General features: G+C 40.1%; 4 protein-coding genes across 6 annotated transcripts in view; 2 read left to right on the top strand and 2 right to left on the bottom strand.

Moving 5' to 3' along the window:
• Positions 1 to 18,626, bottom strand: part of igsf3 (immunoglobulin superfamily, member 3) — a 71,260-nt gene extending 52,634 nt beyond the window's left edge. The window contains exon 1 of the mRNA XM_039817708.1: positions 17,616 to 18,626. Coding sequence (XP_039673642.1) covers positions 17,616 to 17,655 — 40 coding nt within the window. The 5' untranslated portion in view covers positions 17,656 to 18,626. The remainder of the gene's footprint in view (positions 1 to 17,615) is intronic.
• A 22,590-nt stretch (positions 18,627 to 41,216) lies between these two features.
• Positions 41,217 to 49,640, bottom strand: LOC120569695 (immunoglobulin superfamily member 2-like). 2 transcript variants are annotated; one of them, XM_039817706.1, is made up of 11 exons: positions 49,510 to 49,640; positions 48,863 to 49,071; positions 47,706 to 48,080; positions 47,158 to 47,574; positions 46,598 to 47,002; positions 46,001 to 46,369; positions 44,201 to 44,572; positions 43,684 to 44,076; positions 42,737 to 43,144; positions 41,805 to 42,197; positions 41,217 to 41,686 (listed from the first exon to the last, which is right to left on the bottom strand). In XM_039817706.1, the coding sequence occupies exons 2-11, from the start codon at positions 48,930 to 48,932 to the stop codon at positions 41,481 to 41,483; spliced, it is 3,408 nt and encodes a 1,135-aa protein (XP_039673640.1). In that variant the 5' UTR covers positions 48,933 to 49,071; positions 49,510 to 49,640; the 3' UTR covers positions 41,217 to 41,480. The 2 variants fall into 2 exon arrangements, with proteins under 2 accessions (XP_039673640.1, XP_039673641.1); XM_039817707.1 differs by having other exon boundaries at positions 48,863 to 49,035.
• Positions 49,641 to 51,350: 1,710 nt separating this feature from the next.
• klhl6 (kelch-like family member 6) lies at positions 51,351 to 56,878 on the top strand. The gene is made up of 7 exons (XM_039817069.1): positions 51,351 to 51,750; positions 51,841 to 52,006; positions 53,345 to 53,794; positions 53,971 to 54,208; positions 54,718 to 54,920; positions 55,229 to 55,442; positions 56,198 to 56,878. Exons 1-7 carry the CDS (start codon positions 51,494 to 51,496, stop codon positions 56,494 to 56,496), a joined length of 1,827 nt encoding a protein of 608 aa, XP_039673003.1. The 5' UTR covers positions 51,351 to 51,493; the 3' UTR covers positions 56,497 to 56,878.
• A 703-nt stretch (positions 56,879 to 57,581) lies between these two features.
• Positions 57,582 to 67,700, top strand: LOC120570610 (uncharacterized protein DDB_G0290685-like). 2 transcript variants are annotated; one of them, XM_039819030.1, is made up of 10 exons: positions 57,582 to 57,807; positions 59,924 to 60,214; positions 61,949 to 62,212; positions 62,700 to 62,807; positions 63,104 to 63,157; positions 64,624 to 64,725; positions 64,929 to 64,967; positions 65,057 to 65,110; positions 65,472 to 65,606; positions 66,178 to 67,700. In XM_039819030.1, exons 1-10 carry the CDS (start codon positions 57,759 to 57,761, stop codon positions 66,906 to 66,908), a joined length of 1,827 nt encoding a protein of 608 aa, XP_039674964.1. In that variant the 5' UTR covers positions 57,582 to 57,758; the 3' UTR covers positions 66,909 to 67,700. The 2 variants fall into 2 exon arrangements, with proteins under 2 accessions (XP_039674964.1, XP_039674963.1); XM_039819029.1 differs by having other exon boundaries at positions 65,472 to 65,639.
• Positions 67,701 to 72,089: the final 4,389 nt, after the last annotated feature.

Here is a 72,089-nt window from a genome sequence, read left to right as displayed (position 1 = left end):
CAGAAACAGCGTGACAGGTGCAGCTAAGCATTCTGGAGAGTGCTCACTGAGGTTGAGGTGTGCACATACACACATACACCCAATTTTTGAACACCAATAACCACTTGAAACATTCACAGCAATTCTTTTCAACCGCTATCATCCAAACACGCTCACTGCTATTACACGCACTCACATGTTAACCATTCACAACAGGGACAACACTGCAGCTATATTACACTGGAGGTAAGAGGCATCTGGGAGTTTGGAGAGAGGTCAGTGTAAGCTGCAAAGAGTACAGGTGTTTGAAGAGGAAAATAAACACTCCATCCATAATTAATAATAATTACACCAATACCGAAATATCGTTATCTGCATATGTGGTGGCTGAAATTTCAGTACAGAAATACCAAACATGTAGCCTAGAAATCTAGACGCACCCTAGCGGCAGCAAATTTAATTTGCAGCGAGGGGGGTCTAGGCACTCTCCATTGACTTGCGAGCTGGAAAAACCAAACTCTAGTCAGGCCAATCACATTGTGTATAGAGTCGGTGGGCGGGCTTATGGCTGCTGCTGCTGGGAACAGCGGTTTTCTGGAAGACTTGGAGTTCAGCTTTTCTTTGAGAAAAGAACAAAAAACAGCACTGAAATCATTCTTAAAAAAGGTTTTTGGAGTTTTGCCGACCGGACACGGCAAAAGTGTAATCTATCAACTAGCTCCGCTACCTTCTTCGTTGCTCTGCCTGGTTGTAGCGCTATCCTATTGCGTGCAGAGGGAATTTGAAAGACAACCGTTTATCCCGCCCCTCGGATTGAGCCCTGTCAGTGGTGAGTTCCCAGACCCAACATCTTGATGTGGGTCTGGCTTGTCAGGCTACCAAACATGCTGAGAAACACGCTGTTTTTTTTTTTAGATCATTTAGAAAAAGTGTTGCCATTACATTTAATGGTTTATCCACCAGCGAGCACTGACAAGTATATTTTTCAACAGTAATTTTGTCTCACTCAGTAGTACATATCTTGGTCACAATTCTTTAAGCAATCTTATCAACTATATGTACAAGAGGGTATACATTCTTTACATTCACACAAAACATTTGCCAAAAGGTGCAGTGTAATTATATAAATCAACAATGTTCTGTCAGAGGTCAAACCTGATACCTGAAGAAGTTAAAACACTTATCAAAATACCTCCCTGTCCTATGCCAGATTTTCAAATTCAGTTTGATCCCTGTAAGCCTTTTCTACTCTTCAGATTAGTTTTATGAGGATCACCTGGTACTAACGCCATTTTATTTTTATCATTTGTATTTTGCGAATAAAAACTAAGACCATAGGCATCTAAGAAGGATAAACTTCAAAACAATGTTTTTGCAGATTTGAAGTTTAAGAGGAATGGCTAAGAAATCTTCAATTGTCATACGTTGTTCTATTTAAACAAACCAGCAATTCGTGGAGTGAACATGAGCCATGTACTGAGCCTCGTAGCAAGCTGAGAGCTGAATTTACCGTTAGACCCCTAGTGAAGACTGATTATTACTATTCTGTATCTTGCTTTGTAGCCTATATTTAGGTAGACAGCATATGTGAATCTTGCCTCAACCCCTTGCATTGACACACACACTAAAAACATACACACACACAAACACACAGAGCATTCACCATTCAGGGAACAACTACAAACATCCCTCTCATTGCGGCCGGAGACAACAGAGCACTTACACATATCCCCCAAAATCCAGACAGAGCGACAAGTACCCGGTTTCCTGTCTGCACAAGCAACTGGGGATTGCAGCTGTGTTTGTGTGTGTGCACGTGTGTGTGTGAGTGTGAGTGTGAGAGTGTGAGAGAGAGAGAGAGAGAGAGAGAGAGAGAGAGAGACTCTGTAAGATGCTGTGTCTGTGGGCACAATACTTGGCATTAATAATTCAACAGAACAGCTTTTTAACTTGAACATCCTCTCTCCTCTCATAGTAACTTTATCTTACACTTCCACTACACCCCCACCTTTCATTCACTATTATTAGTGTGAGTCAATTTATGTATGCATGTACAGTATGTGTGTGTGTCCATGCGCGAGAATGCATTACTTTGTGTGTCTGTGGATTATATGTCCTAATTTTCTTCCTGCTCTTGGAGCTTCAGTTCTTCTGTCTATTGCTTGCTTTTTGAAACACATTCCACTCATAAGCTGGTCAAATCTTTACAAATCTATGACTTCTCCTTAGTAACCGATGTATGGCCTCACTTGATGGGATTGGATGGGATTTGAATTCAGTCACAGTGGCCTACCAAAGTGAAAACTGATTAAAGCAATCATTCTTTATGGCTCACTGAAAGGACCCCCACAGGACTAAACGGGAATGGATATAAATCATGAAACTCTAATCGTGAAGGCCACTTTAACTTTAAAATTTAGACATGTTCAATTTAGACATGTTAAAAGGAAATGTTTTATTTGGCTAAGCGGCACAATTATCTTTAAATCAGCTGTGTCTAAGTTAAAGCAAGAAAATTGTAAAATATTGTAATGGCAGTTGAAATAACAGTATGTTAAGCTCACTGGAATTTAACTGAACCCTAACAGATATGTCCCTAAAGTAATATTATAGGGATACTATATGAGGCTTGAAATCATAAACCGAGTCAATAGTGCTCTAAATATATTCTTTAATAAATTTTGAATTTGTAATTATATTACTTATTATCCCACATGCACGCTGCTTACATTTTTCATGCAGTCTTGCTCAATAATATAAAAGGCATCTCCTCATGCTAACTCTACACAAATATACTATATATAATTAATAACAAACTAATTGTTTAGGGTTTTATAAATGTGCAAACAACACATACTGCTCTACCACACCGCTGTAAACTAGATGCCATAACCTGCAAAACATTTGGCCACTGGCATTTAAAAAGTCAGTTAACATAGGAAATCCTTCAAACACCAAACACTCTGGACCTAAAACTGAGATTGACAGAAAGTCAGTAATGAAGCATGCAGACTGAATCTGACTGAGAATATTATGGGATGCATTAGGTAAGAGGCAACCATCTATTCTGACTCAGACTTTGGTTCCCTGTTTTTCTTCACTGTGATGTCAGTGTGCTAATCTGGTGGCGCCCGGTCTACCCACATCCAGCTCTGATCAGGTCAGAGCTGTACCGCTGCATCACTGCTCCTCCTGTTGCAGGCAGCTACTCATCTAGAACTGCTGGAAACATATTACTCATACATCCCAAAAAAACAACATACTACTCCTACTGTGTGTTGGCGCACTAAGAGCTTTCCTCCGCTCGCCTGTCTCTTGTCATCCTCCTGAAACAAGCTGCCTCCTTACTTCTGATTACTCTCACTCCCGTCCCGCATGTTTCACCCATCAACAATCCTTCCCTTCTTCCTGCCCCTCCACTCTCTCTATATTCCTGTCTTTTCTCGGTGCCTCGCGGTTCTCTGCATCTTTTCAGGCAGGATTTAAGCAGCTCTGTGAAACTTCAAAGTGCCCATCGCTCTGCAGGCTGTTTAGAAAGGCTGACAATGACATACCAAACCCTGCAGACCTTCAACTGATCACTCTATTCCACCACCCTTCCACAATAATCCTGTGCCCCCAACCTCCCCCACTTTTTCACGTCTGGCTGCGCTACCTCGATCGCCGAGTGCCCATATTTGAACAAGGCCTCGGATTTTCTATTATTTACGCCTATCTCCATCTTTGCATACCGTGGATGTCTTTCTAACCCTCTCCTTCTCCCGCCCTCACTCTCTTTGGCTTCCCCCTTCCGTGTCTCATCTCTCATCTCTGCTGCCAGTCGCTTCCAACACTGCAGGAAACATGCGTCCCGTGTCAGATAATGGTGAATGATCACGGACAGGCTCTCTAACTGACCTTGCTGTTTGTCAGCTGCAGCATACAGAGCAATGGGAACAGATGACCACACACACACACACACACACACACACACACACACACACACACACACACACACACACACACACACACACACACACACACACACACACACACACACACACACACACACACACACACACACACACACACACACACACACACAAAAGAGGATTATGCTAAGTGGAAGGGGGGTTAAATACTAATCCAATCATTTGTGGCCAGTGTCTTATTCTCACTGGAAATAGCAGGGAGGCCACTAGCAGTCATGCACACTCACACCATCACTCTTCTATGACACATAAAATTATACACCAACAAAAGGTGTTTAATAAAAACACTGCAGGGTGTAAGTAAGAGGCCATTCACAGCAGTGTGAAGAAGTGCTAATGTGGAGATTTGAGCTGTCCATCACCTCTTCTTATTTTGATTTCATTCCTAATTACACAATTCATGTAGCAAACGTACTTTTTCAATCATCTTCTTCTGCGATGTGAAACACATAAAAAGGTAGAACAGTTTTGGTTATTTCACATGAAATATTTCTGTATTTGTGTTTTTATCCGATTTTTTTTGTCATTGTTTTGAAATGTGCAGTAGTCATTTGGAAAAAAAGGGAGGATGTCACACATTCCCATGCACCAATCAGGATTTACCAACAGTTTAATCTGAATCTGACAGCAGTTTGGGGTTGCTTGCTTAGGTTATCAATTACCGGTATGTTGTTTTGTTGTCAGACCACTGTCACTGGGTGAAGCAGGCCTGCTGACTTTTAAACTTTTTCTACATTAATACGGACTAATAATGTAATGTATGTAATGTAAAGTGTTTCTTATGGAATTTTGAATGTGTGCTTGTGTGAATGAACAGCAAGTCCTCATCTTCAAGACTTTTCTACAAAAACTTTTGGGGAAAGTAAAAAAAAAAAGTTTGCTGGTGAAGTGAAGCAATTCCAGCCAGCAAAATATGAATTAATTATAAATATTCTTGCTAAAAAAAAAAAGGACATAGTCGATGTCCCATCTCCCCGAGGGAGGTTTAGACTCATTCCACAGATCTCTAATCTTGTGAAGATTCTCAGACAGCAAGGTAGTGATGAGCAAAGGAAGGGATCGCATGGCGAGAGGAGAGGAAAAAGAGGAACAAGAAGGAAGCTAAACCGAAAACGACAGCTTCCTCGAGGGTGCTGAACACCACATAAATGCACAGAACTAAGTGAATATACAAGCGTAGAACTGACTTATGTGCTGCACATACATGTGTGAAAGAGAGAACTAAACTCTGGAGAAAGATGAATAACATAAAAGTATTTCCCTCTCCACACTTCTCAGCATGGTTAACCATTTTCCAAAAATCACTCAGCATTTTTCTCCCTCTAGGCCTCCGAAAGCATTTGACCCTTTTAACATCATTACCAGAGAGAGCACGAGTGCAAGGGAGATGAGAGATTCCAAGATGAGGGAAAACTGGTGGGAGAAAGACAAAGGCAGTAGACAGAAGAAACATTTTCATATAAGGGAAACGTTTTTAATAGGATATGGACATGGTGCAATACGAATCATGCCTAAAATAGTGCAACAAAATAAATCTGTATGTGCTTCATTATATTGCAGCCTGCAAGATTATAATTGCCTTTTCTTTCATTTTCTCTCATTGTCTTCATCTAAATTTGACATAACAGAATTTGTGTCTCTGCTGATGCAGTGTTAAAACTTGAAGCAGAAAAGTGAATAAGCACTACTTACTCATTGTACATGGAACTGGTAAGAATGTCATCCTAATGTAAACCATGTAATGGAGTGATGAGAAGCCCCACACTTCCTTCCCCACAGCTTTCTCAGATTCTTGGATCTTTGATTGATGGGCGCTGGGCAGTATCAAATATTACAATTCAGGCCTCATTCTCTCTCTCTCTTTCTATTCCTTGTCCTTCCCGTGGTGATAATCATCATATGTGTCAGAATGTAGAAATCAGTGTGGCAGGGGCTGTCATTAACCACCTCTGACACGTTTGTCAGCTTCAAAAACTTTCAACAAATCCCATATCCACTGCTGATTTATTAACTGGGATATTTTAAAGACAGACGAGGGAGACTGCAAGTTTTTCTTCTGTGCAAAAGCTAAATGATTTTCAGTGTTCAAGGAAAAACATTCCAGCTGCTAGAAGCCTCTCAAATGGGAAACAGGAGTGACACTCTGTGTGAGTGTCTGACATGGAGAAATACAGGGAGAAAGGGAGACCAAGTGTTCTAACTTCCATTAGAGGGCCAGTTAGATAGGCCACTCCAACAGCTGACAAACAGTTACAACAGCTGCCCATTACATCCACGCAGATCAGAGCAAGAACAAGAGAGACAGAGTTCAGAGAGTGGGAAGATGAAGTGGATATGTTGTATGTCACCATTTCATCTTTGTATTGCTCAAGTAAAGAGAGCCAGGTGATTACAAGAAGAGAAAAGTTACATAATGATTACGTAAGTTTTTGTAACCCAGCAGTGCTGATGACTTTCTACCATACTTTTCACTGCCATTAAAAAAGGTCCCATGGCATAAAAATGTCACTTTATGAGGTTTTTAACATTAATATGCGTTCCCCCAGCCTGCCTATGGTCTCCCAGTGGCTAGAAATGGTGATAGGTGTAAACCGAGCCCTGGGTATCCTGCTCTGCCTTTGAGAAAATGAAAGCTCAGATGGGCCAATCTGGAGTCTTGCTCCTTATGAGGTTATAAGAAGCAAGGTTACCTCCCCTTTCTCTGCTTTGCCCGACCCATGAGAGAGAGAGACATCATGGCTTTCAAACAAGCAAAGTGGCAGCTGTTCAAGGCCGCACCCCCACCCTCCACCTTGCCCCCCCTCTCCTCCTCCATAGCTACAGATACAGAAATGGCACATACTAAGGAAAGCTCATTGTGGGACTGGCTCTAGTGGCTGTAATTCTGCACCAAGGCTGAATTTCGGGAAAGAGACTTGAGATACAGTATTAGGGGACCACTAAGGTCTATATAAAAGCATCCAAAGAGCACCATGTCATGGGACCTTTAAAGCAGGAAATATAGCAGGGGGGCAAAGAGAGAACCAAACATAAAAAACGGACAAATTCATGTATACTACATGAATGTACCTCCGAGACTCCCACTATCTCTAGCTGGAGTGCAAAGAGTATACATGTAAATGCTGCTTCTTGCATAGCTCTCTCACTCGCTTTCCCAACAAGGACCGAGCTGTTAAAAGAAAACTTTAGGAAATACGATGATTCACTTCCTTGCCACGATTTAGATGAGACAACGGATACCACTTTTGTGTGTGTGCTAATTATGAAGCTACTGCCAGCAACCGGTTATCTTAGCTTAGCATAAAGACTCAAGAGAGGGGGAAATGGTTAGCTTGGCTCGGTCTAAAAGGTAAGAAATTACGCCTTCAAGCACCTCTAAAGCTCATTAATTAACATATATCTTACGGAGGGTCATGTGCTGGTCTATTTCTTGGCTGTGAGCAATAACTCTCTGAAGTCTCCGCTGTTTGCCTGGCAACCTCACAGTGACAACAAGATATCAGGAAGTTAGTGCTCGCGGCCAAGAAATGGCTGTGCTACCTTTGGACCAGCCAGGCTAGCAGTTTTCCTCTGTTTCCATTCATTTATGCTAGCCTAATAATATCTCTCATTCATATATATATATATATATATATATATATATATATATAAAGACAGATTTTACCATGTCTCATGCCATTTAGGAAGTCAAGTTCTTTAAAGTCAAGACTCACAGCAGTCAAGTCCATGTCAACTTGTCTTAAGTATCATTTTTGTGACTCAAATCAATGTCTAGTTTATACAACTCCTTACTAGGACTCCTGCTTTGTGTCACACCTGGGTCATGCTGTCCTCTGCTCTCACTATGCTAACTAGTCCTAATTTATGGTCCCCCTGGGCTACAACAGTCATACCCCCACCTGCGCTGTTGCTCATAACAGCTGGTGAGACCACGATGGAAGCAATGGGGGGTTTTAGGGCTAATTCATAGGCGTGTGTCACTTGTGTTACTGTATACTGTAGGTGTCTGTGGCCAATACACATCATATGTAAGTAAGCGTAGGGGCGATGCTTGCTTAGCAGAAATGGGATTTTTCCATGCGGGCTGATTCATATTTTCTCCTATCTATTTCCGTTGCTGGTTGTATTTGTGGATAGTGTCAACAACAAGGAGCATATAATAATCCATCCTTCGCTGTTAACAGCTGCCTCTTCATACTCCCGCCTACACCCTCAGCTGCTTCGCTTTCCTGATTGACCACGATGGAAAATAGCTTTTGAGTTTTATTGTACCATCCTGAGTGATCATTTGAAATGGATCATCATCATGCACTGATTCCTCTGAACCTTTTAAATAACATTTTCAAACAATTTCAAATCACAATTATCATCAGTGATGCCAGACTAAACATATTCCTTGTAATCCAGTAAAGCTGCTGTTTTAAAATGCTACATGTTGCTTTATCGCTCTGTCCCTCAACATGAACGTGATGGAACGTAAACGTGATTACCTTGGAGCTTTGTTAGAGAATGATTACATGCCTCTGCTACTTAGCTTTGCAGCAGTGCATCAGCATCAACAGCCAACAGGGAGAGCCTGTGCGGAGCTATAACTCAGTTACTACACCATAGTCACACATGGCGCAACTACAGCAACATCTTGACATATAAATATAATTAAAGCCTAAAAATGTGTGTGTACTTGAAGACAGTTCCTTACCAGCCATATTATGAATAAATAATTCAAAGACAGAGAGGCAGCGAGAAAGACAGTGAGAAACTGCAGCTATGTAGGTAGCAATGTCTCTCTTAACTCTCTCACCACAGCAAAAAAAAAAAAAAAAAAAAATAGTGTTTGAGATCTCATTGGACTGTATAACGCCTACAGTCATGAGGCAGAGCAATGGCCGAAAAACAAGCTGTATCACTTATTCATAAATCAAAAGAAGGCTTGAAAATGATGCTTTACTATACATGAATATGTGAATTTCACTCAACCCAGCAGTTACAATGTGAGCAATCACTCAACAGCTGCTCATAAAGAAAATGCAGTACTGTATACAGGAAGTAATCATACTCTCCATCACTTTCCTCATTAATGCCCCTTTCAACTTGCTTTTAATAACTCTACAACATAGATCACTGAATATCAGCAATGAATTGAAGGCACTTGCAAGTCTTAAGGGTCCCATGACATGGTGCTCTTTGGATGCTTTTATATAGACCTCAGTGGTCCCCTAATACTGTATCTGAAGTCTCTTTCCCGAAATTCAGCCTTGGTGAAGAATTGCTGCCACTAGAGCCAGTCCCACAATGAGCTTTCCTTAGTATGTGCCATTTCTGTGTCTGTGGCTATTGAGGAGGAGAGGGGTGTGGCATGGTGACCAACTGCCACTTCGCTCGTTTGAAAGCCATGATGTCTCTCTCTCATGGGTGGGCCAAATTCTCTGGGCGGGCAAAGCAGAGAAAGGGGAGGTAACCTTGCTCCTTATAACTTCATAAGGAGCACGATTCCAGATCAGCCCATCTGAGCTTTCATTTTCTCAAAGGCAGAGCAGGATACCCAGGGCTCGGTTTACACCTATCGCCATTACTAGCCACTGGGGGACCATAGGCAGGTTGGGGGAACTTATATTAATGTTAAAAAACCTCATAAAAGTGAAATCTTCATGCCATCGGACCTTTAAACCTGCAGTCCACACTTTAACATTTTGGAGAATATCAAGTCAAGGATATCCAAAACAATTATATAAAAGTTTCAATTATATAGTTAGCACTGCATTAGCCTCGTGAGACCGTCCTGATCTCGCGAGCTCCAGTTTTCCACTCGCAGATCAGTCTGGCATCTTGAGATAGAGAAAATTTGGAGCCGTTAGCCAAACGACCGGGCCAATCAGTTGGTTTTGAGGTGGGTTAGGTGGTGATAGACAGATGGTTTATCCAATCAGCTAACCAGTATTTTCAGACAGCGGTAGCCCCAATTCTGTTAGCCACTCGCTAATGCTTTTTTTCTCTTGGATCCTTCTTTTGGAATATGGTCCAGGAACCCGAAAGGGTGCCTTTTATTCCTAAAATTTTCGTTACACAAACGGCAAATATCCTTTACCGACATGTTGCTTGCTTGCAGGAGCTAACGAGCTATGCTTTGCCTGCAGCAGCAGGGGCGGGCTTGTGGTTGTATTTTCATACGCTTCGTGGATCTGATTGGTTGATTTGGCCCGTCTATCACCAACATAGGTGATAGATAGATGGTTCATCCAATCAGCTAACCAGTATTTTCGCCCCTTCCCAAAAGTTCTCCAACGGAAAGTTCCCAGATGGATATGCCGAGCAAATGCGAAGCAATCCATCTGGCGGAGTCAGGTTAGCACTGCATATCATCTTGTCGAATCTACAAGTATGTGGGTCATTGGGAGTTTGGTTAGCATTTACAGTGTGAAAGATGATTACACTTAGTCTGTATGTGATGGACAGAAGCTGTGGCGGGACTGTCTTTGAGAGACATGGAAGTGTTTAGGTAGCTAAAAGTCCCATCATCCTTTTATAGAGATTCAGACCATTAGCCCATACGGTTTATTTCGGTTTATAACCGTGTGGGAGACAAAGGGGTCAAAGGCATAATTGTCAAAGTGGTTCATTCATATCAGACACACACGCACAAACACACACACTTCCAGTACATTAAGTGCTTCAATTTAGTCTCTTCGCCAAATCCATTAACTCTATAAGGACACCTGCTACCCAAATAAACTCTTCTCCCCAACCCCCAGTCCTAACCAACCTCAACCCTCCCTTTCAAACCCTGTCTGCATGACAAAGCACTGTGGTCTCAAATCCAGCCCAAACAAAAACACAATGAACACAAAACAAAAGCTCAACTAATAAAAAAAAATAAATAAATAAAAAAGCTTGACTCATAATATCATGTCGACTGTTACAGCAGAGTCAACTGAATGTTTTCGTTAATTGTTGTAAAAGAATGTGGGGCTATAAAAACACTCCACTATCTTCAGTCATTATCCATCTTGCGCTAGAGCACAATTAAGCCCGACAGCTGTATCTACTTTATGTACAGTGGTTAGTTTTTGTATGACTGGCAGCTTGCTATCAGTTCCCACGTTTGCGCATTAAGCTGCAGATTGGAAAGGAAACTAATTAACTATTCATTAGTCTACTTCAAAACAGACTTTTTCTGCCATTGTCAGTCATTTTGCCTTTCAGCCAGTAAAATACATGCACTTGTAAATTAATTATTTTATGCATAATTAATTACACACACACACACACACACACACACCTCTTTGGTCTTAGGTGTTAAGCGGAAAAGATGCACATTACCAAAACATAATGGCAAAGTGAGTGAAGTGCTCTTCATCATTACATAAGAGGATTTTTAAAAGTGCTCACACACCTTTGGATGTGCACACAGAGCTGAGCGCGTGCCACTGTATATGGATCAGCAGTGTGCAGGTGGGGAGCGGTCGCCATAGTTACGCCGCCTGGTGTTTATCCCACCAGTGTGGAATCTGCTCTGGTGGAGGATCAAGCATGGCGCAGGGGAGTGTTGCTGCACCGCAAGACAGCGGCTCACAGTGCTATGGGTGCTTTTGTTGTGTGTGTGTGTGTGTGTGTGTGTGTGTGTGTGTGTGTGTGTGTGTGTGTGTGTGTGTGTGTGTGTGTGTGTGTGTGGAGGAGTAAAGTGGAATTTTCTCACCGGCCAGTCATCATCACTCCCAACACAGAACAGCAGAAGGAGGGGGAAGGGAGGGAGCAGACCAAATCCCAAGGGAAAGGGGGCTGGGTTGGTCTTTTTAAGCACCATCCTGCAAAAGGAAGGTGCTCATCATCATTGACAGTCCAAGGTATACGTGGCTGTTAAACGCAGATTCTTCCTCGGACACCATAAGGACGATGAAAATATCTGGTTTGGATCACCCTTGAGGGCAGTTTTTTTAATTAGTTCTCTTTGAAGAGGAGGTGGGCTGGGCATAGTATTGTTTAGAAAAGAGGTGGGGGAGGGAGGTCAGAGGCTATTCACTGGAGGAGGAGGACGCAGCTGGTGTACTGTTTGAGTGAGGAGAGGCAGATATGCATGCAAATAAGCCCAAAAGAACACTTAAACCAGTTTTTCCAACAGAATAGCTTAAGGGTGGTTGTTGGGTTGTTATCACAAAACAGATTAGATACAATCTCGGGCGTGACGAGGTGTGCAGGCACAGCCATGCGATCCAGGCAGGGAGTTGTGATGTGGGACAGTCCTGACAGTAAAACCAGAGGTGCTACTGCAGAGTCATCATCTGACACAAAGCAGACGCTGCCTCTGCTCGGGCCCCAGCCACTTTCCTGATTCACTGTGGCAGGAAGGAAGTCTCCCTCAAGAACATTGCTTCAGTTCACCCAGTCACTCATCTACCGATGTGAATTGGAGAGAGACTAAAGCTCAGATCTGGGTCACGGGGGAGGATCATCATTAGAAAAAACAAGACACTGCATGAGAAGACAAGCTGTGATTATTCACCACTAACTTCACTTTTTGTTGTATTGCTCTGCTAGCAGTAAAGTAATTTCGATCTCAAAGTTTTCTTGATCTCTTCAGAAAGCGCCATAGGAGGCTTTCCTCCGTTCACACCAACTTTTCACCTTTGAGAGGGCAGAGAAAGGAGGAAACCTGATAACAAGAGAACAGTAGGGTTGTAGTAAAACTGCAGTGGTGGTTGGGTGTGAGTTTCTGTAGCAGACTGTGAAGTCTGTATGACAAGGCAATTACTTACCCCGTAGACACACTAGTAACCAGTATTTGACTTGCCTTTGGGTGCACCTGATGCAACAAACTCCACAAGCACAATCACACGGCCCTCATCCAGCTCTATAGATCCATGACTATAATTGGACATATGAATCCTGACACGGACCTACGAAGGGCCTGTGTTTTTGTAACCCATCTCTTTAATGAATATTTACTGAAACCTAACACGCAATTGATGGATGACAGCCAAGCTGACAGTCTTGTTTTTGCTTTTCTATTGTTTGTTTTCTGTCAGTTGAGTCAACAATGTTATGATATGAAAAAAACAATAGCACAAAAAGCGTCTTGTCAGGGGTATACACAAAGACGTGGGTCTAGTGCTTATGATGCAAACAAGCGTGAGTGCAACTACAAAATGTAGCCGGCACCGAAAATAACAAGAGGAGCAAACAGCACTGCAATCAGACAGCAGCACAAGCCCGCATTTCCCCTAACAGAGAGAAGTAGGCCCTCGGTTTCTGGTGGCAACAGGCAAAAATAATGGGTGACAAAACTTGGGACAATCACATGCACACACGCCAAACTTTTCCGTGGCATATACATAGCTACATCAGCTATACAAACAGCTAGACAGTGAGTTATTGCATTTGGCCTCACTGTCTAGACTACACTCTCTGTCGTGTCAGCTGAGGCTTGCAAACACATGGAAAGCATTCCCAGTGTGGCAACAGCTGACTCAAGAAGAAGAAGAAGAAGATGCAATGGCTTGACCACACACACAAGCTACAATCCCTGTCATTTTGGGGTGTGAGCCTCCAGCTGTCATTTTTATTTGGGACAGAGGAGAGGCTGGGGTGGGCATCAGGGTGTGGCAAAGCAAAGTTTGAAATGCCTGCGAGTTGACGTCAACATTCCCATGACCATAAAAAGTCCATGGAAATAATGACACATGTACTGTATCTAATTTGCTTTCCTTTTCAGCCCCTAAGTAGTTAAAATCCTTTACCTTTGCAAACAATGAAGCTTCCCAACTATTCCTTAAACTTGCATCATAATATCAAAAAACTAGAAGGTAGAAAGTGAACTTCATACAGTTGTCATTTTCATGTCCCAGGTTTTTTTCACTGTTAATTATAGATGTCCTTCACATTAACACATGCACACATTTTAATGAGTATGTCTGAAAGACAGAAAATGAGATTCTTCAATTTCTAACCACTTTAAGCATTTGTGACAATCTTCAGCACCACATGGACAATCAAATCTATACTTAAGTGGCTATAAGTGCTGTCCTTCTTGCACGGCACAAAAGTTTTGGAAAAAAAAAAAGGCAATAGTTATGCCTAAAATGGAAATTAGCTCTTAAGTACCTTCATGTTGTTTGATTGGTCCAATTATTGAGGGCCAGCTTTATACTCAAAGTTTGATGGTGTTACTTTAACTACTTAAAACTTTTCTTTTTTCAATCGATTGCACTGTGATCAGCCAGGATAATAGACTTATTGTTTTAGCATCTCTTCTGACTTCTGATTAAAAATAGCATCAACACTCACAAAAAGATAAGGAAGGCTGAAAGGAAACAATAAACCTCTACCGCACACAGGGAGACAGAAAAGAAATGGAGATGAGGGACAAACCAGATGTTTTTAAAATGATCATACCACTGTTGTATTTCCTTAAAAAGCATGTATACTTATACTACTGCTAAATGGTGAATTTATGTTTGTTACTGTGGAGGAAGTCACTGTCACATCAGGTTGTCACATCTATTTCTGTATGGAGTCTTGAGTTGTATATTGATCATCACAGTAACATCTAGCTTGCTGCATATTTTTATAATTCCAGTTTACATGCAGTTAAGCAGTTAAGCTAAATGTTGATTTTAAAAGTCTGAACTGACTCTCCTTCACAATAATATTAATAAATAACAAAAAACATGAATGCAGACATAATGCATGTTTAAAGTCTATCAATACATTTTCATACCCTATACAAATAAATGGAAACCAATGGATGGAAGGGAAAAATAAAGTAAAAAAATGTTATAGTGGGATTTAGAAAATAATAAACTGAATTATGAAACGAAGATGCAGCTGTCAGCGTGATTCTGTGCAAGTATATTGGTTATGTTCCTTTTGAATTAGAGGCCACACCCACTGCCACACCCAACTTTTAGCCAACCTGAATTAATTATTTATCACATTTTTCCTATCCTTACTGCCAACCATCTGATAAAAGGATTATGCGCCACATATATATATATATATATATATATATATATATATATATACACACACATACATACATACACACACACACACACACTCATGACAAATGCGTGAATATCTGCAGGTGGCAGAATGTGCATCTTGTCAGACATAAGCTTCAAGATTTTCTTCTGTGAAGCTGCTCTGAGACCAGCTTATAAACAGGACCAGTGGCAGCTCATCTAAACCTGGGCAACTGGAGGCTGCTCTCCTGTCAGCCCAGTAAATGGAAACTACTCAGGCATTACACACCAGCCAGCCTCGCACATATTACATTTTAATTTAGTTATATAAACTGGGCTGCTTGGGTACTTTATGTTGGCTCCCCGTTTCAAACACACTCTTGCACAAACAGAAGATGTGGATGTGGATGCCTGTATGAGTGTGTCTCCCATGTGTTTTTAGCATTAATATAATAGGTTTGCAGTAGTAGCTTTTTTTACTATGTATTTATTATGGTATATATTACCTCATAGATGTTTGGCACGGACAAGGACTGCACTTAATTTCGTTGTATCTGTTACAATGACAATAAAGATATTCTAAATTCTATTCTAAGAACACCCCAAAATAAGCACATTGTTACACCACACAAAAAGCATGACATCTTTCTCACTCTCTGTGGGGGTAAAGGAAGACATCCTGTTTGTAAAGCTAAACATTTATTCCTTCAGGCAACTCTTTTTATACGCTTTATATCATATACCCTGATGACACAAATAAGCAAGTGCACTGCGCACAACCCTCTCACACCTGGTTGAAAACTCAGCAGCAGATATAACCCTGATATAAGTGGCACCTCTGGGTTTAACAATGACTGATAAAGCCTCCGTCTAACATGGCTGTCATCCAACTTTATTTTATTCTTCTTTCCCAAAAAACTGCAAGTGCAAACACATGTGCCAGCTGACACAAGGCACAATCAGACAGCTGATCACATACAAAAGACAGACACAAGCACAACTCATTTAAAAGATGCTTGAACATGCACACTGTGAAAGGGATGAACAATTGATATGGCAATATATTGCCACGCATAAATATTTATACACTAGCACCAATGTTGTATTACTGGAGCATAGTTGTATCATTTAGTGAGACCAGATCAGCCTTTTGCCTTCAACCTGTGTGTGTTAAGATCATCTTCGCACACCAAAATTCTGAAGGCAAAAAAACTCTACGGATCTACACAATTCACGTGGATGACATATTGATTCAAAACAGCGAATTTCGCTGAAAAGCTGTGCGTTACACCCGCAAGGTCCCCGAGCCCACTGTGACGTCTTCAAATGTATTTTTTTGTCTGACTAACCAGCCCCAAAGATAGTACGCCGACTATCACAAAATACTTGATTTCAGAAGCTAGAACCAGACAATTTTGTCATGTTTGCTTCCAAAATAACAACAAAAAAAGATTATCCAAATTGTTACCAATTTATTTTCTGTCAACAAATTATTTAGCTCTGGGAGGATTTATTTGCAGCATATCACATGTAGGAGAATTGCCAGCCTAATATCTCCAATAATGCTGGGAACATAACAGCATTTAGAAAGTATCTTGAGTCCTCTTGTGGTTTGTGCCAACACTGAGACATCAAGTAAAACCTCTCTTTCATAACACCTGAAATGTTGTTTACCACCTTAAACTGCTTACCGTTTAGTAACCATATGATATTATGTAATATGAAAACCCTCCTTTATCCAGCCTACACCGTAGATTAGATCTGTATTGTGACTGTGTGCAGTCTTCTCTGCTGTACACAGAACAATGTATCTCACGTTTTCATTGGGAAAAGTCATTTGCAGCCCCCAATCCCAGTGAAAGTGACTTCTGGTGTGCTGAAAGGAGACGTGAGGCAAGGCACAGACTGGTAATCCTCTTGGCCAAATGGGGGCCTCCAGCGGGCTGACTTCCACTCCCACTCCCGCCCCCCTCCTCTGTCCCCCAGCAGCGCTGACAGGCCTCCCCATCCAGGAACAGAAAAGCCATCTGGTGTTTGTTTGGGACAGTTCACAGGCAGGATGTACTGTGTGTATGAGTGTGTCAGCAATCATGGCTGTATGAGTGTATGTGTCACTGTGTGTCATCGGCTGTATATGATCCATCTCACATTTGTCTGTGAAATCCAATGAACTGCAGGTAAGTTACAAATGTGTGAGAAAGAACTGAACAGTGGCTTTACACAGAGAGATGACTTACTGTACAACAAAGCTGATAATGTGTCTTCACACCCCTGGATGACTTCATTGCCTTGGGTGTTGGTGATGTGTGATCCAGGTGTGTGTGTGTGTGTGTGTGTGTGTGGTGGTGGGGGGGGCTACTGTATGTATGTGTGTGGGGGTTAACTAAAGACAATAGCAGGTTGCCCATATGATGAGCTCATGAACACAGGAGGTCAGACTGTATAGGGTTAATCTGTGACTGAAAGTATCACATTAACCTAGTTCACCACACACACATTAAACACACACACACACACACACACACACACATCTGTCATTATTGCAGTGATTATCGATGTAGCCTACTTCTACCTGAATCATCATGAGTATTAGTTGCTCTCCACATCCCAACTAAAATATGGGCTACATGTGTCATACAGGTGTGCCTCCTTAATCTAAACAGAGAGGGGAAATTCACGGCACAGATGAAAGCTTCTTTAGATTACTTACCAAGCAGCGCACAGGCAAGAAGGAGCGCATCGGTTGCCATTGTGTGTTGCCCCGCAGATTCACTTGTAATATTCCCTTCAGAGGAGGAGGAGGAGGGGGTGTCTGGTCGGGCTTGACAGTGTGGTTAACCGCTGGTCATGAATGAGAAAGAAGTACGAATCCCGGGCGACAAAAGCGGTCGGTGCCTGTCTTGAGAGTCAGATCCACAGCCGGTGAGTCCGGCGGTTTGGCAGTGTCCGACTCACCTCTTCGGTGTCCTCCTGATTAAAAAAGCCTCGGGTGTTGCTTCCCCTCGCTTTCACCCTAACCTATCTTGCTTCTTTTTTTTTTTTATCGCTGACGACGTGTGTGTATGCCAGGCGCCTAGGCGACCCAACCCACTCCCCCTTTACTACGCATCCGAGACTGCGGAGGCGATTCACACTCGCAGCCTCCTCGGTAAAAGACGAAAGTCCAGCGTGACTTGCGCGTATTATAAAAACCTGATTACAGACATGCAGGCTAAATGTGTACAGGGGATCTGAGAGTGCTGTCGGTGTGGAGTCCGGCTGAAACAGGTCCTTGCTAGGATTCTCCTCTCTTTCACTGATAGGAGAGCAAATCGCAGTCCAAGCAGGCTCTGGCTCCACGGCAAATCCCGGAGACTATAATCAATCTCCCACTATCTCTCCGCAGAAAGCCCAATGGGCGGGCGCTCTAGATGAAGCAGACAAGGCTTTGTGCTCTGACACAATAAATCAGATTAATCAATGACTTTGACTCCAAACACTGGGATCTCAATTGTACCACCAATACACCTGAGCCAGTGTATCCTAATTCATAGCACTAAAATGCGCAAAGACAAGCGTATAAAACAAGACGCTTAACAGCCAAAGATAGCTGCTTTGCTCATGAGTTCAAACACTACTGCTTAATTATAATCTGTCTGACAAATGCTGTGATCTGGTCCCAGACACAATCAGTCCACCGCGTTTCTCCTCCCAAGGTTATTTCCCGACTTCCTGCTTGGCAAATCACTTTTGTTTGCCTGTGCAGTTTGAAAACTTAACAGCGTGCCTTGTCTGCCCCCCCCCCCCCCCCCTATCGAAGACCACGCCCTGACAGTGTGGGACACTGTCCACTGTGGGAGAGGCCAAATTTGCATTTCTGAATTTAAATTCTAGGCCAGGACGTTGATGTTTGAATAGGTTAAGCGAAGTGGAGGATAATTAAGTCTATAAAGCTACCAATTTTCTCAGCTTTTTATTTTGCAGGGTAAAGTTCGACCACTTTTTAAGGCTTACATGAATCATTATGGAACACATCATATTATACTGCATATTGAAGTGCACAGTGATTTAGATTTTTCATTTATGGTGTTTACTTGTCTTGTGCTGATCACAAAAGTCACCTTCTCATGCATAATTCAGCCAGCAGTCTGTGTCTCATAGACAGAAATGGCATAGGCCTATCGCTCAAACCCTCTTATTTTCCCCTACTACGCCACCATACACACAACTGGCAATCAGCATAATGAGGTGCCACTCTGCTTGGGAACTATATCAGAACAAAAGCTCCCCCCCCCCCCCAACACATTACTATTCACCTTTCAGAGATTGCAAGTTGCAAATTATATCGCTCTTTGATTAAGATCATAAGTAGCTAAACCAAGCATTACTTTGACATAAGCCGAGGTCTATTGATTGGCACGACTTTGTACTGCAATATTAGTAGGATCTCAAAATAGACAGGGTGAATGGGAGTTTACAGGGAAACAGAATATAGCACAATGAGATAATACTGCTTTGGTGGGAAGTTGTGAAAGAGTGTTGCTTTCTGGAAAGGATATATATATATAGAGAGAGAGAGAGACAGAGAAATATAAAATCTAAAAAGCTCTAAATTAAGTAAAACCCAAAGCTCCCCTCTTTGTATTACATAAATAAATGAGCAGGCCTTTGCATGTGCATTCAAAAAGTAATGGACCTAGCTGGTATTCCCTTTATCAACTGGGAATTGCAATTCCGAAGACTGCCTCAATGCAACAAAAATAGCATTTTTTTGGAAGCAGTAAAAAAAATTTTTTTTACCTTTGCTGTGCTCATGGATTTCAGCTCAGACTTGCCGGTGAACAACCGGTGAAATGGGTCTGAGCCCTGAGGCACTACAAAAGATGTTTACAGAATACAACACGTTAATAAATCAAAACCTCACATCTAAATAACAGTTAACCAAACTGTTAATGAAACAAAGAGACTCTTTCTTCCTCCTTCTGTCGTAAACTGTGTCATAGTATGATCAGAAAAGAGAGAGGCTTTTAGCATGTTTACATAGATAAAAAACAAAGGCTTTAGCAGACATTGCTGCAAACAAAAAGTAAGCCAGAATAGGATTAGACACTGGTATGAAGCATGTGGGCTGTTGGTTCAGCTTCTCCAAAAGGTCTATCCAGGTCCTCTGCAGCTGAATTAATACAGAGCTGGCTAGGTAGGCCATGTGCATTACACCTGGTCTACATATTGCTGAACCTAAATTTAGCTCAGTTCTCCACAGACTCCTTATTGCATGGACGAGTGATGGCACAGTTTGCACAGGGAGGCAGTTAAAAAGCGGTGGTAGCATTGTTTGAGCTGAGCACCATGTTAGCACTGAAGATGAGATCACCTTTGACCCCTCACGCCAGTTTTGGCAACTATCCACAAGTATGTGTGCTGAGAGAAAAATGCTTAAAGGAATGTTTGCAAGTATAGTGGGTGCTGGGGATCACAAAGGTCTCCATGGAAACAGAGGAGTCTGCATTGTGTGCACTTCATAACAGGGTCTATCACCTAAATAATGTGTTGATAGCTACAGCCATCTTCTTTTAACCAGTATCTTTCGTAATTGTTCAGCACTGTTTCTTTTTTAATCTTAATATTTATAATAATAATAATATATAATACCCTTACAGCATCTGTTGTGCTGGTGTCAGCAAGGTTACATAGGATAGCAGAGAGAGGCTTGATGTGGAGAGAGAGAGAGAGAGAGAGAGAGAGAGAAAGAGAGAGAGAGAGATGGTACTGAGGCTAACTGCCCCCTCTCAGACACACTCTGACCAGCTTCACAGCAACACTGCTCTCCAAACACTAATCAGAGTAAAGACACAAAAAATCATGGCAACCAAAAGAAAACAGAATATGTGGTCACTGTTTGACATGTGAGTTTGAGACACAGATGCACTTTTATCCTACAATTTAACACATTCAATGAAACAAGGAACATTTGTTTTAACAAGATGAATCTCAGATTTCAAAGAGCTGAAAGACCTTTCAAAATAAAATTAATTCATTCAAAGGCCACACACACACACACACACACACACACACACACACACACACACACACACACACACACACACACACACACACACACACACACACACACACACACACACACATACACACACATGCTTTGGCAACATTGTTATTGAAACTTTCATGCCAATAAAGCCCATTTGAATTGAATTGAATTGAATTGAATTGAGAGAGATTTGTTCACTGATTTTATCATACACACATTGTCATAGTAAGTCCCAAAAGTATATGGATTATTACTGTTGGATGTCTCTGTGCATTTTTCTCAAGTTTCACAGTTATGTGTTAGTTTTACACAATGTGTAGAGCCAACACACACAGTCAAAAGCAAATACACATTCAGATGCAAACATTAATGCAAACGTGCACATACAGATGCCTGTGTACATGTGAAACCACACAAACATGGAATCAGATGGGAACCTATTTTGTTGATGAAGCCCAATTGTAAACTCAGGCACACAGAGGATACAATAAGCCCGACTGTTACACAAATGATCTCTGAAACAAATGAGAAATAATTATAAATAAGTAAACAATAGCTCTTTGTTATGATGGAGTCAAAAAGCGAACTTTTAAAATTCCTTCTGGTCATACTTATTCTAAGAGGCTTCCCTAAAATGAGTGAAAGAGCAAGGCAGAAAGGAATGGAGAAATAATCCAGATGGGTGAAGATAAACAGAAAACAGATAAAGTAAAACATTTTATTGTCAAACAAAAGTAATGCTGCAATATGTGGTTCATCTGAATTAAACAGTAAAAGTGGGGTTATAAGGTAAAAGAGATTGGGCATTGCTTATGGGGAGAACAACTGCAAAACTACTTCACAATCCATCAAAAAGTATAGACACATTAACAATCCTAACATTTCTCCTAATCTATACACATGCAGCAGGTTATTATGCCTCTGTTAGAGGGCCATGAGCGTATCTAGTGTAAAGTTGCAGGTACCAACCTGACATATTGCATATACTGTGGGTTTTGACAGTCAGCAGACTGACAGACAGCAGGCAGAAGGCAACACTCCAGCTGGGACCAACCAGATTCAAGAGTGCCACTCTTCTATCTAGGATTTAATGTGAGCTGAGTCACTCCACAGTAATACACTCCAATTTCTCACGCCACACTTCACATTGGCTCGGAAGATTACACACTGCATTGTCAGATAACCTTGATTATATACAGCTGAGGCTGGTCTAGTCAGAGATGTAATTGTGCCTTTATGTTATAAATCAAGTGTCACAAGCTGTTTAAAAAAAAACCAAAAGCTATAGATCAGTTATCCAAACTTACAGTCGGCACAAAATATTTTTTATAAAAAATTTTATTTTTTTTTTTATAACCAAACCTATGTTTTTAAATAATAACAGTTCAAAAAGACAATGGCGGTACCAACTGTAATTTCTGCAATCATAAGCTGACAGGTGGTTGCAAGAAATAGCCTATATTTATTTAATTGCAAAGGATTACTCTATAGCTGAATGTGACAATTTAAGGTTTTTAATGAAGTGAACAAGCACTTGAACATTCGAGCAACAATAGATCACCCAGCCTAGGTGGGCTTACTATAGGTATTATTACACTGTGTTACTCCAGGTGTTAATATACAGACAGTGTCAGCAGCAGAGCTACCAGGTCACTGAATAACAGAGCAAGATATAATTATGACTTGTTTTTTTGGCAGCGGTGTACAATCCTCCTGTGTCATGAAGGACAGCTGTGTGTACTTGTTCATTCAATGCATTAGGCATAACTAATTATCTGGGATCTTCATTAAAAAATACTTTTAGTAAGGTTCATGTATTTGTGTAATTAATTTATTTTTTATTAATATTATTTCCTGTCTTCTCTCTGTCTTTCTTTCTCATCTTTATTATCTGGGTGTTGCCCAACGTGCAAACGAAACTGATTGTCATACATCATTTATTTGTAATGCACTGGACAGAGTAAGACACACTCGTGCGCGCGCGCGCACACACACACACACACACACACACACACACACACGCACGCACTTACACACACACGCACACCCGCACAATACACACACACACACACACACACACACACACACACACACACACACACACACACACACACACACACACACACACATGCACGCAAGCACACATACATACTCACATACACTATTTATACTTAGCGAATAGCTCATGACAACAAGGGCATCAAGGTGAGCTTAGACACACTGTGAAGATTGTTCGACTTTACGCCCCAAAACACAAACCACATTACACAACAGGCACACATTTCATTATCATCCCTCGCAGGTACAGGCTTGTCCTTTTTTGCTGTTGGGCAACAACAACAAAGCAGATGCTATCTATCAACTCCACGCTGAAAAACATCATTTACTTTTCATGGTCACACTTACTGGAGCTTTTCCTTTGTGTATGCAGAACAAGGTAACTAATTCTCACCACACACCCATGTAAAACTGACATGACTCATGGCTGGAAGAGGAAGAATGTGGGCAGAGAAGGCTTTTGAAGGCACAGTTGTAATACACCACCAGTAATCACAGCATTATCCTAGCTGGTAACAAAAGAGGGGCACTGCATGTGAAATTCTATTAATTACAGTAATAGATACATGCTAGTACGTACCATGCTGAGTGCTGATGTTTACTTGTGTTCACCTACATCCTTTACTTTTACATTGTTTCACTACATCATTTTATTAATTTTATTTATAAACTGAGGAATATAACATAACTGTAGTTGGTTGTACAGTACAGGTTTATCTTACTGCATACATGCTCTGGTTTATTGGCATTTCTTTAAACCAATCACAATCATCATGGGTGGCTAAGCTCCGCACGGAGCCGAAGTAAAACAATTGTGCAAGAGAAAACTCAGATTGGACAGATAGTCGAGTTAGCTGTCTCAATTTATCATGCAGAGATATGAGGAGCAGTTAACCATAGTCCTCATAAATCCACCGGCGTTTAAAATGCCAACACAAAGAAAGCGAAAGGAAACGTACATCGGCGAAAATAGATGTATCCGGCGGAATTTCCTGCTCTATCGGAGCAATCCCGGAAGTGCTTCCACTTCCGGGATTGCTCCGGATAGGATATAGACTATCAAGGATATAGACTAGAGTGACAGTAAAGTCTGGAGCAATTATAGGGTATATTGAGTTTAATCATGGCAGTTAAATAGATTTCAAACAGAAGATCTCAGTTTATGCAGGGACATGTCTGTTACTCCCCCTCAGACCAACACAACACAACCACACAACATTTCATATCCGACCTGGGTTCACAACCCTGCTGCTGAAAAATATTGACCACAGGTCTGACACTGCTTGAAGTTGTATGAAAGGTATTTAACAATTATTATAGGACTACTATATGCTTTTATTATTGGATTACTTCAACCTCAAGCGTACATTTTGGTGTCAACTTTACTTCCTTTAAACTGATATTTATGCTGCTCTCTTTAACATTATTATGAGTTGTTATAGTTGCATATTGAAGAATTCACAAGAAAATCTAAATAAGTAAGATATATATAGGCTATATAAATAAAAATCCTTAATTAACACATTAATTTATGCTTTCTGTTGTTGAACAACCAGTGTTATTGAACTAAACGTCTACTGCTCTGTTTTGCAGACTTAGGTCTAGTATGCTTCTGTAATTTAGCAGTGATGCATATTACAGTAAACACCAGTGGCCATTAGACTGATGTCATTAACCCAGGAGTAGTTTACTAATTATTAAATGGGTCAAACCCGTGTCAGACATGGTGTTTGTGTCTGAAAGTGGCATACAGTAATAAAGGATGGGTTTCATTTGAGAGCAGGGACATTCAGTAGCAATTATTTCATAGAAAACTGGCTCATAATTAGTGAAATGGACATTACATCCGGTGTGCTAGCAGGTCAGTTTTTCTTTTCTCCACTTGTCTAATACTGTCGCCAAGAGGATGGAGCCTATCCCAACATACACTGGGATGCAAGCCATGATAAAATGTGTTAATTTGTAAGCTTTGCTGAGCTGGATGTTTTCCCCTGCTTCCAAGCCATGCTACGCTTAACTACCTACGAAAGTGGGGGTGTCAATCTTTTCACTCTATTCTCAGTAAGAAAGCAAATAATTGTGTTTCCCAAAAGAAAAAACTATTCCATACAACACAAGTTAGGGAATTGACTTAAGTTGTATTCAAACACAACATAATATGTAACCCTATGGTTGCCAGCAAGGAGCAATGTTACCCTAATCTGCAAATACTTCTGTCCTCTCGTCCTTGAGTGAGCTCCTAAACCTCTGAAAATCTGAAAACAATACCAAAATTGCTAAGCCATGAACTTGTTTGGTTGTGTTTCTGCAACAGTTCTGAGAAAAATATGTGACATCATCACTAGCAGTGAAATCTGAGATGGGACAACTGATAATGCCACTGTCTAATGGACACAAGTATTAAATCCTGTTAAAGGTCACATTGAGGTATTGGTGGCAATGACACACAGTAAGTCACACAATACATTTGGTGGACAGCAAGTGACTCAGATAAGGTCCTGTAATAGCTTATTGTAGCAATGAAGTAAAATCTACATTTTACAATCTATATATCTATCTATCTATCTATCTATCTATCTATCTATCTATCTATCTATCTATCTATCTGTCCATCTATCTACCTGTTTTTATGCTTGTTTTACCTGAGCGCTACCACGGAAAATGAAATTGAGTATAGATGATCAGGTAACGCAATTTACAAAGATCATATTCCATAATTCTGATCATCATATTTAGATCAAGGCAATCTGTGCACTGATAATGGGACATGAGAGTTAAGAGATAAAGATTTCTCAGCCGGTTGTGTGTGTTGTTTAGCAAAGCCCAGGGCTTCTTACAGTAAATGATTAGGTCGGTCCGATCTTATCTCTGCTGCCTGCCAAAAGGAAGAAACATGAGCTGGCTGCCTACCTCAGTCTGACTCATGCACTTTACTTTCTTAAACAAACACACTTGCATATTCATCAATGTGGGCGGGTGGGCGCACACACACACACACACACACACACACACACACACACACACACACACACACACACACACACACACACACACACACACACACACACACACACACACACACACACACACACATACACCTGCTACCTAAAAACACAGCCTCTGATGCAAATGCTATCTCATGCTAGCAGTCCCATGCAAAACACTGTCCCTAACATGCCTTTGAGCCTGCTCTCCTTTTTCATCTCAACAACATTCATGTGGGCTTTTCATGTCCTTCAGCATTCATAAACAGAGGTACACTATATATTTGCTCCTGGTGACTGACTGTCTTGCTGGAGAAACACTGTTCTGTAGAGGGAGAGAAGCTGCAAAAAAATACATCATTTAAAATCAATAGGATATTTGGAGTCAACAAGTCATGTCATATGATATTAATTCTGGCATATTAAATGTTCCAGGGGATATTAGTTGAAGGACTTGTAAATGCTACAGGAAGTTCAGGGAAATACTTAATTAGATTGTTGTTGATAGATTTGGCTTGGATTGCATGGCTGATAATCATTAGCTGCACCGTGATTCAAAACAATCAAAAGTGGATTAAGCCTTTTTATAATTAAAAATCACTTTTCCCTTTTGATTTTGTCAGAGGTCAACTCTACAAATTTGCTTATCCCCCTTTAGAAACAACAAATGTACTGTGCATGCAATCAATTCTAATTGTTGCAAATATGCTTATGAATAAGTAAAAAGAATATATCTGCTAAAGCCTCTATTGGTCTAGTTGGCCCACGTCCGCTGTATAGGCCTACATGCTTTACTGCAAGCCAGTTATAATGAGCAGCACACATGCACGGGAAGATAACGCTGAATCCAGGAGTTAGCCTACTCTCGCTTACCCATCCATATCTACGTTCTTCTTAGACCACATTCTTATGACTGCGAGTGTATGTTTGAGAGTGAGGCGGAGGGGTGGGAGAATTACTTTCCTCCTTCTGAACCAGGCAGGGCTGTTAGCAAAATAGTTTTAATTGATTTTGAAGTAGTGGCTGTTGGGAATGCCTCTCACCATTAAACATGCTTGACACACAGAAATCAAAACAGCTTATTACCACATCAAAGGGGCAACCACCCTCTTGCCATTTGTAAAAAACCAAACTGCCAATTTTGATGACACAGAGTATTATTTTTAAATATGTTAATTTATTAACTTCCCTTTAGCTGTGTTAAGGTCATCCTATTGAGTATGCTCGCTATATGTGATATGCAACAACCATCATCCTTTGGGGGAGGGATTGTAGCTTCATGCTTATGATATACAGTGAGGTTGAAGGGGAGTACATCATAGCAGGATGTGGAACGAAAACCAAACCTCTCCCAACAAAATCTAAGATTGAATTTTGTCAGTAAAACAGTGGAGTTTGTTCATCCTCAGAGATGTTTATCTGAGTGATGTTGCTCACTGTACAGGTTTTGTCATGTGTTCTTGGCAGCTCTGATATCAGACAGTCTCCAGCCCAGCGTGAGGCTCAAAAATACCAATTACTGCACACTGCATCATGAAGCCTAATGGGCATGCTGTGGCAGAGAGACGTTCAGGATGAAACCCTTGTATGTTCTGTTATGGTAAAACCTGTATCTCAGCCCTTAGCAGCTTGTTTTAAAGCCACCACCAGTACAGTTTTCAGGACCTAATGCTGACACTATATATATATATATATATATATATATATATATATATATATATATATAATATATAGGTTTGATTATCTTCTCATTCAATGTGTTTCTTTTATTTTCATGACTATTTACATTGTAGATTGTCACTGAAGGCATCAAAACTATGAATGAACACATATGGAATTAGTAGTACGTAAAAAAGTGTGAAATAACTGAAAACATGTCTTATATTTTAGATTCTTCAAAGTAGACACCCTTTGCTTTTTTTGATAACTCTGCAAAACCCTTGGTGTTCTCTCAATGAGCTTCATGAGGTAGTCACCTGAAATGGTTTTCACTTCACAGGTGTGCTTTGTCAGGGTTAATTAGTGGAATTGTTTCCCGTATTAATTAAAAAAGCAAAGGGTGGCTACTTTGAAGAATCTAAAATATAAGACATGTTTTCAGTTATTTCACACTTTTTTGTTAAGTACATAATTCCATATGTGTTCATTCATAATTTTGATGCCTTCAGTGAGAATCTACAATGTAAATAGTCATGAAAATAAAAAGGAAACGCATTGAATGAGAAGGTGCGTCCAAACTTTTGGCCTGTACTGTATGTATGTATATATATATATATATATATATATATATATATATATATATATATATATATATATATAGTGTTCCCTGCTCAACTCACATACAGTGCTAAATATACTGTATATGGTTAATTACTGTAAAAGGACACCATCCGACCGTGAACCAGGATCTGAACTCACATAAGTTACTGAGTTTTTCACACAGAAAAGCAAGGCTAAGTGTGACAAACATGCTGGCGGGCTACATGCTTGTCTCCTGCTTGAGGTTCACCAGGGGTTTGCCTTTCATGTTAACTGTGACGGCAACAGATTTGGCTATCTCTGCTGTAAATATTTGTATATTAAAGTGTAAAAAACAAAACAAATGAACATAGCAGCAACTCCAGTAAATTGTAAACTGTTAATACCTCAATGGTTGGTATATTCTCCATATTCAACTCTCATTAGTCAGAAAAAAAAGAGAATTTAAAGATAACAGCATTTACTGTATTTCAGTGTAGGAGATAGTTTCCTGGGTGATCTGGTACCCTAACGAATAACCAGGTTTGGGTAGTAACGGATTACATGTAATCTGGATTACGTAATCAGATTACAAAAATCAAGTAACTATAATCAACCCAGATTACAATTTAAAAAATGTGTAATCAGATTACATTTACATTGTTGAGGATTACCTGATTACATTTTATCATGCAAACAATGCAACTTTTTTATGAAAGCCTAACCATGTTTTAATTTGACAAGCAGTTAATTCGTTTGTCCACTAGATGTCTCTATCATCCAATTGCCTGTGTAGTTTCTGGATAGGAAAAAGGTTCAAATCAAAACTCAAGATGGAGGAGCCGTCAACGTCGAAAGACAGACCTGTTGTCAGTACCCGATCCGTTCCACCTGCACAATCCGTTCTGCGCATGTGCAAGATGACACGTATGCCATGACGTAGGCGCAGATGATAATGCTGCGTTCATGCCACCTCGAAATAACAGGCACCGCCCCACTGGTTACGTTGTTTCTGCAGCTAGATTCAGTCTAAAATAACGTTAAGTCAAAGTTAATGGGAAAAGCAGGCTACAGCTAAATTAAGACATTACAGTAATAACAATAAAGACAAGTATTGAGTGATTGTATTTTAAATGAGCACAAGTAAAGTAGAACTGACGTAACAGCTGTTATATATGTTAACGTTTATTTTCAAGTTTTATTTTGAGGGTCTTTTAAAGTTTACATGCTGTCTCAGCTAGCGGTTAGCCGAATTAGCTGTTAGCTAAACTAACGTTAGCTTAACTGTGGAGGCTAACGGCAGACCGCTGCATTCAGCTAGCGGTTAGCCAAATTAACCGTTAGCTAAACTAACGTTAGCTTCCCGGGGGAGGCTAACGGCAGACCGCTATAATCACCTAGCGGTCCGCCGAATTAGCTATTAGCTAACTAACGTTGCACTGGAGGCTAAGGCGGGAACATCTTGGCGATGCGCAGAACGGATCGTGCAGGTGGAAGCGGTGCCGTTATTCCAAGGTGGTGGTGGAATGAACGCAGCATTATCATCTGCGCCTATGTCATGGCATACGTGTCATCTTGCACATGCGCAGAATGGATTGTGCAGGTGGAACGGATCGGGTACTGACACCTGTTTCAGTTGGGAAAAACGCGTTTACTAGTTGGCAATATCGCCACAACTTCGATTTAAAGACAGTGGAAAATAATAATGTGTACGTTGTGTGTAAGTTGTGCAAACCAAAAGTGCAAGTATTGTCAACGGCGCTAACCAAAAGCGGAGTTTGACATTCGAGCCAGGAGGGGGCAAAAAAAAAAAAAAAACTCATTGTAGCAGCTGAGACCTGGCCTACTACTTGGGGAACACAGCACAAGCACATATGGACAAAGAAAACATGCTAAATAAACATAGGTTTATTTTTAAAGAAGATTTTAAATTACATTGTAACAATTTAACAATTCGCCCTTATGAAATCCAATTGCGTTACGGCTGTCTTGCAACACAATAGACAGATGGTGGCAAAAATCAACTAAAATGTAACCGTGAACAATCAGTGTTCGACCTACAGTGTGTTGAGATGCCTCTCCAAATGCAGAAACAAAGCACAATCACACCATAAAACGTTAAGAAAAAAAGATCCGTATTTTGCCATAATCCAATTCCCCGCCTTCAAACTCTGCGTATGGTGCTAACATCTACTTAAAATCTGAAGAAACACTTGGAGGTAAGTTGAATGTTTAAATTTTGTTCGATTAGGACAATGCACATTAAAGTGATGGTTCGGAGTAATTTACCCTAGGGTCCTTTGCACCATGACCTCGAGCCAAACACCCCCCCAGAAGCTTTTTTCACCTGGGTCTAACATTGGGCGAGTTAGCGTAGAGTAGCGTTAGCCGCTGAATAGCTTAGCGCGGGGCTAATGGACCCACGTTTGTATCTCTTAAATGACCCCACTAATAATGCCCGAAATGATACCAAAGGTCTACACTAGTATATATAGGTTATGCACTCATAAAACGATGGATTGGAAAGTTTGTAAGTACACCAGAAGTTTATGTAAATAACACTTGGGGTGATAGAATGATTATATAGGGTATTTCACACTGTTCCTTAAGGTCCCCTAATAGGGTATGGAACATTGGTTGGGCTGAAAATGGTGATTTTCTGTGTGCCATTGTCACAAACCGGCTCATAGCCTGTGGCAAAGAATGAGGGGACACCAACAACAAGTATAGGCCAATCAAAAAGATACTTTATTGTAAACCAAAATTATTAACATTAAACAAAGAAAAAGGAATGAGGTGTGAGAATGTCATAATGTAAGGTGTCTGTAAAGTGCATGGATGAGTGAGTCTGTATGTGTGAAGATGACTGAGTGGAAACTAAGTAAAACTATAAAGGAACAAACAAAACAGGATCATACCTGGAGGAGCCGAGAGAGAAAGAAGAGTGGTTAGAAGCAGCTTAAATACCCTGAGCCCAGGTGGCTCCAATCACTAACGACCCTCCTCTGCCTGCAGGAGGAACCACCCCTGCACTGCAGAGGAGGGGCCGTAACACCATTAACTACCCTGTGAATATGGCCCTATTTTGAACAAGAGCTTTTCTTCCAAATATGGTATGCTCATGAATATTTAGCCTAGCTGCGCGCTGATTTGTTGAGCAACCCACATACACATACATTGGAGTCTCATATTACACACACACACACACACACACACACACACACACACACACACACACACACACACACACACACACACACAAAGTCTGTTACATGCCCAGACATGCCTGGGCGCGAGCCAGCTGCAGCGGCTGTAGCCGAGACAAAATGTTTCAACACTTTCATTATAACTAGTGTAGTTGTAACGTTACCCTTGGGACATAAAAAACCTCCACCAAAGAATCACAACTCACCTTGTAGCTAGTAAGCGCGGGGAGCGGAGAGTGAACCCCTGCAAAGTCCTCTGCCAGTGCCTCTGCAGCGCTGCGTTAGATCCATAACTCCCTTTCTCTGGTCCAGTAGGCTATTCCGTTGTACAGTCTGGAACACTGCATTTACGAACGTGGTTCACTTTCAATATCCTTGAAAAACTTCCAAACTTTGTTCTTTCTAAAGTCCTACATAGCGCAGCTCGTGTGTGAGATCCTGACAGAGCTTCAGCTCAGCGGGTCTGTGAAGGGGGAGAGGCCGACAGAGAAGGCAGCAAACCCGGCCGGCAGCCACCGCCTGTCCCGGCGGATTGTGGAGCTCGTGAAGTCCGATACTGTCCTACCAAATTTGCAAGTAGCCATACATTTTTGTGAAACGGCCCATATTTGAGCTTTACATAGTTACATAGTTTACATACATATTTCTCGCATAAAAAAGTCTCAGAAGTGAATTTTGTGGTAAAATAGCAGATGAACAATGTATACAATTTCAGAGATCTGCGTGACCTAGATTCAGAAGACTAGTGTTGAAGTTAAAAAGTTTAAACACAATGTACTTGCTAGATCTAATCAAATAACTACACTGATTAGCATTGGTCTGGCTCACACCGTCTGTAGCTTCTAAAGAATTAATCAGGTCATGGCTGACATTTAGCATATGAAGAAGACTCATTGTCCCCACAGGAAAGGTAACTTTCCTCTGTCGAGCCAGACATGATTAAGACAAAGAACGAGTATTGCTGTAGTTTGGAAACAATTGACACCGTCTAGGTAAGATCCTGTGACCGGGTGTAGGTCACTCAAGACAATGACATTCACCTTTTCTTTTGAGAGACCTCTGACCAATAGGGGAAGATTTCATTTGAGGAACCACCCAGATGTAGGGGAATAAATGTGTGATCCGGGGAAGGTCTCGGCACTTCAATCTGTGACCCGCAAGGGAAGCAAGTTGGAGTCCGCTGTTTACAGTGTATTGTTTTGTCATGTCGCATGGCTGCAATCTGTGTCCCCGCAAGGGGAATCATGTTTGCAGTCTGCTGCTGGCAGTGTTTCGTGTCTTATGTTTTATTGTGTCGTTTTCATGTTGTTTTATTAAACCCTCTTGCTTTACTTCCAATTCGACCGTCAGCCTCTCCTTCGTCCTCAGAAATCTAAGAACACGTCATTTAGTGATATTCTTAACACTAGCTGACCTCAGGTCAGTTGTGTAGCCTATGTAAATGTTGGGGCGTGACAAAGACTAGAAACTAGAGCCAAATGAGGAGGAGCTGAGAAGTTGACGTCAACTTTTAGCTTTGTTGAGATTCGCCCGTTTTCAGCAGCAGTTTCAAATTGTGAGATTTGCAGAGGAAAGAGGTGTCAATGGGATTTTGAGGTTCTATGTATGTCCTATTTACCCACCAAACTGTTGTTTTTCAACTATGACAGGGTAAAATCGGTTTTGCATTCTATCACCCCTTTAACGTTATCCTGGGATTCATTGTAACATCACTCGACTTGTTAGTTATCTTAGGTAACGTTAATACAGCAGTGTTTTGCAGTAGTAGTCTAATTTACTGTGAGCTAAGAGTAATCCTAAAGTAATCAGATTACGTTACATGTTTTGGGTAATCCAACTAATTACGTTACTGATTCCAAAAATTGCCATGTAATTTGTAGTCAGTAATGGATTACATTTCAAAGTAACCCTGCGAATAACACTTAAAATGTAAATCAGCAGTGGATTTCACAGAGTAAAAAAGCTGAAATGCTCTCTATGGGTGAAACTGTCAAGCATGCTGCATTCCTGGCCACACCCTAATCAGTGATGTTTTCAATCTGCTGCAAAAAAAATGAGGCTTTTACATCTCTGATTGTAGTGTGACTAGACGTGATTTAAACTTTCATTGCACTAGCAATTGTCTGCCCTATTGTAATCAGTGTGGAATTTTTCTTTGAAATCAAGATAAAGAGAGAGAAAAATGTTTACAGAATACACAATAAAGTATTACAGTATATAGTCACCCCCATCAAGACTACATCAGTAGCATGCAATTCAAATGCTGCAAAAATAGGTATATTGTGCTTGTGCCTGCCGGGTAATTTCCTCAGTCAAGGTTGCAAACTGCAAACCATAAATGAAATAAAAAGAGCAGCTTCTGTGATGGCTGTATCTGTACTGTGTGTAATTAGGCAGAGACTGGCAGATGATGAATAAAAGAAAACATTGCATACAAGTATCATGGGACCTCTCATTACCTCTATCATGACTTTGAATCTGCCTGTGCTTTGGACTAGAAATAAATGATACGTAGAAGTGAACCAGACCATTGCTGTGCCCTGAAGGCCTACTGTGTCACACTGTAAAACCCTGATGATGTGTGACTGGCCTACCTGCCTCAGAGTCACATCAACCAGCTGCTTAGAAAGAGAGAATCTGCACAAGAGAAAGACTCAGACTTAAAGTCCTTGAGCTTCATATTTCTCCATAAACTTACAGTAGACCATGACAGATGCTAAGTGTCAAAGAAAATGCACAAATAAGGATCATACATTAGATATAATAGAGGTTATTGTCAGTCCTAATAGGTTCATTCATGATTATTTCTTTGTCACTTAAACTGTTACAGTAGTACTCAAGGTGTTGGTTACCATGGTAGCCACATGGATCTGAAAGGGGGAATTTAATCAGATCCTCTATTTTAGTTCAAATGATTATGTACACATTAAGCATCAATATGCAAGAGTATATATCCTGTGAAAATATAATGATTGACTCTAGCATTTCTACAGTATTTCCAATTAGAATTGTAGAATATGAAATGTAAAATAATCTATTGACCTAATATGCGCTCAGTAAGTCACGACTCATCGAGTGAAAATGTTTGCATTTATGTGAATGTGTGTGCCTTTTATGTCCATATTAATGCGACTGTGCATATGTATCTTAAGGAGGTGCGTATTTATGTGTGTGGTTGTAGATGTATACATACATGAGTGCTGTAAATGAGCCAGGCCCTTGGTTGAACTGTACAGTGTTTGTCAGCTAATTAGCAACATGAGTTAGTGCGACAGCAGTTGGGGGAGCGCTTCACACACAGAGAAAAGCTGATGGGAGCTGATGAGCGCAGCAGAGCGTCGTTGCTGGTGACTGAGGATTGGGGAAGGGGGAATGACAGCATCTAAACCACTGCTAATGAAGACATCAGCTCACCAGCGTCTTAGTCACAGGCGAGGCAGCCGTCAAAACTCGCATTATGGCGTGAAGTTATTGCTCACACTGTGCAGAAGAATTGTCAGATGTGCACATGCCGGTGCAGAGAACAAAAACATTTGTGCCTGTGAACACACAATTATCTCACTCCAGTAGGGGTGCTGGTGTCCTGGTGGCGTTGCATAGCTAGTCAAATGTGCAGAACTAAACTAAAGAAATCAGCAAATACAATCAGATTGGCTCTGTTTGTTTGATGGATCCGTCTGATTTGAGCTGGACTTCATCTTAGTCTTTCTTACTGTATTTGCCTGCTTTATTTGGATACGTAGGCAAATACAGTAATCCACAAAGACTGGAATCGAGTGACTTAAAGGAGCAAAGGCAGCTGAAAGTGTTTACTTGTTCTGATTCCAGGTTGTGCTTATTGGTTTTATCATGGAAATTTGAAGGCTATATAATATAATATTACATAGTACATATATTGAAAAAAAAAAAAACACATTCATGGTTAAAAAGAAAGTTACATATGCTGAATAAAGACTGAACACAAGACTGGTAACAAAAAATATATAAAGTAGTATAGAGATATAATAAGTGGCATAGAATGTAATAAGATGAAATCCATATCAGTCAGTCAGGCTGCAAATTAAGTGTGGAGGAAGATGCAAAGACAGACACTACCCCCAGATTTCCCAGTAGATAACAGCAAAATTGTGGCAGCAATCTCTTTCTCCGTCTCATTCCTCACAAAATGTGTAACAGCAAGGTGTAGTGTGGTTAAAGTCAAACTGACCATGGCATTACTTCCCTTTCTATCTTCCAGGAAAACATTTGGATGCGAAACCCTGATGGGCACTGGGTGTGAGGAAAGCCTTCAGTGCCAGGGGCTGATACTGTATATTGGCTGATTAGCCCCTTGCATGGCCTCTGCTGATGGAGTTCTCTGATAGCTGCAGAGCTATATTTGTTGACCAGCTCTGAAATACAGAGGAACGAATGTTTTGGAAGCAGCTGACATTCTCCTCTGCTCTCATCCGTCAGCTAAGAGGCCTCTTCACTGCAGCAGCCTCTGTCTGTATCAGATATAAATCAGATAATGTCAAACTGTACGCATGCACAGACGCACGCACACACGTGCGCGCGCGCGCACACACACACACACACACACACACACACATACATTGTTGAACCAGTTTAATTGTTGTTTTCTGCTTTTCTCACCTAGGAAAGTTCACATCAAAAACTTTAGTCAGAAATCACATATATCATGCTACTTCTGTCTCCTTGGTGATGCTTGATTCAGATTGCCCTTGCCAGCACGTCATCTGCAAGACAAATAGATGCATGGCAACTCCCACTGTTCAGTTATTCACATTTGGCACATGTTGCTGTCACTGTGTCTTTTATACAGCCTAAATGCCCAATCATTTAATAAATAGGATTTCTTAATGATTCTAGTATGAATGATGACAGTTATGATATTGACCAGGAGTAGCTGCAAGGCTCGCACCACAGGAAAGCAGCAATCTCGCAGTAAAAGCCCCTGTAGGCCTAGACGCATCAACGTTGTATTTGTTTTATTATTTTATCAGCTCTGGAAAGAATGAATGTAATCCCAAAATGAAAAATCTATTTCTTGTTTGCAGTGGAATGGAAATGTCTTTGCTGTCTTGTTAATTGGAGTGGTCTGTGGAGACAACACACTTGAGAATTGGAATTACAAAGGTGAAATACGCTCAATCAAGAGTCGGTTAAAATTCAGAATCAGAATCAGAATCAGAAATACTTTAATAACCCCAGGGGGAAATTATTTTCGTGACCACTCCAGGTATACAAACAATAAAAAAACATATATTATCAATACTTTAAACATATATAATAAAAACAAATATATAGTAATAATATATAAATATTCATTGTTTTTCATGTGCCTGCCGGCACAATATTATCTAAAAAAAAAAAAAAGCAGGATTGATTTAATTTTGACACATGAACTCGTCATCATCCTCTCTGTGTTTTGTCTATCTTCTGTCAGAGGAGACACACAGCACACTGCAAATAGGAGATGAAGGCAGCAGCGACAGCATAACATGAACATGTAGCACACAAACATGAAAGACACATGCATAGCGGTAAACTATATTATCATAACAGGAGGCGCACAGATAAAACAGCTTTGGGGTGTTCATCTGTGCAGTTCCAGTATGTGAGTGTACAGCTGTGAAAGAAAAAAATGGGAGCTCTGAGTTTGTTGAGAGCTCCCTTGACAGGGAGCAGAACAGGCTATTACTTCATATTGCACCATTTAAGCTGTTTTTATTTTGGACTCTCCAGCTCCTTCTACCAGCCGACGCTGTCTCTGGGGATGACAATCAGGCCTCAATAAGAAAAAGCAGACAGCTCTTAACAGTTTAGAATGTTGTATACAGTTTGTGTGTCTATTTATTTGTGTGTTGGGATGGGTTCGGATAAATGAGGTATTCTCTTTTTGCATTTTTGTCAAGAGACCGTGGCTGTCACTCACGCTCAGTTTGCTTCGACTTGTCTCAAATGCTGCTATATTGGGTGATGATGTGTAGACTGAGGTATCACCCTCTCACCTTCACATCCTCTGAGATGTCACGCTGACTTTCAGCCTCTCCACCTGGACGGCCAGCTTTGTAGGCATTTTTGTCCTCTATTCTCTCACACATACAGACAAACCCTTGCTCCACCAAGCTCTGAACACCAAGTGGGCTAATATCAACAAGTGAAGGCAAGAGAAAGAAATCTACAGTTTCAAAGGCTCAGATTCTCAGATTGGGTGCTGCGATGACAAGCACTTTGATTCCCCCTTTTTCTATGTTAACCTGTTGATGACTACATGTCTCTGGGTAACTGCAGCTCCCTCTAGTGCTGGTAGATTATAAGACTGATGTGGAGAGACAAGAGGGAGAGTAAAACCATGTAGCTTTTGGTTCGGGTGAGGAACAGAAGGCAGTTCTGTCAGGCTTGTATCCTCTCCTTGTGAGAAAGGGGAATATCAAAGGCAAGATGAGTTCATGAGAGACTAGAGAGGAGTTGAAGGTATAAGCAAAGAGATTCAGTGAGTGAGCTGAGGTGAGAGGCAAAAAGTGCTTCAGTGAAGTGCTTTCAGATTTCATGAGATAGGCCGTCGTTACGTAATTCGTGCAGAGTTGTTGAGTGTCTCTCTCCCCTCATGTCGCCTCTACTTCTGCCAGGACACATTATCCTCTTGTTCAGGAGGGTTGAGGGCTAACTTTGATCACATGTTTTGTTCACTGTGTTTTGTGTGTGTGTGTAGAGGGGAAGGGGGGGAGGGGCGGGCTACATGTACAGAGCCATAGTGAGTCTTTCCTTCAGACAACAGTAAGAAAGGCAGGATGCGGAGTAGACCACAATAGACCTTTGTTATAGAGTCTTAACCCTTGTGTTGACTTTGGGTCACATTGACCCGTTTTCAATTTTTTTTTTTTTCTGTGAAAAAAAGGTGTCAAAAACGTCAAAAAAAGTGTTTTTTTCAAGGTTGACGGGAAGACAACACAAGGGTTAAGTCAATTGATGAAATGCTTTCAGTGACAGTGCTTACATGCTAATGCTTCAGCAGATATATTGTTTACCATGTTCACCCTCTTAGTTTAGTGTTGGCATGCCAACATTTGCTATTCAGCACTGATGGGAATGTCTTTCTTTGCATTTATTTGGTTATAAACCCAAATTGATATGTTGACCAGAGGATGGCACTAGTGCCTATCTAGAACAGTCAAGGGATTATCAAAATTATTGCAATACATTCTAAGGGCAACATGAATGTCTGCACCAAAGATCATGGCAAACAATCCAATAGTTGAGACATTTCACTCTGTACCAAGATTATCAACCTCATGGTGGCACTAGAGGAAAAGTCAGGGGATCATTAAAGTTGGTGGATTCATGTCCTGGGATTCTACAAATGTCAGTACATAAAGTTGTGACAATGCATCAAGTAAATGTTTACGCATCCTCTAAGCCCCATGAATGTCTGGACTCGACAAAGGTGGACTTGGCCACAGCCCTGAAAACTAATATCTAATATATATAATCAATAAACCAGATAGACAGCATGCTCAATTCCAGGGTCCTGGCACTAGAATACCTAAATGGAATGCACCTGTGATTGACAAGTCACCAGGTATGTAAATTTAAGCTGCTTTTTCTTTCAGTATTAGTAACCTTCTTTCAGTGTCATTAACAGGTAGCTGTTTCTTTAACACCAGATACTGCTGTGATATTGCAGTCCACATGGTATACCTTTCATAGCAGTGGTTATATGTGTACGTGCTTACACTGTTCATGCTTCTGTAGTTCAAAAGCTGCAGTTCAAGATGTTATGGAACAATGGCTACATGTTTTTTTTTTATTTTATAAATCTAGCCATACATGGCACACGAAGGACAGAGCATTAAGCTGATGCCAAATAAGATCTGGAATGAGATCATAGCAATAGAGATAACCGGCTCAAAGAGTCCAGCAACATGCTGGCAAACTGGGAACCGAAATTTCTTGTAACACCTTTGAGTTATGGATATTTGGAAAGAGGATTATAAATTCTGCTTTGCGCCTCATGCACTGCATTCAATGTCAGAACAAGAACTGATGAAATGGCTGTTTTATGTTAATGTTCAGACTTTATTAAGGCAAATAGCATGACCCGGGAGTTCTAGCATGGCTGGCATTTTGCAAAGCATTGATTTGCCTCCCAAATTCAATGTTTCTTTGTTTCCTCTGACAGGCATTGCCATGGAAACACATAGGAGTGGAATTACAGTAAAGTTAAGATGAAGGCTGTAAGAAGGAGCCAGTCCACCAGACTGTGAATGGCTGGTATAATTCAAGACCAAAGACAGTGCTACATTATCTCTCTGGGGATGAGACGACTACAGCCTGCCTTAAAAGTCCTCAGTGTACTTTTGGTCTCTCACATCTTTCAGACAACTACTGTTAGTTTGACCTTAAATTGTACATAACTGATATACACTCATCGGACAAGAGCCTTTCTCTGTATGGAAGAAATCTGGTGTCTGTGCCTGTTTCCTCAATTGTGAAAGCAAGAATTAGATTCTATTCTTGTCTCTTACACAGATGGGGTGTTAAACATTGATAGGGCTGATGCAGGGAGAAAGTGGGAGAGGGGGGATACACTACTTTCCTCTCCTTTAGTTTTGATGTGATTACTCTCCAGCATCCAATTTTGTTGAGTGGGAACAGCTGTTAAAATGCAGCAACAGCATTATGGCAGAAATTCAGAATCTGACATGCATTTATGTGCAAACCAAGTACAAGGACAGTCCAGCCTGTGAGTGGTTGGACAGTTAAAGGGCTGACTTTAATATTCACTTTGAAGGTGATTACACCTACATCAGACATGAATTCATGTACTGTGACTGTCGACCTTTTAATGCATTGCCCCCCAATTTTAGGGGACTGAAATTAAATAGGACACATTAAATTACTTAAAATCAAATCATTGCCACTGAATTAGTGAGTCTACAACTCATAGACATTAGGCAACATTTGGTGATGCTCTACAGGCCTGGCTTGTTTTCGTGGGTTTTACCTTCAGTCTGGTCTTGAATAATTGAAAGACATGCTCAGCTGATTTTAGGGTATTTACATGTTCAATCAAAAACATTCCTCTAGCCCCTGGCTGTGTATTTAGGATCTTTGATCTGCTGCATTGTCCTACATTATAGGACCACATCTAAGAAACTGACGCTTCCTACATTGTTAAACCAATATGGATGTGAAAACCCTAAAACACCCTTGAATGTCAGACATCTCATAATAAATGTTTAATTTGAAATCCAATGTGCTTGAGTATAACCAAAACAATGAAAAACATTTACACATTTAGTTAGCGCAGACTTCTCAAAGCACACCCATACACAAACACACACACACACACACACACACACAAACAAACAAACAAACCCACACACACACATTTCATCTGTAAGTAAAATTGTGCATCCAGAAACATGTAAACTAAATGGTTGCATTGGCAGATTTCTCCACTCTGTCTGCTGGAATGCTCATCACACGTCAGATGTGACCACACAGTCATCCTCGAAGAACCACAGAGCACTTCCTGGTTGATTCATTGCAGTGCTACTTACAGAGAAAAGTTTCAAGTCTTACCACATGTCGTGCTTAGCTGCACTCTTTAGACATGCTATGCTTTGACTTCTCCCCATTAAAAGACATAGTATCAAGCTGCATTCAGAGTATGTTGCTTTGTAGGTGTAAAGCCAAAAAGTTGATCTCCTGACAAGCTCAACTGTCCATTGAAGGCACTAAGAAGCTGGTGATTATGCAAAGAAGTTTGAAAAGAAGAAGCTGTAAAATGAAAAATGCATTTTTCATTTTATTTAAAAATGAATGTTTTAATGAATTTCATTAATTCATAAGCAAAATTATTCCCAGCTGCACAGAGTAAAACATTTAAACTACTTTTTTTATGGAAAATTATCAACAGATTTATTTAAACAAGAATGATTGAACTTCGAATAAAAATGAATACAAAATATGTACAGTAGAACAGTGTGAATTATAAAACTTTGCATATATTACATGTAACATAAAAACCTCTTCTCCACTTCTGGTCCGATTTAGTCCTCTACACTGGGTTTGGTGTTCAGAGGGAGTTCCTCTGTCCAGAGACTTTGGCCTGACTGCTTTCCTCTTGTAACTTTGCTCCTGCACATCTTCAGCACCAGTAGTAATATGACCAATAGTGAGCAGATGACAGTAGCTATGAGAATCCCCATCCAGATACCCGACTCGCATTCTGGCTCAGAGACGGCATTAACATCTCCTGCAAAGAAGAAGACAAAGAAACATATTACTTCCTTACACATATGCATGATTTAACATGATTTTCAAGCACTGGTATTTGCCGAGAGTTACTGCTAATCACATTAAGATATGCTTACCATCTGCATAGACATTAACAGTCAAATATCCTGACATTTCCACTGCAACCTTCCTCCATCCACGAGACAGAGATGGAAGCCACTCTTCTACCTCACAGAAATACAGGCCACTGTCTACAGGACTTGGCTTCAAGACTGTCAGGCTGAATTGGTTGGGCAAAGGGTGGCCAAATCTTAGCTGATCACCATTCCTAAATCTGTCTTGTAGGGTGGAGTTGCGGTAAGAGGTGAATATGGGGTGCTGTTCCGTCTCTGTGTCTTTCTGCCAAAGCCATGTGACTTGGAACTCGGATTCACTGCTGGATTGTTTGGTGATATGACAGGGGATAGTGAAATCCTCAGATCTGCTCACATTCAACTCCTTCATTTCCTTCAAAATGGACAGGTTTTTTTCTGTGAAAGCAAACAAGTAAAAAGACACATTTTATTTAACTTTATTGACAAAGCAAACCAATCAGTGGGACTTTAAAATAGGGGAGAAGTTGGGAAAAGGAGACAAAGGGGAGATTAGGAGGCTTTGCAAAGGGCAGAAACACAACACAATGAATCTGTAATACTAAAACAGCAGAAGAAGTGGGGCATGTGGCAATCAAAGTAGGGATAGCAAAATGCATAAAACCATCAATTCTACTAGAGCGAAACATATTAAAGCACCTTTAGTGCTTCTGAAGTGGTTATTTTGCTGAGAACCAGAACAGTACAGTACATCAAAGCCAAATAAACACATGCAGACAAATATACACACCATCATATGGTATAATGTATTACCAATGCAAGTTTTAAGGGAATAGTGCAACATTTTGGGATTATTACTCACACTTCGAGAAGTATCAATCTTTACACCTAACTCTTGGTAAGGAAGTGAAATAGGCCATTTCCCAAAATGTCAAACTATTCCTTCAAACACCCAGATCTAAAAGATGTTATCATACCTGCAACATTAACAGTCAGCACGATTCGTCCAGCGCTGTCTGAGGCCTTTTGTTGCCATTGACCTTCATGATCCAGCTGGAATTGTTCCACCTGGCACTGGTAGGTCCCACTATCACCCTCATGCACCCTCTGAATACCCAGATAGAAGCTGCTCTGAGTGGGTCTGAAAAGACGAAGCCGCCCCTGCAGGCCTCTGAGCTCCTGGTTCTCTGGATAACTCAGCAGGCCGGTGTGGTCAAGCTGCACCAGGGCATTTGTGGCGGAAGAATCATGTCCACTGTAGAGCCAAGTGACTTTGTAGAAAAAAGAACTAGATGCACCTGAGATGATGTTACACTTGAGCTCCACCTCATCTCCCTCCTTGACAGTCAACGGCTGCTCTTTCTTGTCTAAACTAAGGTCATTGGCTGGAGAATAAGCGTGGGCAGAGAAAAGAAAACATAGTCAACGAAGAACTTATAATGTTGTCAAATCATTTTGTGTAAAGCCCTTGAAAACTTCAGAAAAAGTTGAAGTGTTTCTATATTTTCATGTCGAAATAAGCTAAAATCAAGTCACAGAGTAGATCACAAAGGCTTTTAGCACTAAAAGTAGCTCCTAAGTCTAAAAGAAGTTAGAGGCATTCCAGAGGACTACTAAGTCATTCAAATGTTGCATAATTTGTGCATATAAATATATCACATTTTTCCAGCTGAGCCCCAGCCACTTAAAATCAGTGAGAAGGGAAAGTAAAAATTAGATAAATATGAGAAGCTGTTATCTCATTTGAAATAAGCAAAACTGTTTGAACTTTGGTAGAGCATAGTATGCTCATGTTGAGCCTCATCTCTTATAGTAAGAAGTTTGTTGAGAAAATAGGCTTTTAGGGCCATAAAAATTGTATGGGCTACATGTTGCTTACTGAACTCTGGAGACATTTTCAGTGAGCTATTTAACACAAACTTACCAGGCTCAATAACTGTTAACTCTGTAGTTTTGGACACTGGTGAGAGCTGATACCAGTCACCATGAGGATCTTGCAGCCACTCCACCACCTTACATACGTATAAGCCATTGTCTGAGACCCGAGCTTGACGAATACTGAACTCAAAACTGGGCCCCTTAGTGCGCCTCATGCTGATTCGCTGTCTGTCGCTCTGCTGTACCTGGGATCCGAAAGTTACTAGGGCATCCTTGTCCGAGCTCACAATGGTCTTATTTTCTGTCTGTTGGTGGAGCAGCCAGGTGATAGCATAGCGAGAGGATGCAGAGGAGTCTGAGATAACTAAGCAATTCATGTCTATATCAGTGTTAATATTTCCTGTCAAGGCAGGGGTGGTGGTCAGATGGAGTTTGCTCTCTAGCAGAGGGAGAAAAAGTGAAGTCAGATATGGTTAGAAACTAAGAGAAATAGAATGCACAGTGTAGCTTTCATCCAAAGTTGCTTCAAAGATGGCACGTAGCCTTACAAATCTCAGCAATACCTGGGTTATTGACCAAAACAGCAAGCAGGTTGGATGGAGGCAGCTTCTTGTGTACATTCTCCAGGAAGACAGACACACTACACTGGTAGCGTCCTGCCTCCCTGTGGCTCGCACTGTTAATGAGCAGATAGTGAATGACTTCATTCTGTGTGTTCTCTACTTTCAGCTGGTAGCGCTGCTGGTTTCCGAACCAGCTGATGTCACCATTAGAGTACAGTGTAAGGATGTTATCTAGGGTTGAGGCATCACGCTGCAGGCTCCAAGTCAGTGTTATTGGCATTCGTAGCCCTCTGATCCGGCACATCAACTCCACATTTTCTCCCACAGTCGCTACATTGTTGCGACTTATCAGAGACACTTTTACATACGAATCTGTGACACAATCCAAAAAAAAGCAGAAGTTGGTGATCATACAAAATCACTTGTTGTTCAAAATGTGAGTCAATGACATTTACTCTGTCTTATCTCAATTTTTTCACACTCTTCACTTATTTCTCAATACCATTTCCTTCTTTAAAAGAAAAAAAAAAGAAAAGAAAAAAAAAATATATATATATATATATATATATATATAAACATCATGTGTGCATTAAATATCCAGTATTTCAGTATGTCAACATACTTGTCAGACAACTTAGAACTTAAAGCATTAAGTGGTCTTAACACTTTTTCGAGAAAATCAATTTGTTGTCATTATACGCAAGTATATGCAGTGAGGCACTCCGAAGTCTATACTTCAGTTCCATTTCAACAAATGCATGTTGACTAAACTGAAAGTCTATAGCCCTGGAAATGAACCATACACTATCTAATACAGCCTACAGCACAAGTGTTGGACAGAGCAAAAAAACATTGTAAATAATTTGGTTTTTCTTTGACCGTTACCCTTAAGGCTCTGACACACTAACCCAATTATCAGTGGTCTGACAGTCTGGCGAGGTCGGTGACTTGAGTCTGTTCGTTGTGTTCTGTGCCGTCGTCAGTCGGAGGAGCCGTCGGCATCCGTTTTGGCCGATTTGATTTGTTGAATCGCCAGTGGGCAGTCGGACTCAATGACCAATCTGATTGGTGGAGTGTTAGCCCTTGACTAGCATATCAGTGCTGAGAGCTGACAACACCAGTATCTTCTTATTATTATTTTCTTCCGTTTAGCGAGTAATGACAACAATGATCCTTCTTGACTACTATCAACACTCTCTGATGAAAACAATGACTGACGACAGCGTGCTCTGTGTTTACTAGGTCTAGAGAGATGTTCCGTCATTTCCGGTTTTCATTTTTTGGGCGACAATACAGATTAGCGCCGCCTGCTGTTATGGAGACGTATTACGTTGCTTCGGTGTGTTCTGAGGCACTTTTTTAGAGACGGGAACCGACTGATCAGTCCGACTGCTTTTTCTGCTGACGGTCGGCCGTCAGGTTGTGTCAGAGCCTTTAGTTGTTTCCAATGAGATTTTGAAATTTCTTGCATGTGAATGGATATTATGGCCTAATGCTGGTACTACAGGAAAGATAAGAGGGGTCATGAAAACATTGGAAAAATGGATGGATGGATGGATGTACAGACAGACAAACAGACCAACTGGCAGACTGAGCAACATCCACATCCATAGCATTGCGACTATGTAAACATTGACCAATGTTTTCCAATAGCGGTTTCAGCTAAGTATGTTGAAAATGACTTTGTGTTTCAGAGACCATATATGTGCTAAGAGGAACCTGTTGTGTAAATATGCAGATTTCATCATTTATTTGTGTTGAATATTTTGTACTAGACAGACAGATGGAGACACATCTTACCTGTTGGAGCCACTATCACAGTGGCAGTCTGTGACTGGCTGTTGGTCTTGCTATTGATTTTCCATTCAGACACAGCACACTGGTAAACACCTGAATCAGAAGGAGTGACCTCATCAAGCTCTAAGGTGAATGTGTCAGTCGCTGGACGTGTTGCCTTTACTTTGCGACTCATGAACTCCTCCGCTTTCTCCAGAACACCCTCCTGACTTAGACTGATGACACTGGTGAACATGGCCGTTGATGTTGATTTGCGTTGCCAGGTGACGGAGAGCGGGCCTTTGACCCCACGCACTTTACAGGTGAGCTTCAGTCCTTCACCTTCTTTAACATCCGCAGAGTTTTCGAGCATTTCAACTGAGAGCCCGCTTTCTGTAATGAGACAAGGCAACAGAAGATAATAAAAGAAAATAACTTTTTTTTTAAATAAAGTTATGAATTATCTTATTAATATATATATATATTTGCAAGCCTCTATTTCAAAAGATAAAATTAAGAAGATAAAACTTAAAATCCAGGGTAAATCATACAGGTAAGAAAATTAAACCCCGAGTAAATGTCTGTATGTCTCATTCAGTTTGGGCTCACTTGCTGACTGACCTGTGGCTGAGATGCTGACCAGCTGGGACTTGGAGTCCTGGGATGCTGCCTGTGTAAAGGCACCATCCTGCCCTCTGTCCTGAAGCCATGCTCTACAGGTGAACTCTCCTTGATCCTCGGTTCTGACAGGCTGCAATATGAGACGGTAATCTCGGTCCCCAATCCGTGCTGCCCGCAGCTCTCCTTCTTTAAATCGCCCACTGTACTCAGGCCCCACAGACAGAATGCCTGTAGGGCCAATGCGGGCCAACTCAACACCTCCCCTGAGCCAGGCTACAGAGAAGAACCTTTCCTGAAGGTTCTGGGTGTCTACGTTGCAGGACAGCGACAGCTCCTGCCCCTCCTGCAGTGTTGATGACTGTGCAGAGATTCTCACCACCAGAGACGATGTGTCTGGCACCACATCTGCTCGAGGCAAAAAAGAAACACAGTGAGACAAACACAGAAACACATCCTGTCAGAAGCCACAACGACTGCTTAGGAGGAAGATCATAGATGAACATGTCGACTCATATCAAGATGTGCTAAATAAAATCAATGAAATGATGGCTGCTTCTAACCTCTGGCTTTGACATTCACGATAGTTTCCTCTGCATCCTTCTGTGCGATGGTGTACCAGGAGCGGTCAGGATCTTGGATCCACTCCTGTGCCTGGCAGTAGATCCTGCCTTGGTCTGACAGCTCCAGCTGAGCCATGTTTAGCTTGTACATGGCTTCTCCCATTTTATCTAACCTTATGAGTCCAGCTTGGTAACGCCCTTCAAACCCCGGGCCTGGGATCAGTGTGAAATCTCTATCCAGAGAAATGATAGGCTGAGCGTTTTCCTCACCGTTTTTATGGAGATACCAGGCAAGAGACAGATGGGTGTGCTGGATGGTGTTGCTGGAGGCTTGGCATGTTAAAGCGAGAGCATCACCCTCATAATAGCTCAGTGAAGTGGAGGCAGGTGATGAAACACTGAGGGAGTTGTCAATCACTATGGCACCACAATAGAAACAGAGACAAGGACATGAAAGTCATACATTATTGCCATTTTTTTCAATACAGCGATGCAGTTACATTAAAAAGTAAGTCTAAAAACTCAAAAGTAGAACAGTGACTGATTACCCTTCACTGTTGTCGCAGCGCTGTAGGTTCCATCATAAACATGTTGGTGGTTGATTACACTACAGTCATACTCCCCTTCATCAGTTTTATCTAGTCTTTGTATCTCAAAGAAGACTGAGTTTGGATTCACACGTGTCAAATGAATGTCCCCGCTCCTCACACGTTGTGTATACACGGCATAGCTGAAGTCTGGGTCATTGGTGCTGATGATGTTAATCTCAGATGTTGGCTTTTCAGGCTTCTTAACACGGAATTCAAATCCTTTTCTAGTGCTGGCACTGGCAAAGCCACTCACATTGCAGGAGATAAAGAGCGGAGAGCCCACCACGCGATACAGTGGCCCAGCCTGTACTTCAGTGAGCACTCGGGCTTCTCCTGTGTGAAGCACAGATAAAACACAGATGTTGAAGTCAGTTAAATATTGCAACTTAAAGTGTCGTTGATGTTTAATAAGGTTGCTACACTCCAGAATCCAACCTTAGTTTTAGCATTGCATGGATATGTAAAACAAAACTCTGTAGCCGTCAAGTTGCTTTGCACATATATAAACTTTTTACAGTATATAGTGTGAAGTATGTACTTATTGTAGTAACGAATGCCTGCAAATAGTGGAAAATGTCAGGACATTTATATTCATCCAAAAGAAAGGAAGGAATTACTGCTACTTTTTCGGCTTCATGGTTCGTCTACATCAATTCAATTGTTATTATAAAAGACAGAGAGAATAACATAAGTAAATCATCAAGTATGAATAATTGAGTTCAACCACAGAAACCATTGCAAATGCAATTACATTCAATACATTACAAAAAAATAAGTAGCCAAAAACACAGTGAGTATTGTAGATGTATCACATAAACTGAGCTTACCATGTATTAGTGGTTATTATTATTTCTTATTATAGTGGTATATTCAAGATGTACATAATGGCAGACACAAATAACTATGTCTCACTTAAAGTACACTTAACACCAAGTTTCTTGGCTCCACTACTTCCTCCTTACTTCCTCCTTACTTTATTTACTCTTCTTCTTTTTTAACAAGGGTTTAACTAAATAAGCAGCTGAAATGTTACCATATCTCCACTTCAGCTTCCACAGCATATTGATCACTCGCCAAAATGCAATTCAATTGCAGGAATTCAATATAATACTTACCACAGTGCAGAAGTAGTCCCAGGCAAAAGAGCAAATTGGTCCTCAAACAAGATCGCAGGGAACACTTCATCCTAAATCTGCCTCAGATAACAGTGTTCACACCATAGCAGTTGTGACCAAGCCTAGTCAGTCTGGTCAGTGACCAAGTCAGTCTCACTTCTGTTACAGCATGTCTGCGCGCATATAGACATTGTACTAGTTCATGCTTCCTGTAGGTAAACCAAGAGGAAGTCTGACATATGTCCTGCATAATGCACACACGATTGCAGCATACTGTACTTGTAAATTTATTACCATCGACATTTTTACTGTTTGTCTCAAACGTGCAAGTGCAGGCGATAGAGCGTTGGGAACAAAAACACAGACCCTGGAAATAGCATTGTTCCGTCCGATCTATACTCTGTGTGATTTGGGTTAGACATAGCCTACGTAAATAAGACTTATGTAGGCCTAGGCTTTTTTCCGACCACTTATGATAAGTGGTCGGAAAAAACACAGCGTCCTCGTTAGGGCGCATATTGGCTACATTACATCGTTTAAATTGACACCATCATTAAATTTAATTAATACAAAATCAATTGAGCAGAAACTACAGCTTTAACAAACTGAGAAAAAGTGCGGTGTGCGCTCATTGACCTCAAACATACCTGAAATAATGTGAAGTGACATTATGTGATGCTACAGGCAGGTAATGCACTCTATCGGCATTCTCAAAGATCGACACCTCTCCATGTCTAAAAGTGTTTTGACTTTAGAACGAACTACACAAACCATGTGCTACTTTTTTATTCCAAAATAAACTTCCGGTTTTTATTAAAATTCGATAATTCATTGTCATTTTTACAAATAACAATATAATAATCTGATCATACATCAACGAGTGGCAGGATAAAAGGCCTGCGGTTGAATTGCATTGCTAGGAAATAGCTTGTGTCCAAGCTTGACCTATTTCGGCAAACATTGAAACAGGAAATAAATTTGGATTCTTTTAGATTACGTTTGAATGGTGTTGTAGACATATGAGGCAACAGTGCCACTTAGTGGAGAAGACACTAAGACATACAGTTCTGCTGCAACTGTGTCTGTCATATTCACATTTTAGCATTATAGCCTAAACTATTGCTTTGATTGTGTAGTCTAAATACATGCTTGAATATTTGATGTATCTGAATAAGAGGTAAAAGGGAGATAACCAACAGTTTGGACATCTCTGTGGTGTAGGAGTGAGAGAGAGAGAGAGAGAGAGAGAGATAAGATAAAGTCAGATGAAATTAGATAATACTTTATTGATCCCAGAAGGGAAATTAACATGTTACAATCACACAGAGACAAGCTAAGAGACAAGAAAAACAAATATATAACTATTTGAATTAAATAAACATAAAAAGGAATGTAAGGAAATTAGAGATATGAGATTCAAAATCTACATACAAAATCTACATTATAAACAACAGATATTCTGCTCCCCCTGCTGTTTGGAAGGGGGTGTTTGCAAACCAGCCGTCTCAATGCAAGGACTGCTGAGTGCTCGCTGGACAGCTGGCCCATTGTTACTCTATGATATATTAATATCTATGATGGAAATGCAATATAATACCCGGATATAGCATATAATTTAAAATTACAACAACAACCATATAACATTAGCCTACTATATAGTGATATAAGTTATAAAAACCAATATAGTGATAAAGATGTTATTACGACTTACTTACATAGTATAAACATTTTGAATATGTTATCGATTATTGTTGTAGATAGAAATTATGGAAAAAAAATCATCTGCTACAAAACGTGTGATTGTTTTTTCCCAACTGTTCTCTAGTATTTGCTTGGAAATTTTAACCTCTTTAGGCATAAAACCCTTATAAAATAAGACAGCCTATCTGTTTCTATTGCTTACAACCCATAGATATATGCAACTGTGCATAGGGGTCATGAGAAGATACTGCACCACTTTAAAGGGTCATGAGCCAAAAAGTTTGGTACTTCTTGGTTAATGCATTAGGGGATTAAGGGCCTTGCCCAAGGGTACCTCATTTGTGGTAACGAGGGAGGGGTAAAAACTGCTCTTTAACTTTTCCAAACCAGATTCATCCTGCCGGTTTGGGTCATCAAACAGGCCACCTTCTGTTTTCGCATTAAACGTGATCAGTCACGATCAGCACTTAGATGCAAGAATGATTGAGTGATGTCAGTCAATTAAACAAGAGGTGAGTTCATGTTGATAGCAAATGTAGACACACAACAGCAGACAGCATTTAAAAATGTATTCAAGATTGAACACTTACATGACACTTGATGTGTGTTATTTGCAGTATTGTCTTTTTGGTGTCATCTGGTGGGGAAGGCCTGGCGTCTGTGTTTCTGAGAGAAGAGGAAAATTTAGTAATTCAGGGGGAAATTTACTCAGCACAAAAAGAGGAAGTGTCTAGTAACAAGTGTTGCTACACGTATGTTCCTCACAGAACAGGAATAGGAAGTATGAAGAGCACAGGAAAAAACAAATCCACATTTCAAAGCAACACAACTGTTGCAGACTAAACCACAGGGGTCTGTTTTACTAGTGCAGGTGCGACTAAAGTAGCTGCACGCTGTTCTTCCGTGTTTCTGAAGAGCTTAGTGAAAAAGATGAGTGAGTCACTGGAGAGGACTACAGACGGTCCCTTGCCGCTTCTTGCAGATGAGTCCAGTCCGGACGAGGGGAGAAACAGCCTGACAGGCTCCAGTGAGTTACGCTGGGAAGATGGAGGTCTACCTGTGGAGCTGCAGAGAGGGATGGAGACCCTACGAGTAAACAATGAACTGACTGATGTCGTACTGTGTGTTCAGGGACATGACTTCCTTTGCCATAGAGCCATACTCGCTGCTGCCAGTCATTACTTCAGGTAAAACAAATCCAGTATTGTCTAACTCTAATGTCTCTCTCTGTAAGGACTCTCCTGAATGTGCTGAATGATTTTTTCTTTTCTGTGTAGGGCCATGTTTTGCAGTGGTCTGAAGGAGAGTCATGAGGAGCGTGTGGAAATAAAGGGGTTGGACAGCGGGACGATGCAGTCTCTCCTGGAGTATACCTACACCAGCCGTGCCCTCCTAACCCACTCAAATGTCCAGAGAATACTAGAGGCTGCCAGTCAATTTCAGGTGAAATGACAATTACTTAATATAAAACTTAAAGGAACCACTCGATTTGTTTACTTTGCACATTCATCATCTCACACACAGAGCGTTTCTTTGTAAATATTGAGCCCTGAAGAAGCTGATTTTTAATTTCATGTTAACATGTCTTTTACGTAAGTCATTGACTTCAAAAACCTAATCCTTAACCAAACATTGTATAAGATCCCTAACATATCCTCAAAACATCAACCACAAAAGAAACATTTTTATTTAAGCACATTTTGGACTCGATCAAGTTTGGTGTGAAAGGGTTTTGTAAGAGTACACTCATCAGTTCGTTCCAAGTAAGTGTGACCACATGCATGATCATGTGATTCTTCACTGGAAGTAAAAACACAGAACTGCCAGGAATTAGAATCATGACATTTAATCCCAACTGCAACAGTTTACTGTTTATACAACATAGTTGATATTGATAGCATTTTAATTTAGCGTTATTGAATTAGTATCAGTCAGTTGGGACACATGGTGTATCAAAGGCATGGCAGAAGACTCTATGGTACAGAAATAGCAGCAAAAAACATTTTTATTTACTTTCAGAAAGACAGGTTCTATTACAGTGATGATTTTTCTCAGCACTGTAACCCTGCGGTAGTGTAAAACAATTTTTTTAATCTTCAACTTGTTAAGACACTATTCCCCCATTTACTGACAAACATCTTATTAAGAAAAGAGTGAAAGAGGGAAGTGAAAGTTGCCCAGTTGTTTACACTCAGGATCAGTTTTCCATACAGGCTTAAATTAACTACACAGCTGTGCCAGACAAGGGGGAGGCAGGGGTTTGTGTTCCTATACTTCTATTTTTGTGACAAGCAATTTGAGTTTTTTGAAAATAATAGAAACTTCAAGAACTTTGATTGGTAATCGCTTCTTCAACAGGTTGTTTTAAGGTTAGGATTTAGTTTAGCATTGAGGTTAGAATTACAGATTAGGATTTAGGGTACAATTTGAGGATATGCATGTGATAACATTAACTTTACTTATATAGCACTTTTTAAAAAACATTGCTACAAAATGCTTGTCAGTAAAACGGACAGAGTAAACCATAAAATTGCTAAAATGATTAGATTGCAAGGAAAAATGTAAAAGTAGAACACAATAAAACATTTGTCATTTGTCGTCTTGTCCATTTTAGTTTTGCATACTTTTGAAATTCTAGCACAGCTCATCAGTCTTAGAAAAGTAGCGTTATCTGCTTATCACTGACAATTTGGAGAAATCCTGGATGTGTACGCCACAGTGTTTTCACAATGTTCATCTTAAAAGTGATAATAATGCCTTTACTGGCCTTGTCTGTTGTAGTTCTTGCGTGTGGTGGATGCATGTGCTGGTTTCCTGAGCAAGTCACTGCAGCTAGAGAGTTGCATTGGGATCCTGAATCTTGCTGAAAGCCATGCCTTGCCGGCCTTGAAGACCGTGGCTCAGGATTACATTACCACTAAGTTCTCCCAGGTAGTCCAGCAGCCGGACTTCCTGGAGCTGCCAGTAGAGTCTCTGGAGGCCGTCCTGCAGAGGGACGACCTTGATGTGAAGTGTGAGGAGTGTGTTTTTGAAGCACTCATGCGCTGGGTGAGAGCCCGGCAGGATGAACACTATCCTTCACTAGCCAGGTTGCTCTCACACGTGCGACTGCCATTGTTGGAGCCTGCGTACTTTGTAGAAAAAGTAGAATCAGATGAACTGATTCGCCACTGCAATGAGGCTTTTCCTTTGCTCCAAGAGGCCCGCATCTATCACCTCTCCGGCAGTGAGGTCAGTAGACAGAGAAGACCAAAATCTTCCAAACATCAAAAAAAAGATGTTTGGAAACATCACTATCAGCTATCTAAAATGTTCCATATTCCAAACAGCCTTTTGTTAGAATAAAACCAATCATTTTGTGATAAAATGACTGTGAGTTCAATGAGTTTTATTTAACATGTTTACAGGTGGTCTCTGAACGAACCAAACCCCGTGTGCGGCACTTTCTATCAGAGGTGTTTCTAATCATTGGAGGCTGCACCAAAGATGAACGCTTCATTTCCACTGTCACCTGTTTGGACCCCCTCAGACGCAGCAGGCTGGAGGTTGCCAGGCTGCCAATCACAGAGATGGAGGATGAATCCCAAAACAGGAAATGGGTGGAGTTTGCATGCATCACCTTCCGCAATGAACTGTACATATCTGGTGAGAAAAGTCACGTATTGAGGTTTTACATAGAAAGGCTTAGTTACCGTAATATGTGTCTGAGATACCGTACAGTGCAGGTGAAAGTGAAAGTGTTCCCTGTCTACTGATTATGTTTCTGCCAAGTTATGGTTTCTATACGTCCTCTTCATTTTTCTTGTATCTTCATCATGTAAACAGGTTGTTGTAAATGTTTCTAAGCTTCTCTTATTTAGATATAATGTTGTTATAATCAGTGAAACAACAGTGTACAACGGAACAAAACAACAGGAAGAAGTGACATCCTCTGCAGTCACAGTTGTTGTGGGTTTAGGTGTTTCCCAACTCAGGAACTGACACCCCAGCTATGGGTACTTTAACTGTTCAGCAACACGTACACTATGAAAGTTCAGAGATCAGGTCATGGGATTTTTAAATACAGTCATTACTAAAGATTGAGTGACACGTCTGTGTGTTTGATAAGTATCTACAGCAGGTGACATTTGTCTGCAATGCTCCTATTGTTGCAGGAGGTAAAGAGACAAAGCATGATGTTTGGAAATATAATGGCGCCCTGGACAAGTGGATCCAGATCGAATCCCTGACAACTGGGCGCTGGAGACACAAGATGGCAGTTCATGGGGGGAAAGTGTACGTACTGGGTGGATTTGATGGAATTCAGAGACTCGATAGTGTTGAAGCCTATGATCCCTTTCACAATCGCTGGGCACAGGTAAACATACAAGAAGTCTAAGTAATAGTGGTGCTACAAAATTACGTTTTAAAATGAATGAGCTGAGTTTTAATTATTTATTCTAATTTTCCACAATTTACTCCAGTGATTATTTCTTTCATAATTATAAATTTAATATTGAACACATTGGAGCTCCATAATAACATGTTTTTACTGTAGGTGTTAAAAACTGTGATGCTCCATAAAATGTACTGCTTTTAAAAACTATACCTTGCATGTTTACTTCTATTTCTGTTTGGTGGTACTCCTTTATACATATTTAGATGCCCTTTTGGCTGTGTTTGCAGGTGACACCTCTTGCAGTAGGCGTGAGCTCCTTTGCTGCTGCAAGCTTTGACAGATGGATCTATGTGATTGGTGGCGGGCCGAATGGAAAATTGGCAACTGATAAGGTTCAGTGCTGGGAACCTGGGACAGACAGCTGGGAGCTGCGGGCGCCCATTCCAATCGAAACCAAATGCACTAATGCTGTCACTTTCAAGAACTGCATCTATATAGTTGGTAAGTTGGCAGTGGTGGCTGGTAACTAAATACATTTACTCAAACACTAAGGTATTTCTACTTAGTATTTTCATCTTTGTCTTTATACTTTTACTCCAATAGGAAAATATTGTACTTTTTACTCCACATTTGTTTTACACCTTAAATTAGGCCACTTCACAGATTAAGATTTTACAATGCATACATACATACAATACTTACAGTATGAGCTTGTAAAATATGAAGCATTATTAAGTAATTATGAAATTGCCTAGCAATATATAAGTTAAAATTAGCTTTACCTTGATTGACTACAACAGTGAAATGCACATTCACAGGGGACATTTTTCGGTATTGTAAGTACTTTTGATTTTTGATATTTGAAGTATACTTATACTCAAATTACATTTTCAATGACTTTTATTTGTAATGGAGTATTCTCATATTGGAGTATCACTATATTAAGTACATTATCTAAATACCTCCTGCACCATTGTAAGTTGGTGGCTTTGAATTTAGAGTATGTGTATATATGTGTGGCATAAATAATGTATATCACATGTTTCATTCCAAAATGAGATGGCCACAAAGTGGGAAAACGTAGTGTAGACGTCAGCTCTTAAAGTATGATTGCTAGCATCAAGATAGGCACATCTGAATTAGTTACAGCTGAAAGCAAGCTCAAAAAACAATATATATTTTTTATGTGATCATCTGTGTCTGATATGTGTGTATATATTTATTAACAGTATTATGGTTTCTTTGTCTTTTACCAGGTGGTGCCATGCATGCTATGTACTGCTACTCACCTCTGTCAGACTCCTGGTGCCTTGTGACCCGTCTGGGGGAGAGGGCGAGCTGCGCCATAGCTGCCTGTAACAACAAACTTTTCATCACTGGGGGACGAGATAACAAGAACCAAGTCATCTCCACGGTGATGTGCTGGGACGTTGGCAGAGGGGTGTTGACAGAAGAGTGTGTTTTACCTATGGGAGTGTCCCACCACGGCAGTGTGACACTCATGAAGTCCTACACACACATACACAGAATAACATCTGCTTCAGAGTGCCAATGACACAGACTTCAGTGAACAGGACATTGTTGTTTAGAGAATGACTGAAAGAAAAAGTGAGGAAGTGATGAAAATGGAGATGATTTATGTGCGTGCATTTAATGTGCATTTTATGCAAATGTATGCCACTTTGAAATTGGAGTTGATCACTATGTTTACCACCTTTAACAGTATAATGTTACATGACATCATCAATTGTTGAAACTTTATTTAATACTGCTGAAAAATCTATGTACAACTGTAATAACAGATTAATTGGTATAAACCAAGAAATACATTGTTTTATGGCTTTTACAGTTAACATAAAGATTGCAAATATGCTAAGCAAAGCAACGTTGCTGTTAGAATATTTGGATTAAATAAATATGCATATTTTAATAACAAACCAAAGCCCTATAGCATCTGTTTGAGAACCTGCACACACACACACACACACACACACACACACACACACACTGGTTCTGTCTATCTTCCTGTGAACACTGCCATCTAGTGATCAATATAACTCAGAGTTGTTTTGATTTATTCAAAAAGACATTCAGTCATAGCTATATGAAGACATATCTTAATCTAAAGGAAATCGGATTGTCCATTGTACTGCATTTCCAGGTATTTCTTGAACTCCTTACACATGTTCATAGTTTTACAATCCCGTAAACTACAACCACGGACAGAAGTCTGCCAACAGTCGTGCTTCCGGCATATTTTCAAACTAAAACGCACAACATGAAGGCGATAAGTTGACAAAGGTCATTATATCGTGAAATCAGAGAAAGCTTATGTGGAAAATGTTGAGTTCCAACGGATTGGGCGGAGGAAACTGGTGATTAAATTCAAAACTATGCCACACGTTAAGCAATTATTTCAGTGGTTAATGGCATGGGAGGAATACGTGGAAAGACAGAACACATGAACATGTAGGCTACTAATGTAAAATAGTAGGCTTTAAAATGAAGTATATTTAAGGTATTTCAATGATTATGGACATATTTAATGTATTCACTTCCAAGCCCAGAGTCATTATTGATGTGTGGTCAGATTTTGAACTTATTGTGAAGGACTCAGGTGTTGCGTGCTGTGCGCATTACACATGTTTTTACCAGCCCTTGGATTACCTGCGCAGGTACTCTCAACTAAATTTTGTCTAAAACCTGTCCCAACTTGTTCGAGGAAAAATAACAAGCCATGAAGGAAGACAGTTAATCTGTTTATCCCTGCTACACCTGCGACGAAGTGAAAGTAAACGGCGTATCTGCTTTCCAAAAATGGCTCGTCGTTATTTCCTGGTCTATTTCATATTTCCGTCATGTCTGGGTAAGTTTTTCTGTGGATTATAGTTGTGATTTTATTAAGCTTTGCACTTTTGTGTCGACATGAAAGCGGCAGTGCACACCTCCACCATGCAGAACAAGTTTCAGAGACAAGTTAATGATTTATCTAAAGTTGAGTAGTTCACAATATCTTAACTGCAGGTAATATTAATCTGTTGTGATATATATTAGTATTGACCTAATGTTTTTGAACTGGTTTGATTTAAAAAAAACAAATCCAATAACTGTTTAATTTAGCCTAATAGGAATATGGCATTGCTTCTGAATAGGCAATACTGTATCAATAAATACACCTGATAATGTTTTTTTTTATTATTATTATTGTTATAACTATGTATGCACATTATTTTGTATTGACTTTACACCTGTAGTTACACCTATTATGTTAAGCTGCCATCATTTTTGTTGACACCATGTCAGAGAGGTTAAAGCTCCATTGTGTAATGTTTTGAGTTGATTCTTAGAAAGATCCCCTTTGTTCTTTCACAAATCTGTGGTCATTCATGGGTAATTACTTCCACCAACTAATCAAAGTATTCTTGTGAGCTATATTGTGTAAGAATTTCTCCCATCCAGCGGTGAAATTGTATATGACAACCAACTGAATATTACTTTCTAGCCCCTCCCATTCCGAGTGCGTTCTAACTGCTACGGTGGCCGTATTATTCCAAGAAGTATGACTTCGTCCACGAGTGTTCCTTCCAGTGTAATAATAGTTTTATGTTTTCGTTATTTTGGTACCATTTCATTGCTAACATCAGCTATCAGGTTCCCAAACGAATGATCCTCAGCATGATCCTCCATCTTCAACAGGCTTTCAAATCTTCCGGCAGTCGCGTGTAATCTCCCCCTGGCATTTCAGATCGACAAAGGTCAGTTCTAAAGATTTGCGTCTACTTTGGATTAAACAGATTAATTTGGACGCGCAGCATTTTTTCAAATGTAGCGCCGCCTTCCCGGGAAGCTTTGCGGGCGCGTTAAAGTCACTTGACGTCACCCATAGGAATAAAGTGGAGCGTGCCAGGTGGATCTGTACGGTGAGTGTAACGGTACATATCCATTTGCCCGTGCAACGCTTCTGTCGCGCCACGCTCCACTCTATTCCTATGGGTGAGGTCAAGCGACTTCAACGCGCCTGCAAAGCATTCCGGGAAGGCGGCGCTGCATTGGAAAAAACACTGCATTTCAAAAAGCTGGCCGATGCCCATCTTTATGCAAAATAATCCGTTGAATGCGACTATCCAGTAGAAGTAGACGAAAATCTTTCAAACTAACCTTTGTCGATCTGAAATGAAGACAGATGAACTTGAAATGAACGGTATGGCCTATTTCTCGCTTAAAATGTTTTCAGAAACACGTTTCGGTGAACTATTTTCGTAAAATACTAGATCGTATTCTCAACGAGCCGCCATGACACTCTGTTGAAATTCTCGAGAAGCCAGACCCACGTCACGCGTTCGTCCAATCAGCTGCCAGTCAAGGGTGTGGAGCATCAACCATGGACGTATGACGTCGCGACACCACGCTTCAGTCGTGTCGGACAAATGGATCTGTACCGTAAAAGCGTGAAAGGCGGAGGTATGTCCCTCTTTGGCTAATGTATTTTAAAGATGGAGGCGCAACACGGCAGAATACATTCGAGCAACTCGCTCATATGTATTCTCAATGATTCTGAATGGCAGATTCTACGCTTACGAGAATACTTTGATTAGTTGGTGGAAGTAATTATACATGAATGAGCACATATTTGTCAAAGAACAAAGGTTTTTTGCTAAGAATCAACTCAAAACATTACACAATGGAGCTTTAACCTGTACTCAGCCTCATCACTAACCCCAGCCAGAAGTTTCTTGCAATATTGAGTTGTCATCATACCCTTCTAAGTTAGGGATATACTTGATCACATAATGCTGCATGTTTATATATGTTCTCTGTGATAAGGTAAGGCAACTGGACTCGCTAGAAATTCTTGAGAAGAAGAATTTCAAGAATTTCTAGAAAGTCCTGTTGCCTTTGCTTATCAAAGAGAATTCCCATGACCTGGATGACTCAGAACCTCGACAGACATGTTTCTATAAGTGTCTATTCTCTATGTCTAGTTGCTGGACAGTCTCCAAAATATGCACTCAAGGGGCAGGAGTTCTTCTTAAAGCCAGATGTCGCTGGACACCCTGATGGAATTCTGTGGAAACATAATGGCAACAAAGTGGTGGAGTTTAATGGCAATGAGCAACATGTGTACACCCCATATGAAAACAGGATCACTCTTGATTGGGTCTCTGCAGAACTCAGTATCACTGAACTCAGATTTGAAGACAGCGGAGACTATGAATTGGAAATAGAAGTAAACAAAGAAGTGTATCGTTCAATTTATAAACTGCAGGTCATAGGTAAGTATTTTTTAACTAATGTTTTTTAACAAAGTAGTTATATGCAGTTAATCAGTACCTGCATTATATAGCTGGAAGTTGATGTGTTTCTAATAGCAACGCCATGCCCTTAAATTAAACACAAAATGAAAATATACAACCTGCAGTAAAGACAATCCTGTTGCTTAGTCGAATTTGCCACTACCAGTAAGAAATAATGGATCTTTTCCTGTTTTATTGTTTTATAACTTTGCATCACAGTGGATTTAGTTTAATGTCTTTTTGACACTGATCAACAGAAAACTTTATTGTTGGAGTTCCATGCCTGCAGTGGGAAACACTGTGCATAAAATTGTTGCTTGGTTACTTTAACAGTTGAAACATTATAGATGAGTGGCAAAGAGGAAGCTGCTAAAATAACTTGTGACCTATGGGTTGGTGTTTTCCCAGAAAAAATTGGAGGTTATGAAACAAATGGAGAAAGGTTCTATGTTCGTTTTAGACAAAAACTGAGCTTTCTAAACATCAACTGAAATGCTGTTTAGATGTAAGCCAAATACAACACTGCGCGGAAACACCCAACATGAAGCACACGGCTGGCTACACAGGGCTTATGAAGGCAATCCAGTTCAGAATCTGTGGCATGAAGCAACAAAGAATGGAGGGAATTTCAGAGATCAGGTGTGCAAACCTGATACAGATCTTTCCACACAAAGTCAAGGCTGTTTTGCTGCTAAAGGTGCCTCTACCAAATATTGACCTGAGGGGTAGTCTATATATATATATATATATATATATATATATTTTTTTTTTAATTTCATTTCAATTTAGATCACTTTATAGGGAGTGTAGTTTTTAATTGTTGAATTGCATTTGTGTTTGAAATAGGCATATTCTTAGTATTTGCAGTTTTTCTAAAACATAATAAATAGTGCATGTAAACAGAGTAGCAGTATCAAGAAACAGTTGCAAGTGCATGCTGTTGCTTTCTTGTCAGCGTGGAAGCCCCACAGAGCACTCACACATTTACACTCACGCGTTATTAGAGACATTCAGCCAGGACTGCTCAGCCACACCCATCAGTGTAATGAGGAGAGCCAGACATTAAAACCAGTATTATCTCTTAATATGTCACCTATAAAAATGGATTTTATGGTTCGGTATCTTTGCTTTGCTTTTCATGATGACCTTGGTATCAGTTGAGTGACTTTGCTCCCCAGAAAATATTGGTTGTTTGTTCAAACAGCTGAAGGCATTTACATTTAGTGCCAAAGTAGGAATTGCTGTGACTTTCTTGTATTGCAGTAAAAGGTCAGGAAGTTGTCATTCATGGCATGTCCTATTCCAGTAGTCAGGGTCTAACTCTTTCTCAAGTGTTTTACTTTTGCCCTACCCATACTGTAACGTTAAGTGATATATCATGACCATGATGTTTCCCTGACCTTAAACTAAGTAGTTATAGTTACCTAAACTTATTTATAACAATGAAGACTTGCGAATTAGAATTAATTACAATGCTATTTTATTTATAATTCTGTTCTTTGTTTCTTATATACAGCATGTCTTTTATGTCTAACTTTATCAACATTTTCAGTAGTTTTATTTATATTCCTATTATATTTCCTGTTTTGTGATGCTAAATTTGTATTTGTTTAACCATGTTTGAAATTGTGTTATTATAAACAAAAGACTACCTAATAGAATCATTCATGTAGGTATGTATTAATTTATCTGTTCATTGATGTATTCATTAAGACAAGGTTGCCAAGCCCACCATATCCTGCAAGATGAGCAATGGCAGCAGCTCTAACAGTTCTGGACAGTTGGTGTGCTCGGCAGAGCCCAGACAACCTCAGTCTTTAATGAAGTTTGAGTGGAGAACACATGGAGGAGTGCAGCCTGGCCCAGAGCTTACAATATCTCTGGGGGAGGAACACGATGATGATGTACATGGTTGCAGTGTGAGCAACCCTCTAAGTAATGAAACAGCTACATTCACTACAAAGGATTGCTACCCAGGTAAAGATGCACTTACACTTAGGCGTCAGCTGTACTGTATATTTATTGTTCATGTTGTGAAATTTGCCATCGCATGTAAATGTACTTTTAGAAGCTAATTTACAAAGGATATTCTTATAAAGTAACCCAAACAATACCTGCACTGTTGCATTGATAATGATATTATAAAAAAGAGACTTTGATCTTTCAAAGTCAGCTGAGCTTTATTTCTCACCAGTGGTGACAAAAAGAAAAAGAAAAACGCCAAATGATTTGTGCAGAGTGTGTTTCCTTCACATAATCAGTAATAATAATAAGGGAACAAATGTCGTTAAAGATCCTTTTTCAGAAACTTTCAGAGTTTCAAAGTGATGTACAAAATGCGATATATCCTTTGGTTATAGTTTTAGGAGAGACGGCAGAGTTCATGTTCAATATCTAGACTAATGTCCAGTGTTACGGCACTACATGAATGGTGTTGTTGTTTGGCTTTTGTGTTTCTGTGCAGACCAAAGTTTATCTGTAGCAGTGATTGCCAGCATCATCGGCATCTTTGGAATTGTGCTAATTGTGCTCGTGGTTTTGGGCATACTGTTCTGCAAAGTACGCCATAAAGGTAAAGATTATAATTTCAGTAACTAAGGAGTACTAGCTGATGCCCATGTATTCAGAGCTATGGGTAACAGTTGACTAAATATAATAATAAGTTCAATATGGGGCAAGGTTCTTAGTCAGTTTGAGATCGAAAGTCACTTCAAGGACTACTAACAGTATGTATAAAAAGCTATTTATAATATGTGCAGTGTTATAAAACACAAGCAGCTGTTTTTATTGACTTTAATCTTCACAATGTAAGAAACTAAATAATACTGTTTCTTTCTTCGTTTTCTCTCCTCTCGCTCTTGGTTCCAGCGTGTTTTGCAACAGCTGATTTGGAAAAACAGTCACCACCTTGTAAAACAGACGGTAAGATGCAGTATTTATAATTGAACCAGCAATGTTTGGCATTTATTCCTTAATAAATGACAATTAATAGATTATAAAAATAGTTTTAATAGATTATCAAAATAGTGCTTCCGCGCCAGCGATGGCCGAGGCTAACTGATCGACTATTCTAAAACTCAGAGGAGAGAACAAACAGTGAACACAAATGCTAGTAATTTGTTATTTTGGCTCTAATTATTGAGCAGTTGGACATTTTTTGTGTTTTGTGCATAGTTGCTTTTCATAATGAAGAACGTCGTGGGAAAGCAAAGAAAATGTAAAGGAATGTCATCCTTTAAATTAAATAGATTAAATAATATTAAACATATTTTGAAATGTTTAATGATTTGCATCTGGATCTAGATCTGCATCAAAAATACAAATCATAGGATACATTTGACAGATTTTTTGCAGGGAAACCTATTGCCCTAGCTTGCAATATTAGGAAACCCTTTCAAAAATGTCCTGGGTCCAAATCAGAACTGATTAAAGTAACACGCCGACTTATTGGGAATTTAGCTTATTCACCGTAACCCCCAGAGTTAGACAAGTCGATACATACCCTTCTCATCTCTGTGCGTGCTGTAAAGCTGTCTGACGGATCCAGCGGCATCAGCCCATAACAGAACAGGCAGGTGAATGGTTCCAGTAATCCTACTGCTCCGAATAAGTGACAAAATAACACCAACATGTTCCTATTTACATGTTGTGATTTGTAGAGTCACAGCGTGTACAAAAAACAACGTAACATGAGACACAGCCGTCTTCTAACCGTAAACAAACTGGGAACTATATTCTCAGACGGAAGAATATAGTACTTGGGCGGAGTGATATGCTTACAGCAAGCCTGTCTGAGAATATAGTTCCCAGTTTGTTTACTGTTAGAAGATGGCTGTGTCTCATGTTACGTTGTGACTACACAAATCACATAATGTAAATAGGAACATGTTGGCGATATTTTGTAACAATTCGGAGCAGTAGGCTAGTTGGAACCAGTTACATGCAGGATCTGTGCTGGGCTAAGCTAATGCTGGAGCCGTCAGACAGCGTTACAGCACGCACGGAGATGAGAAGGGTATGTATCGACTTGTTTTACTCTGGGAGTTATGGTGAATAAGCTAAATTCCAAATAAGTCGGCGTGTTCCTTTAAATAATTGTTCTTCCCTCATAAACTACTTACCAAACTACTACTACTACCATTACGTTGTTGTTGATGGACTGAAATCTCTTTGTTTGGTATATCGATGATGCATAATGATGGGTATTGATGCATTCTGTGGTCCATTTTGATGCAGTCCATGGCTCTTATGTGACAAAGTCGGTCACCTTGTTAGCATCACACATTCTTTTGGGTTTTATTAAGATCATATCATCTAGGAACTCTTTTGATCTTGTTTTTTTTCTTTCAGGTGAGTTACATTATATTTTGTATTTCAATCTGTTTCAGGTTCAGATAAGAAGAAAGCTCACGGTGATGAAAAACAGCGTCTTCTTGATAGAACACCCACAATTCCCTCTCAGCAGCCACTTCGCAGTTTGGCCCAAGCAGGTAATAGGAATAAGGCCTAATGAACCATAGCATGAACAAAGAAAAGATAGATTTTGACCCTAACACTGTAAACGTAAAGGCTGCTAATCCATGCATTTGGCATATTGTATGAACCTGTTTTAATATATATATATATATATATATATATATATATATATATATATATATGTGTGGACATAACCAGGAAGCTTTTTTTTTTACAGAACCATATATGGATAAACAAGATGGGATGCCACAAGAAGGTTACATTTACAAACATGTCATTTATTATAACTTACACATAGTAGAAAGAGTGCTACAAATAAATGTGTGTGCTGTTTACTCTTTCCAGGGATCGTCCAAGAGAGAAGAAAGATGTTTGAGCAAAACAATGATGGACAGACAGGTAATTTTTGTTAGTTAATAGAAAGGATTGTTAGCTGAAACTAATGCTTATTTTCAAGTCAAAAATAGTGAAATGTTCCCAAACCCCTAGTTGACATCTTCAGATATTGTAGCTTGTTTTGTGACCAACAGTCCAAAAGCCAAAGTCCTTACATTTGAGAATGTTTGTCATTTTTGCTTTATAAGTGATTTAGAATTAATGTTGATTCATTTTCTGTTGGTCAATTTATTAATCAATGTATTGCTTTAGTACTTGTTGTTAGTACCATCACGCATTGCTCTTTACCGGTTTGTTTGACTCTTAAACTGCTTCTGTGGGGTCTGAAGGAATTCTTTTCTTTAATTTCCTTTTTGTGTTTCAGGTTCAAAGAAGAACATAGACCAACATAAGAAAACGGTGTCTCCTCCTTCCCCTCCACGTAGTGAGTTCCCTTCTCCTCTGGATCCGAATAATCTTATTTGCAGCGACAAAGATGATGCAGAGTCAGTCGACTTCGGTGAGGAATTGTCCATTGCTCCTGAACAGCCAGGTAGGGGAGCTACACTATCTGAGCTCCATTCTGAATAGTCACAGGGGGAAAAACACTCAAATTAATAAAAGATAAACAAAAGAAAAGCAAAATACTGTACAGTGAAGAGCATATATGGTCAAAATACTTAATCATGCACATTTAATGCATGGGTACAAAACCACTTTTTTACAGTACATTACAGTACACTACAGTACAGTAGTGTGAGTAGTCTCTGTTTAAGTGTACAGCAACACTGGATGAGACAAAAGATGCAGCAGCAGTTTTATTAATGGATTGCTTATGCTTTACAATGATCTTGTGAGATAACATAAAAACATTACAGCGTTAACTTTCTCATAGAAGAAAGATTGCTTTCGGCCAGTGATCAACTTTTAATAATGACTACAATATTTCTTAATTTTGACAGTTCAGGACAGGTCATTTCTTTTAACCTCCATGGAGTAAGACTGATTGATTTTAAAACCAAGGCTGCCTCTGAACAATGTTATCCTTGTGGGCAGTCAGGTGCACTTTATCCTTTTACTATCGGTTTCAGAGCCAGAGAAAGAGGCAGATGAGGATGAGGAAGAACAGTCTGCTCCTGCCAGTGCTGAAACTACTTCTGCCGCTCAGCCACATTCCCCTTCGACCGAAAGCTGTCTAAATATGGCACCGAAGGACGCCGCTGGTGAACACAAAGAAGACGGCAGCTCAGATCAGGTCGCTGGAGGAGCTGCAGATGAAAATGGGGGAGAATCTGACTCATCAGGTGAAGAGGAAAGAAATGAATCAGACGACTGTATCGAGGACAAACAGCTGTCCACCGTTCCTGAACAGAAAGGTTCAGAAACATTATTACATGAGCATGATTCAAACTTATCACAGGATGAAACACAGACAAGAGAAAGCCAGCAAGAAAAAACCAAACCAGTTTCTGAAGATGAAGATGAAAGAAATAGTTTAGGTGACCGTGAAGATACAGATATGTGTGACCCGGATCTGTATTTAGCCACCTCCCAGCCACCTCAGAGCCCCACACCAACAAAAGCAGACAACACAACCGATACCTTTCAAAAGTCTCCAGACACTGCACATGCAGACCCAGATCGAGAAGAACAGGACAAGATCAGCCATGACTCAGATGAGGGTCAGTCAGATAAAGGCAAGGGTGAAACTGTTGAAGATAAAAATGAAGTCAAGTGTGACCTAAAAGAAGAAAAGCAGGGCAATGAGAGCCGTAGTCAGGATGAAGAAGGACAAAAGAAAGATGAAGCTGTTGGCCTTTAAAAAGGAAGCAGATAGTGAAAGTGAAGCTGTAAATACAACACAGCACAAAGCAAAGGGAATAAGATCAACAAAGACGTAAAGGTAAAGTTAAATGAGTGGAGGAATTTTAAGACTATCCAAATGCAGACACATAGTTGCTGTGGGATTGTAGTAAAAGTATGGAAAGATGGACATACAGTAGGAAATTAGCAGACAATGACAGTTTTGAGGTTAAAAGCAGATGAGTGGTTCATCTCTCTCTGTTGCCTGTTTCTTTTCTTTTTTTAAATAAAAGGCCTCATAAAACCAGTAATACCAGTACCTTTCTCTTAAGATTTCCCTGACCCTCTTAATATTATTCATGTAATGTGTTGGATCAACATCTGCATTGTAAATTTCAATTTAATTGTTAGTCTTTTTAAGTGATACAAAAAACGTGTCAACTAATGAAAATACATGCATATATTTTTTTAAATGTTATGAATCAAGCTATTATAAATAAGAAGTTATATGTTAAACTCTTATCAATTTAACAGCACTAATCCTGTAGATGTCATACTGTGATCTTACTCGTAAGAAAGACTTTCTGGTGAAATATAAATATTGTATGCTTAGTTGGACGTCCAGTGACTGTGAAGAGGTTAAAACAACCGATCTTTGCCCTTTTAGGAATCGAAACGCCTTATTGCATGTGTTGTAGGAGAGTAAAATGCTTACAAACATTAAATGATCCCTCTGGATTCATAACAAAAAAATGTATGCAATGCTGTAAGCATAGAACAAAATTAAAGTAACCCACTTTTAAAAATCTGAGAACATGATTTATTGTCAAATATTTGTCCCTCCATTTAAAAATGTTTTGTGCAGTCCTTGATTTTAGACCAGATTTTATTTAAATATTTTCAGGGTATATTTATCCGTATTGATTGTCCATTAATGATATGTGATTTCCATGACACTACAGTTAGATTGTATTTTGTTTTCCTATCTTTTGCTGCAGTTTTTGCGGATGATAGATGTTTTGGAAATGTTTGCACTTATTAGTAAAGGCAATGCTAGTGTGAGTAGTTTATTTTCATTTTCTTCTCTTTGTTATGTAAGAAAAGCTCAGATTCCTTGAAAGCTGAGAGCCAGAAACCTCAGGGAATTTATTTACAGGAGAAGCCATGTGTCAGGTGGAAATGATTGATAAAATTAAATGCAACACACTTGCAATGAAATAATAGAAACGTAAGGTAATAAACTGATCGTGTGTTTGACAACTTAGCACAGCAAAACTCAATGCATTAGCTAATATTGGTAAGTAACTGTAAGAACATGTTTCTGCCAGTAGAGGACAGTGTTTATTAGCTCTTAGCCAATCAAGGACTAGAATGCAGAAGTGAGGTTTATTTGTGTGAAGATCTTTACACTGAGAGAGTTGAAGGACATCCTTAGCTATAGAAACAAGCTTAACAAATACACAGTTGAAAAAAATGTGATGATCAAATGTAGCTTTACATGAAATTATGGCAAACATTTCTTTAAACTAGGGCAGATGTCAACATGTGAGGAGTTGAATGAACGCAGTGTGTAGGAGTGGGTGTGTGTGGTCATTGTGTTGTAAGTCTACATCATTAAAGATTAATTTAGTGAGAAGGTGACACAGTAAAGCAGCAGTCAAACCCACTATGATGTAGATGTATGAAAAGCAGGTTCACCCACTGCTGGATGACACGCTGGTGTAGATTTCTTAAGGTACTGGTTGGGCCATGTGAGAAAGTCATGCATGATTAGTTTAACCTCTGAGTCACAGGGCAGTCTGTGATCTGCTACCACCTGACCTGCGGGTTCAGGGCACAAGCAGAGAATGAACACTATCATATTTCTGTGGTCCCAACGAATACCAAGGGGATATTAGAGTATTGAATTATTTGTGGGGATCGGGGCTCTGCCTCCTCCGATGAGGGTCACAATGTGGTTCCACTGAGACGTTGTTGATGGCAGCAGGGAAGCTCACATTCTGGTTCAGAGTCTTCCAGTGGAACAACGGCTAACATATTTTACTATAAGCATCTTTTCTCTGGAATTATTGTTACAACAAAGAGGCTTTTATGAGTTTTTCCTGGATTTTGAAAAAAAATGTGACACTGGCAATGGCATGCCAGCCTAACTGGCCAGGGAATGTCTTTTAAAGTAGAAGTACTTGTTTCCTTTTCCACATAGTTACATTACACTGGAGTGTAATTACCTTCAGATACAAGCCCAATTACACTTTTCCCTTCAGATTGTTTAGGGCCTTTTTTGGCCTTGTTGCAATAGGAGAGAAGGAAGAAAAAGAACGGGCCACCCTCCAGAACTGCCTTTTATAACAGGTTGATTAGCATGCTGGGTTGTTTAAATTGCCTCCTGGAGAGCTGACGTGAAATTGAACAATATCCTCTGGCTTTAGAGACGAAGGCCCATAGCTTCTCATTTATTTTATGCAGAGTTAGGAGGACAGACCTTGGCTGTACTCCACTGAGGAAGCTGAGCCCGGGGAGGCCAGGTCTGGGTAGGTCAGGACAAATCAATTAATATCGGCTCAATAAAAGTTCTTGGCTCTTTCTGGGCCATACTTTATGGTGACAGCGCAACCTGGGCACCGATCATAATTATGTGGATAAATTGCTAAGTGTGGTTGAGACATTATAATGAAATAATATCCCTTTCCTATCTCTATAAAATACCGCTATTAAGGCCTGCTTTGTCTTTGGACCCTGCTTTTATGAGAAGTGATAGTATAGAGCATTGTTTGTCATTGTTATTATTATACTAAATTAAAGTTTCCCTCTCGGGTGATGATGTTTATGACTGTATATTTGGGTCCAACTCAACCTTTATGCTCAAGTGTGCCCAAGGCAGAAATATTATTATACCCATGGCATCAACCAACACAGTGGAACACGTATTAATATGCTACTTATATACCCACTAATGCTACAAATGGGACAGATAAAATAGGTGTAGGGTAGAATTAAAGGTTGTTGACTGTCCTCTCTGAACCAAAAAATATCTTAGAAGTCGGAAATAATTCAAGTAACAACAAAAATATACTTCAGCTCCTTTGTGTTCTTAATACCAAGAAGCATTGCTCTGTGATGGAAAAATCTGATCAGGTCATTGTTGAGATTTATACAGCTATCATGTTGTTATTACTGCAATAATAAGGAACTTAATTGGAGGGTGTTATCTACTGTTTCGTTGCGTTTGAACAACACAGGGTTTATCAAACACACCACTATTGCCATGATCATATCTGGTGACCACAATGTAAATATTGGTTATCATATCTCCAGGCTGAGTGAAGGTGTGCACAGTGCCAGCCATGTTTGCATGAGTGTCATGGTGGATTCCATAACATCATGACAGCTTACAGCATTACAGACAGTCTCAGACATCTCCTTGTGGCTTGGCTGGAGTTTTAAGTTGAGTCACATCTTTGTGCCTGCACACTTTCTCTGTCAAACAATGTCTTGGCAATAATTTTCCTCTGAAACATCAATTGTTAAGTCAATAGGAAAAATCTTGCAATATTTACATTTTCTTTATGGTTTGTCCTGGCCTTTTGCTTTGGAGATAGCTTTCATCTTTGAATGGAAACGGAACCTTGCCTAATTTGTACGTTTTATCTAAACAGGATTGGCTCACAGCTAAGCAAGAACAATACTTATTGTAAAAAATATATATACTTCTTTTGTCAAGTATTAGAAAACATTAATTTGACTGTAGGATAATGTAGTAGGCCTATGTTGTTTTCAGGGATAGAGTTTGCTAAAATATGAAACTGAAATAGCTCAACAACTATTCGATATTGGTTTGGAACAATTGGATTGCCAGATTGACAGTTTTTGGTTAAAGATTCAAGAACTGTTGGATGGATTTCCATGAAATTTGGTTCAACTGTACTTACTTACTATACAAAACTAATCCCATTCCAATCTGTCTCAGCTGTACTTTGTGTTTAGTACTAATTTTAGTGTGTTATGATGCTAAACTAAGATGGTGAACATGGGAAACATAACACCTGCAAAGCAACAGCATGTTAGCATTGTCATTGTGAGCATGTTAGCATGCAGACATTAGCATTCAGCTCAAAACACCTATGTAAGTTCAGCCTCACGAAGCTACTATCTGTCAAGAAAATCAGTCATTTAAAATTGGTTAGAGCATGGAGTCTTTAGAGACAGATACAATCGATGGATGCCACATTAGTATCTTTGATTTATTTACAGTATTCTCATGCAATGAGCACCACTCATCATCTGGTTTCACATTTATGATGCTATTTGTCAAAGATAAGCTGTTGATGTTGAACGCTCTTGACTTTGCATAGCCAGTGCTGTCACAAAAGCTTATGTTTTCCATTTGCTCACATTTTTAAACTACTCTGTAACCATTTATAATTAATTTTGGAGTGGAAAAAGCATGCATTGCCCTTTTCAACAATTAGTACTAGTATATCTTTTGAGCACCATGGACAGACAGTTTCTGAGAACCAGCAGAGGGAATCACTTTGTTTTTGTTTTCTGTTGTCATGTGCATGTGTTTCTGTAAATACTTTTGTCAAGAGTTGAGCCACTAAGTTCAGAGCTTTGTCAGTTCTTTATTTGAACAAGCTGCCTGTCAACGTGCCACACTGACGTATCTGCGCTTGTGCACTTGCAGAATCTGACACAATTCTCTTGTGGCAAAATGAAAAACACTTGCAGCATAACGCCTGCCGTGTATTGTCTGATGGGAAGATTAAAGCCAATCCAAACAAAATTCACTCTCTTCAACTCTTGAGTTAGTCAATGGTGAGACCACCAGAGGGGAACAGCTTGCTCAACTATGTCATCAGATCACGTTATCATTGAGCTCAGCCTCCCCAGCCTTTCTGTGACATTTCTCATGGCTCACTGTTGCATCTCATCTCTTGAGTGTGATAAGAAATCACAATGACTTCACCAGAATAACATTTGAGTGCACAGAGATGCATGTTAACTGTTTTTGTCTAGGGTTTTCAATCTAATCACTTTTACCAACTTATGTTAATAATGGGAGGGAATAATGTGTTGGGACTACGGCACCAGGTAATTGTTGCCAGTCTAGTGGTGTATTTCTGGCTGTTTTGTCTTCACACCAAAAGGGCTTTATGCCACAATAAGTGTAGTGTATTCATTGACAGCAAAGGAGCATTGT

The sequence above is a fragment of the Perca fluviatilis genome, chromosome 12 (assembly GCF_010015445.1).
Source record: "Perca fluviatilis chromosome 12, GENO_Pfluv_1.0, whole genome shotgun sequence".
NCBI lineage: Eukaryota > Metazoa > Chordata > Actinopteri > Perciformes > Percidae > Perca > Perca fluviatilis.
Note: the sequence above shows the minus strand (reverse complement) of the source record. Positions and strands in the feature narration are given on the sequence as shown.

Bases quoted from the DNA above. Each gene is read 5' to 3' on its own strand.
- LOC120569695 (XM_039817706.1), bottom strand. From the start codon at position 48,932: ATGAAGTGTTCCCTGCGATCTTGTTTGAGGACCAATTTGCTCTTTTGC. The intron at 48,081-48,862 runs GTAAGTATTATA...TGCTTCACACAG, and splicing joins GGGACTACTTCTGCACTGTG to GAGAAGCCCGAGTGCTCACT. The intron at 47,575-47,705 runs GTAATCAGTCAC...GTGGTGCCATAG, and splicing joins CGCTGCGACAACAGTGAAGG to TGATTGACAACTCCCTCAGT.
- klhl6 (XM_039817069.1), top strand. From the start codon at position 51,494: ATGAGTGAGTCACTGGAGAGGACTACAGACGGTCCCTTGCCGCTTCTT. The intron at 53,795-53,970 runs GTCAGTAGACAG...ACATGTTTACAG, and splicing joins ATCACCTCTCCGGCAGTGAG to GTGGTCTCTGAACGAACCAA. The intron at 54,209-54,717 runs GTGAGAAAAGTC...CTATTGTTGCAG, and splicing joins CAATGAACTGTACATATCTG to GAGGTAAAGAGACAAAGCAT.
- LOC120570610 (XM_039819029.1), top strand. From the start codon at position 57,759: ATGGCTCGTCGTTATTTCCTGGTCTATTTCATATTTCCGTCATGTCTG. The intron at 60,215-61,948 runs GTAAGTATTTTT...GTATTCATTAAG, and splicing joins TTATAAACTGCAGGTCATAG to ACAAGGTTGCCAAGCCCACC. The intron at 62,808-63,103 runs GTAAAGATTATA...TCTTGGTTCCAG, and splicing joins CTGCAAAGTACGCCATAAAG to CGTGTTTTGCAACAGCTGAT.